Raw genomic sequence first — 71408 nt, forward strand, 5'->3', positions numbered from 1 at the left:
AATCAGAGGCGGGCAATCAGATGCAGGGAATCAGAGGAAGGGAATCAGAGGCAGGGAATCAGGGGCAGGGAATGTGAGGCAGGGAATCTGTGGTGGGGAATCAGAGGCGGGAAAACAGGCGGGTAAACAGAGGTGGGTAAACATAGGCGGGGAATCAGAGGCGGGGAATCAGAGGCGGGGAATCAGAGGCGTGGAATCAGAGGCGGGGAATCAGAGGCGGGGAATCAGAAGTGGGGAATCAGAGGTGGGGAATCAGAGGTGGGGAATCAGAGGCGGGGAATCAGAGGCGGGGAATCAGAGGCGGGGAATCAGAGGCAGGGAATCAGAGGCGGGCAATCAGATGCAGGGAATCAGAGGCAGGGAATCAGAGGCAGGGAATCAGAGGCAGGGAATCTGAGGCGGCGAATATGAGGTGGTGAATCAGAGGTGGGGAAACAGGCGGGTAAACAGAGACGGGGAATCAGAGGCAGGGAAAGAGCCACGGGGAATCAGAGGCAGGGAATCAGATGAAGGGAATCTGATGCAGGGAATCTGAGGCAGGGAATCTGAGGCAGGGAATCTGTGGCAGGGAATCTGATGCGGGTTATCAGAAGGGAGAAATGAGATGTGGGAAACGAGATGCAGAGAAAGAGGCACGGAAATAGAGGCAGGGATAGAGAGGCAGGGTATAAGAGGCGGGTAATCAGAGGCGTGGAATCAGAGGCGGGGAATCAGAGACAGAGAAAGAGAGGCGTGGAATCAGAGGTGCGGAATCAGAGCCGGTGAATCTGAGCCGGGAAATCAGAAGCAGAGCAACAGAGGCGGTGAAACATGGGTGCGGAATCGGACGCGGGGAATCAGAGGTGGGGACAGAGGCAGGGAATCAGAGGCAGGGAATCAGAGGCAGGTTATCAGAGGCAGGGAATCAGAGGCGGGGAATCAGAGGCGGGGAATAAGAGGCGGGGAATCCGAGGCGGGGAATCAGAGGCGGGGAATCAGAGGCGGAGAATCAGAGGCGGGCAATCAGATGCAGGAAATCAGAGGCAGGGAATCAGAGGCAGGGAATCAGAGGCAGGGAATCTGTAGCAGGGAATCAGAGGTGGGGAATCAGAGGCGGGGAATCAGAGGCAGGGAATCAGATGAAGGGAATCTGATGCAGGGAATCTGAGGCAGGGAATCTGAGGCAGGGAATCTGTGGCAGGGAATCTGATGCGGGTTATCAGAATGGGGAAATGAGATGTGGGAAACGAGATGCAGAGAAAGAGGCACGGAAATAGAGGCAGGGAAAGAGAGGCAGGGAATCAGAGGCGGGGAATCAGAGGTGGGGAATCAGAGGCAGGGAATCTGAGGCAGGGAATCAGAGGCGGGGAATCAGAGGCAGGGAATCAGATGAAGGGAATCTGATGCAGGGAATCTGAGGCAGGGAATCTGAGGCAGGGAATCTGTGGCAGGGAATCTGATGAGGGTTATCAGAAGGGGGAAATGAGATGTGGGAAACGAGATGCAGAGAAAGAGGCACGGAAATAGAGGAAGGGAAAGAGAGGCAGGGAATCAGACGCGGGGAATCAGAGGCTGGGAATCAGAGGCGGGGAATCAGAGGCGGGGTATCAGAGGGGGGAATCAGAGGTGGGGAATCAGAGGCGGGGAATCAGAGGCGGGGAATCAGAGGCGGGGAAACAGGCGGGTAAACAGAAGCCGGTAAACATAGGCGGGGAATAAGAGGTGGGGAATCAGAGGCGGGGAATCAGAGGCGGGGAATCAGAGGCGGGGAATCAGAGGCGGGGAATCAGATGCGGGGAATCAGATGCGGGGAATCAGAGGCGGGGAATCAGAGGCGGGGAATCAGAGGTGGGGAATCAGAGGTGGGGAATCAGAGGCGGGGAATCAGAGGCGTGGAATCAGAGGCGGGGAATCAGAGGCGATGAATCAGAGGCCGGCAATCAGATGCAGGGAATCGGAGGCAGGGAATCAGAGGCAGGGAATCAGAGGCAGGGAATCTGAGGCAGGGAATCAGAGGTGGGGAATCAGAGGCGGGGAATCAGAGGCAGGGAATCAGATGAAGGGAATCTGATGCAGGGAATCTGAGGCAGGGAATCTGTGGGAGGGAATCTGTGGCAGGGAAACTGATGCGGGTTATCAGAAGGGGGTAATGAGATGTGGGAAACGAGATGCAGAGAAAGAGGCACGGAAATAGAGGCAGCGAAAGATAGGCAGGGAATCAGAGGCGGGGAATCAGAGGCGGGGAATCAGAGGCGGGGATTCAGAGGCGGGGAATCAGAGGCGGAGATTCAGAGGCGGGCAATCAGATGCAGGGAATCAGAGGCAGGGAATCAGAGACAGGGAATCAGAGGCAGTGAATCTGAGGTAGGGAATCTGAGGTGGGGAATCAGATGCGGGGAATCAGAGGCGGGGAATCCGAGGCATGGAATCAGATGAAGGGAATCTGATGCAGGGAATCTGAGGCAGGGAATCTGAGGCAGGGAATCGGAGTCAGGGAATCTGAGGCAGGGAATCAGTAAAAGTTATCAGAGGCAGGGTATCAGAGGCGGGGAATCAGAGGCGGGGTATCAGATGCGGATCATCAGAGGCGGGAAATCAGAGGCGGGCAGTCAGAGGCGGGGTATCAGAGGCGGGGAAAGATATGTGGGGAAACATAGGCCAGGAAAGTTGAGCGGAAAGGGAGGGAGTGAATCAGAGGTGGGGAATCAGAGGTGGGGAATCAGAGGCGGGGAATCAGAGGCGGGGAATCAGAGGCGGGGAATCAGAAGCGGGGAATCGGAGGTGGGGAATCAGAGGCGGGGAATCAGAGGCGGAGATTCAGAGGCGGGCAATCAGATGCAGGGAATCAGAGGCAGGGAATCAGAGGCAGGGAATCAGAGGCAGTGAATCTGAGGTAGGGAATCTGAGGTGGGGAATCAGATGCGGGGAAACAGGCGGGTAAACAGAGGCAGGTAAACATAGGCGGGGAATCAGAGGCGGGGAATCAGAGGCGGGGAATCAGAGGCGGGGAATCAGAGGCGGGGAATCAGAGGCGGGGAATCAGAGGCGGGGAATCAGAGGCGGGGAATCAGAGGCGGGGAATCAGAGGCGGGGAATCAGAGTCGGGGTATCTGAGGAGGGGAATCAGAGGCGGGGAATCAGAGGCGGGGAATCAGAGGCGGGGAATCAGAGGCGTGGAATCAGAGGCGGGGATTCAGAGGCGGGGAATCAGAAGTGGGGAATCAGAGGTGGGGCACCAGAGGCGGGAAATCAGAGGCAGGGAATTAGAGGCGGGCAATCAAATGCAGGGAATCAGATGAAGGGAATCTGATGCACGGAATCTGAGGCAGGGAATCTGAGGCAGGGAATCTGTGGCAGGGAATCTGATGCGGGTTATCTGAAGGGGGAAATGAGATGTGGGAAACGAGATGCAGAGAAAGAGGCACGGAAATAGAGGCAGGGAAAGAGAGGCAGGGTATCAGAGGCGAGTCATCAGAGGCGTGGAATCAGAGGCGGGGAATCAGGGACACAGAAAGAGAGGCGTGGAATCAGAGGTGTGGAATCAGTGCTGGTGAATCTGAGCCGGGAAATCAGAAGCAGAGCAACAGAGGCGGTGAAACATGGGTGCGGAATCGGACGCGGGGAATCAGAGGTGGGGACTCAGAGGCAGGGAATCAGAGGCAGGGAATCAGAGGCAGGTTATCAGAGGCAGGGAATCAGAGGCGCGAATCAGAGGCGGGGACTCAGAGGCAGGGAATCAGAGGCAGGGAATCAGAGGCAGGTTATCAGAGGCAGGGAATCAGAGTCGGGGAATCAGAGGCGGGGAATCAGAGGCGGGGAATCAGAGGCGGGGAATCAGAGGTGGAGAATAAGAGCCGGGCAATCAGATGCAGGAAATCAGAGGCAGGGAATCAGAGGCAGGGAATCAGAGGCAGGGAATCTGAGGCAGGGAATCAGAGGTGGGGAATCAGAGGCGGGGAATCAGAGGCAGGGAATCAGATGAAGGGAATCTGATGCAGGGAATCTGAGGCAGGGAATCTGAGGCAGGGAATCTGTGGCAGGGAATCTGATGCGGGTTATCAGAATGGGGAAATGAGATGTGGGAAACGAGATGCAGAGAAAGAGGCACGGAAATAGAGGCAGGGAAAGAGAGGCAGGATATCAGAGGCGAGTAATCAGAGGTGTGGAATCAGAGGCGGGGAATCAGAGACACAGAAAGAGAGGCGTGGAATCAGAGTTGCGGAATCAGTGCTGGTGAATCTGAGCCGGGAAATCAGAAGCAGAGCAACAGAGGCGGTGAAACATGGGTGCGGAATCGGACGCGGGGAATCAGAGGTGGGGACTCAGAGACAGGGAATCAGAGGCAGGGAATCAGAGGCAGGTTATCAGAGGCAGGGAAACAGAGGCGGGGAATCAGAGGCGGGGAATCAGAGGCGGGGAATCAGAGGCGGGGAATCAGAGGCGGGGAATCAGAGGCGGAGAATCAGAGGCGGGCAATCAGATGCAGGAAATCAGAGGCAGGGAATCAGAGGCAGGGAATCAGAGGCAGGGAATCTGAGGCAGGGAATCAGAGGTGGGGAATCAGAGGCGGGGAATCAGAGGCGGGGAATCAGAGGCGGAGAATCAGAGGCCGGCAATCAGATGCAGGAAATCAGAGGCAGGGAATCAGACGCAGGGAATCAGAGGCAGGGAATCTGAGGCAGGGAATCAGAGGTGGGGAATCAGAGGCGGGGAATCAGAGGCAGGGAATCAGATGAAGGGAATCTGATGCAGGGAATCTGAGGCAGGGAATCTGAGGCAGGGAATCTGTGGCAGGGAAACTGATGCGGGTTATCAGAAGGGGGTAATGAGATGTGGGAAACGAGATGCAGAGAAAGAGGCACGGAAATAGAGGCAGGGAAAGATAGGCAGGGAATCAGAGGCGGGGAATCAGAGGCGGGGAATCAGAGGCGGGGAATCAGAGGCGGGGAATCAGAGGCGGGGAATCTGAGGCAGGGAATCAGAGGCGGGCAATCAGAGGCGGCGAATCAGAGGCGTGGAATCAGAGGAGGGGAAAGAGATGTGGGGAAACGTAGGCCAGGAAAGTTGCGCGGAAATGGAGGCGGTGAATCAGAGGCAGGGAATCAGAGGCGGGGAATGAGAGGCGGGGAATCAGAGGCGTGGAATCAGTGGTGGGGAAAGAGATGTGGGGAAACAGGCGGGTAAACAGAAGCGGGTGAACATAGGTGCATAAATAGAGGCGGCGAAAGAGATGGGCGAAACATAGTGGTTGGAACTTGTATGTTGAAAATGAGGTACACGGAACAGATCAAAAAGTGTTGTTGAAATTGAGGGATGGAAAGAGAGGCATGGAAAGAGTGGAGGGGAATGAGTGCAGGCAAAGGAGAGGCGTAGAGACAGAGGTGGGGAATCAGAGGCGGGGAATCAGAGGCGGGGAATCCGAGGCATGGAATCAGATGAAGGGAATCTGATGCAGGGAATCTGAGGCAGGGAATCTGAGGCAGGGAATCGGAGTCAGGGAATCTGAGGCAGGGAATCAGTAAAAGTTATCAGAGGCAGGGTATCAGAGGCGGGGAATCAGAGGCGGGGTATCAGATGCGGGTCATCAGAGGCGGGAAATCAGAGGCGGGGAATCAGAGGCGGGGAATCAGAGGCGGGGAATCTGAGGCAGGGAATCAGAGGCGGGCAATCAGAGGCGGCGAATCAGAGGCGTGGAATCAGAGGAGGGGAAAGAGATGTGGGGAAACGTAGGCCAGGAAAGTTGCGCGGAAATGGAGGCGGTGAATCAGAGGCAGGGAATGAGAGGCGGGGAATGAGAGGCGGGGAATCAGAGGCGTGGAATCAGAGGTGGGGAAAGAGATGTGGGGAAACAGGCGGGTAAACAGAAGCGGGTAAACATAGGTGCATAAATAGAGGCGGCGAAAGAGATGGGCGAAACATAGTGGTTGGAACTTGTATGTTGAAAATGAGGTACACGGAACAGATCAAAAAGTGTTGTTGAAATTGAGGGATGGAAAGAGAGGCATGGAAAGAGTGGAGGGGAATGAGTGCAGGCAAAGGAGAGGCGTAGAGACAGAGGTGGGGAATCAGAGGCGGGGAATCAGAGGCGGGGAATCCGAGGCATGGAATCAGATGAAGGGAATCTGATGCAGGGAATCTGAGGCAGGGAATCTGAGGCAGGGAATCGGAGGCAGGGAATCTGAGGCAGGGAATTAGTAAAGGTTATCAGAGGCAGGGTATCAGAGGCGGGGAATCAGAGGCGGGGTATCAGATGCGGGTCATCAGAGGCGGGAAATCAGAGGCGGGCATTCAGAGGCGGGGTATCAGAGGCGGGGAAAGATATGTGGGGAAACATAGGCCAGGAAAGTTGAGCGGAAAGGGAGGGAGTGAATCAGAGGTGGGGAATCAGAGGTGGGGAATCAGAGGCGGGGAATCAGAGGCGGGGAATCAGAGGCGGGGAATCAGAAGCGGGGAATCGGAGGTGGGGAATCAGAGGCGGGGAATCAGAGGCGGAGATTCAGAGGCGGGCAATCAGAGGCAGGGAATCAGAGGCAGGGAATCAGAGGCAGGGAATCAGAGGCAGTGAATCTGAGGTAGGGAATCTGAGGTGGGGAATCAGATGCGGGGAAACAGGCGGGTAAACAGAGGCAGGTAAACATAGGCGGGGAATCAGAGGCGGGGAATCAGAGGCGGGGAATCAGAGGTGGGGAATCAGAGGTGGGGAATCAGAGGCGGGGAATCAGAGGCGTGGAATCAGAGGCGGGGAATCAGAGGCGATGAATCAGAGGCCGGCAATCAGATGCAGGGAATCGGAGGCAGGGATTCAGAGGCAGGGAATCAGAGGCAGGGAATCTGAGGCAGGGAATCAGAGGTGGGGAATCAGAGGCGGGGAATCAGAGGCAGGGAATCAGATGAAGGGAATCTGATGCAGGGAATCTGAGGCAGGGAATCTGAGGCAGGGAATCTGTGGCAGGGAAACTGATGCGGGTTATCAGAAGGGGGTAATGAGATGTGGGAAACGAGATGCAGAGAAAGAGGCACGGAAATAGAGGCAGCGAAAGATAGGCAGGGAATCAGAGGTGGGGAATCAGAGGCGGGGAATCAGAGGCGGGGATTCAGAGGCGGGGAATCAGAGGCGGAGATTCAGAGGCGGGCAATCAGATGCAGGGAATCAGAGGCAGGGAATCAGAGACAGGGAATCAGAGGCAGTGAATCTGAGGTAGGGAATCTGAGGTGGGGAATCAGATGCGGGGAATCAGAAGCGGGGAATCCGAGGCATGGAATCAGATGAAGGGAATCTGATGCAGGGAATCTGAGGCAGGGAATCTGAGGCAGGGAATCGGAGTCAGGGAATCTGAGGCAGGGAATCAGTAAAAGTTATCAGAAGCAGGGTATCAGAGGCGGGGAATCAGAGGCGGGGTATCAGATGCGGGTCATCAGAGGCGGGAAATCAGAGGCGGGCAGTCAGAGGCGGGGTATCAGAGGCGGGGAAAGATATGTGGGGAAACATAGGCCAGGAAAGTTGAGCGGAAAGGGAGGGAGTGAATCAGAGGTGGGGAATCAGAGGTGGGGAATCAGAGGCGGGGAATCAGAGGCGGGGAATCAGAGGCGGGGAATCAGAAGCGGGGAATCGGAGGTGGGGAATCAGAGGCGGGGAATCAGAGGCGGAGATTCAGAGGCGGGCAATCAGATGCAGGGAATCAGAGGCAGGGAATCAGAGGCAGGGAATCAGAGGCAGTGAATCTGAGGTACGGAATCTGAGGTGGGGAATCAGATGCGGGGAAACAGGCGGGTAAACAGAGGCAGGTAAACATAGGCGGGGAATCAGAGGCGGGGAATCAGAGGCGGGGAATCAGAGGCGGGGAATCAGAGGCGGAGAATCAGAGGCGGGCAATCAGATGCAGGAAATCAGAGGCAGGGAATCAGAGGCAGGGAATCAGAGGCAGGGAATCTGAGGCAGGGAATCAGAGGTGGGGAATCAGAGGCGGGGAATCAGAGGCGGGGAATCAGAGGCGGAGAATCAGAGGCCGGCAATCAGATGCAGGAAATCAGAGGCAGGGAATCAGACGCAGGGAATCAGAGGCAGGGAATCTGAGGCAGGGAATCAGAGGTGGGGAATCAGAGGCGGGGAATCAGAGGCAGGGAATCAGATGAAGGGAATCTGATGCAGGGAATCTGAGGCAGGGAATCTGAGGCAGGGAATCTGTGGCAGGGAAACTGATGCGGGTTATCAGAAGGGGGTAATGAGATGTGGGAAACGAGATGCAGAGAAAGAGGCACGGAAATAGAGGCAGGGAAAGATAGGCAGGGAATCAGAGGCGGGGAATCAGAGGCGGGGAATCAGAGGCGGGGAATCAGAGGCGGGGAATCAGAGGCGGGGAATCTGAGGCAGGGAATCAGAGGCGGGCAATCAGAGGCGGCGAATCAGAGGCGTGGAATCAGAGGAGGGGAAAGAGATGTGGGGAAACGTAGGCCAGGAAAGTTGCGCGGAAATGGAGGCGGTGAATCAGAGGCAGGGAATCAGAGGCGGGGAATTAGAGGCGGGGAATCAGAGGCGTGGAATCAGTGGTGGGGAAAGAGATGTGGGGAAACAGGCGGGTAAACAGAAGCGGGTAAACATAGGTGCATAAATAGAGGCGGCGAAAGAGATGGGCGAAACATAGTAGTTGGAACTTGTATGTTGAAAATGAGGTACACGGAACAGATCAAAAAGTGTTGTTGAAATTGAGGGATGGAAAGAGAGGCATGGAAAGAGTGGAGGGGAATGAGTGCAGGCAAAGGAGAGGCGTAGAGACAGAGGTGGGGAATCAGAGGCGGGGAATCAGAGGCGCGAATCCGAGGCATGGAATCAGATGAAGGGAATCTGATGCAGGGAATCTGAGGCAGGGAATCTGAGGCAGGGAATCGGAGTCAGGGAATCTGAGGCAGGGAATCAGTAAAAGTTATCAGAGGCAGGGTATCAGAGGCGGGGAATCAGAGGCGGGGTATCAGATGCGGGTCATCAGAGGCGGGAAATCAGAGGCGGGGAATCAGAGGCGGGGAATCAGAGGCCGGGAATCTGAGGCAGGGAATCAGAGGCGGGCAATCAGAGGCGGCGAATCAGAGGCGTGGAATCAGAGGAGGGGAAAGAGATGTGGGGAAACGTAGGCCAGGAAAGTTGCGCGGAAATGGAGGCGGTGAATCAGAGGCAGGGAATGAGAGGCGGGGAATGAGAGGCGGGGAATCAGAGGCGTGGAATCAGAGGTGGGGAAAGAGATGTGGGGAAACAGGCGGGTAAACAGAAGCGGGTAAACATAGGTGCATAAATAGAGGCGGCGAAAGAGATGGGCGAAACATAGTGGTTGGAACTTGTATGTTGAAAATGAGGTACACGGAACAGATCAAAAAGTGTTGTTGAAATTGAGGGATGGAAAGAGAGGCATGGAAAGAGTGGAGGGGAATGAGTGCAGGCAAAGGAGAGGCGTAGAGACAGAGGTGGGGAATCAGAGGCGGGGAATCAGAGGCGGGGAATCCAAGGCATGGAATCAGATGAAGGGAATCTGATGCAGGGAATCTGAGGCAGGGAATCTGAGGCAGGGAATCGGAGGCAGGGAATCTGAGGCAGGGAATCAGTAAAAGTTATCAGAGGCAGGGTATCAGAGGCGGGGAATCAGAGGCGGGGTATCAGATGCGGGTCATCAGAGGCGGGAAATCAGAGGCGGGCATTCAGAGGCGGGGTATCAGAGGCGGGGAAAGATATGTGGGGAAACATAGGCCAGGAAAGTTGAGCGGAAAGGGAGGGAGTGAATCAGAGGTGGGGAATCAGAGGTGGGGAATCATAGGCGGGGAATCTGAGGCGGGGAATCAGAGGCGGGGAATCAGAAGCGGGGAATCGGAGGTGGGGAATCAGAGGCGGGGAATCAGAGGCGGAGATTCAGAGGCGGGCAATCAGAGGCAGGGAATCAGAGGCAGGGAATCAGAGGCAGGGAATCAGAGGCAGTGAATCTGAGGTAGGGAATCTGAGGTGGGGAATCAGATGCGGGGAAACAGGCGGGTAAACAGAGGCAGGTAAACATAGGCGGGGAATCAGAGGCGGGGAATCAGAGGCGGGGAATCAGAGGCGGGGAATCAGAGGCGGGGAATCAGAGGTGGGGAATCAGAGGCGGGGAATCAGAGGCGGGGAATCAGAGGCGGGGAGTCAGAGTCGGGGTATCTGAGGAGGGAAATCAGAAGCAGAGCAACAGAGGCGGTGAAACATGGGTGCGGAATCGGACGCGGGGAATCAGAGGTGGGGACTCAGAGGCAGGGAATCAGAGGCAGGGAATCAGAGGCAGGTTATCAGAGGCAGGGAATCAGAGGCAGGGAATCGGAGGCAGGGAATCTGAAGCAGGGAATCAGTAAAAAGTTATCAGAGGCAGGGTATCAGAGGCGGAGAATCAGAGGTGGGGAATCAGAAGTAGGGAATCAGAGGTGGGGAATCAGAGGCGTGGAATCAGAGGCGGGGAATCAGATGAAGGGAATCTGATGCAGGGAATCTGAGGCAGGGAATCTGAGGCAGGAAATCGGAGGCAGGGAATCTGAAGCAGGGAATCAGTAAAAAGTTATCAGAGGCAGGGTATCAGAGGCGGAGAATCAGAGGTGGGGAATCAGAAGTAGGGAATCAGAGGTGGGGAATCAGAGGCGTGGAATCAGAGGCGGGGAATCAGAGGTGGGGAATCAGAAGTGGGGAATCAGAGGTGGGGAATCAGAGGCGGGGAATCAGAGGCGTGGAATCAGAGGCGGGCAATCAGAAGTGGGGAATCAGAGGCGGGGAATCAGAAGCGGGGAATCAGAGGCTGTGAATCAGAGGCGGGGAATCAGAGGCGGGGAATCAGAGGCGGGGAATCAGAAGTGGGAAATCAGAGGTGGGGAATCAGAGGCGGGGAATCAGAGGCGGAGAATCAGAGGCCGGCAATCAGATGCAGGGAATCAGAGGCAGGGAATCAGAGGCAGGGAATCAGAGGCAGGGAATCTGAGGCAGGGAATCAGAGGTGGGGAATCAGAGGCGGGGAATCAGAGGCAGGGAATCAGATGAAGGGAATCAGATGCAGGGAATCTGAGGCAGGGAATCTGAGGCAGGGAATCTGTGGCAGGGAAACTGATGCGGGTTATCAGAAGGGGGTAATGAGATGTGGGAAACGAGATGCAGAGAAAGAGGCACGGAAATAGAGGCAGGGAAAGATAGGCAGGGAATCAGAGGCGGGATATCAGAGGCGGGGAATCAGAGGCGGGGAATCAGAGGCGGGGAATCAGAGGCGGGGAATCTGAGGCAGGGAATCAGAGGCGGGCAATCAGAGGCGGCGAATCAGAGGCGTGGAATCAGAGGAGGGGAAAGAGATGTGGGGAAACGTAGGCCAGGAAAGTTGCGCGGAAATGGAGGCGGTGAATCAGTGGCAGGGAATCAGAGGCGGGGAATGAGAGGCGGGGAATCAGAGGCGTGGAATCAGTGGTGGGGAAAGAGATGTGGGGAAACAGGCGGGTAAACAGAAGCGGGTAAACATAGGTGCATAAATAGAGGCGGCAAAAGAGATGGGCGAAACATAGTGGTTGGAACTTGTATGTTGAAAATGAGGTACACGGAACAGATCAAAAAGTGTTGTTGAAATTGAGGGATGGAAAGAGAGGCATGGAAAGAGTGGAGGGGAATGAGTGCAGGCAAAGGAGAGGCGTAGAGACAGAGGTGGGGAATCAGAGGCGGGGAATCAGAGGCGGGGAATCCGAGGCATGGAATCAGATGAAGGGAATCTGATGCAGGGAATCTGAGGCAGGGAATCTGAGGCAGGGAATCAGTAAAAGTTATCAGAGGCAGGGTATCAGAGGCGGGGAATCAGAGGCGGGGTATCAGATGCGGGTCATCAGAGGCGGGAAATCAGAGGCGGGGAATCAGAGGCGGGGAATCAGAGGCGGGGAATCTGAGGCAGGGAATCAGAGGCGGGCAATCAGAGGCAGCGAATCAGAGGCGTGGAATCAGAGGAGGGGAAAGAGATGTGGGGAAACGTAGGCCAGGAAAGTTGCGCGGAAATGGAGGCGGTGAATCAGAGGCAGGGAATCAGAGGCGGGGAATGAGAGGCGGGGAATCAGAGGCGTGGAATCAGAGGTGGGGAAAGAGATGTGGGGAAACAGGCGGGTAAACAGAAGCGGGTAAACATAGGTGCATAAATAGAGGCGGCGAAAGAGATGGGCGAAACATAGTGGTTGGAACTTGTATGTTGAAAATGAGGTACACGGAACAGATCAAAAAGTGTTGTTGAAATTGAGGGATGGAAAGAGAGGCATGGAAAGAGTGGAGGGGAATGAGTGCAGGCAAAGGAGAGGCGTAGAGACAGAGGTGGGGAATCAGAGGCGGGGAATCAGAGGCGGGGAATCCGAGGCATGGAATCAGATGAAGGGAATCTGATGCAGGGAATCTGAGGCAGGGAATCTGAGGCAGGGAATCGGAGGCAGGGAATCTGAGGCAGGGAATCAGTAAAAGTTATCAGAGGCAGGGTATCAGAGGCGGGGAATCAGAGGCGGGGTATCAGATGCGGGTCATCAGAGGCGGGAAATCAGAGGCGGGCAGTCAGAGGCGGGGTATCAGAGGCGGGGAAAGATATGTGGGGAAACATAGGCCAGGAAAGTTGAGCGGAAAGGGAGGGAGTGAATCAGAGGTGGGGAATCAGAGGTGGGGAATCAGAGGCGGGGAATCAGAGGCGGGGAATCAGAGTCGGGGAATCAGAAGCAGGGAATCGGAGGTGGGGAATCAGAGGTGGGGAATCAGAGGCGGAGATTCAGAGGCGGGCAATCAGATGCAGGGAATCAGAGGCAGGGAATCAGAGGCAGGGAATCAGAGGCAGTGAATCTGAGGTAGGGAATCTGAGGTGGGGAATCAGATGCGGGGAAACAGGCGGGTAAACAGAGGCAGGTAAACATAGGCGGGGAATCAGAGGCGGGGAATCAGAGGCGGGGAATCAGAGGCGGGGAATCAGAGGCGGGGAATCAGAGGCGGGGAATCAGAGTCGGGGTATCTGAGGAGGGGAATCAGAGGCGGGGAATCAGAGGCGGGGAATCAGAGGCGTGGAATCAGAGGCGGGGATTCAGAGGCGGGGAATCAGAAGTGGGGAATCAGAGGTGGGGCACCAGAGGCGGGAAATCAGAGGCAGGGAATTAGAGGCGGGCAATCAAATGCAGGGAATCAGATGAAGGGAATCTGATGCACGGAATCTGAGGCAGGGAATCTGTGGCAGGGAATCTGATGCGGGTTATCTGAAGGGGGAAATGAGATGTGGGAAACGAGATGCAGAGAAAGAGGCACGGAAATAGAGGCAGGGAAAGAGAGGCAGGGTATCAGAAGCGAGTCATCAGAGGCGTGGAATCAGAGGCGGGGAATCAGGGACACAGAAAGAGAGGCGTGGAATCAGAGGTGTGGAATCAGTGCTGGTGAATCTGAGCCGGGAAATCAGAAGCAGAGCAACAGAGGCGGTGAAACATGGGTGCGGAATCGGACGCGGGGAATCAGAGGTGGGGACTCAGAGGCAGGGAATCAGAGGCAGGGAATCAGAGGCAGGTTATCAGAGGCAGGGAATCAGAGGCGCGAATCAGAGGCGGGGACTCAGAGGCAGGGAATCAGAGGCAGGGAATCAGAGGCAGGTTATCAGAGGCAGGGAATCAGAGGCGGGGAATCAGAGGCGGGGAATCAGAGGCGGGGAATCAGAGGCGGGGAATCAGAGGCGGGGAATCAGAGGTGGAGAATAAGAGCCGGGCAATCAGATGCAGGAAATCAGAGGCAGGGAATCAGAGGCAGGGAATCAGAGGCAGGGAATCTGAGGCAGGGAATCAGAGGTGGGGAATCAGAGGCGGGGAATCAGAGGCAGGGAATCAGATGAAGGGAATCTGATGCAGTGAATCTGAGGCAGGGAATCTGAGGCAGGGAATCTGTGGCAGGGAATCTGATGCGGGTTATCAGAATGGGGAAATGAGATGTGGGAAACGAGATGCAGAGAAAGAGGCACGGAAATAGAGGCAGGGAAAGAGAGGCAGGATATCAGAGGCGAGTAATCAGAGGTGTGGAATCAGAGGCGGGGAATCAGAGACACAGAAAGAGAGGCGTGGAATCAGAGGTGCGGAATCAGTGCTGGTGAATCTGAGCCGGGAAATCAGAAGCAGAGCAACAGAGGCGGTGAAACATGGGTGCGGAATCGGACGCGGGGAATCAGAGGTGGGGACTCAGAGACAGGGAATCAGAGGCAGGGAATCAGAGGCAGGTTATCAGAGGCAGGGAATCAGAGGCGGGGAATCAGAGGCGGGGAATCAGAGGCGGGGAATCAGAGGCGGAGAATCAGAGGCGGGGAATCAGAGGCGGAGAATCAGAGGCGGGCAATCAGATGCAGGAAATCAGAGGCAGGGAATCAGAGGCAGGGAATCAGAGGCAGGGAATCTGAGGCAGGGAATCAGAGGTGGGGAATCAGAGGCGGGGAATCAGAGGCAGGGAATCGGATGAAGGGAATCTGATGCAGGGAATCTGAGGCAGGGAATCTGAGGCAGGGAATCTGTGGCAGGGAATCTGATGCGGGTTATCAGAATGGGGAAATGAGATGTGGGAAACGAGATGCAGAGAAAGAGGCACGGAAATAGAGGCAGGGAAAGAGATGCAGGGAATCAGAGGCGGGGAATCAGAGGTGGGGAATCAGAGGCGGGGAATCAGAGGCGGAGAATCAGAGGGGGGAATCAGAGGCGGGGAATCAGAGGCGGGGAATCAGAGGCAGGGAATCAGAGGCGGGAAATCAGAGGCAGCGAATCTGAGGCGTGGAATCAGAGGTGGGGAAAGAGATGTGGGGAAACGTAGGCCAGGAAAGTTGCGCGGAAAGGGAGGCGGTGAATCAGAGGCGGGGAATCAGAGGCGGGGAATCAGAGGTGTGGAATCAGAGGTGGGGAAAGAGATGTCGGGAAACAGGCGGGTAAACAGAAGCGGGTAAACATAGCTGCATAAATAGAGGCAGCGAAAGAGATGGGCGAAACATAGTGGTTGGAACTTGTGTGTTGAAAATTATGTACACAGAACAGATCAAACAGAGTTGTTGAAATTGAGGGAGGGAAAGAGAGGCACGGAAAGAGTGGAGGGGAAAGAGTGCAGTCAAAAGAGAGGCGTAGAGACAGAGGTGGGGAATCAGAGGCGTGGAATCAGAGGCGGGGAATCAGAGGCAGGGAATCAGATGAAGGGAATCTGATGCAGGGAATCTGGGGCAGGGAATCTGAGGCAGGGAATCGGAGGCAGGGAATCTGAGGCAGGGAATCAGTAAAAAGTTATCAGAGTCAGGGTATCAGAGGCGGAGAATCAGAGGCGGGGTATCAGATGCGGGGAATCAGAGGCGGGGTATCAGAGGCGGGGAATCAGAGACGGGGAATCAGAGGCGGGGAATTAGAGGCGGGAAATCAGAGGCGGGGAATCAGAAGCGAGGAATCAGAGGTGGGGAATCAGAGGCGGGGAATCAGAGGCGGAGAATCAGAGGCCGGCAATCAGATGCAGGGAATCAGAGGCAGGGAATCAGAGGCAGGGAATCAGAGGCAGGGAATCTGAGGCAGGGAATCAGAGGTGGGGAATCAGAGGCGGGGAATCAGAGGCAGGGAATCAGATGAAGGGAATCTGATGCAGGGAATCTGAGGCAGGGATTCTGAGGCAGGGAATCTGTGGCAGGGAAACTGATGCGGGTTATCAGAAGGGGGTAATGAGATGTGGGAAACGAGATGCAGAGAAAGAGGCACGGAAATAGAGGCAGGGAAAGAGAGGCAGGGTATCAGAGGCGAGTCATCAGAGGCGTGGAATCAGAGGCGGGGAATCAGGGACACAGAAAGAGAGGCGTGGAATCAGAGGTGCGGAATCAGTGCTGGTGAATCTGAGCCGGGAAATCAGAAGCAGAGCAACAGAGGCGGTGAAACATGGGTGCGGAATCGGACGCGGGGAATCAGAGGTGGGGACTCAGAGACAGGGAATCAGAGGCAGGGAATCAGAGGCAGGTTATCAGAGGCAGGGAATCAGAGGCGGGGAATCAGAGGCGGGGAATCAGAGGCGGGGAATCAGAGGCGGGGAATCAGAGGCGGGGAATCAGAGGCGGAGAATCAGAGGCGGGCAATCAGATGCAGGAAATCAGAGGCAGGGAATCAGAGGCAGGGAATCAGAGGCAGGGAATCTGAGGCAGGGAATCAGAGGTGGGGAATCAGAGGCGGGGAATCAGAGGCAGGGAATCGGATGAAGGGAATCTGATGCAGGGAATCTGAGGCAGGGAATCTGAGGCAGGGAATCTGTGGCAGGGAATCTGATGCGGGTTATCAGAATGGGGAAATGAGATGTGGGAAACGAGATGCAGAGAAAGAGGCACGGAAATAGAGGCAGGGAAAGAGATGCAGGGAATCAGAGGCGGGGAATCAGAGGTGGGGAATCAGAGGCGGGGAATCAGAGGTGGAGAATCAGAGGGGGGAATCAGAGGCGGGGAATCAGAGGCGGGGAATCAGAGGCAGGGAATCAGAGGCGGGAAATCAGAGGCAGCGAATCTGAGGCGTGGAATCAGAGGTGGGGAAAGAGATGTGGGGAAACGTAGGCCAGGAAAGTTGCGCGGAAAGGGAGGCGGTGAATCAGAGGCGGGGAATCAGAGGCGGGGAATCAGAGGTGTGGAATCAGAGGTGGGGAAAGAGATGTGGGGAAACAGGCGGGTAAACAGAAGCGGGTAAACATAGCTGCATAAATAGAGGCAGCGAAAGAGATGGGCGAAACATAGTGGTTGGAACTTGTGTGTTGAAAATGAGGTACACGGAACAGATCAAAAAGTGTTGTTGAAATTGAGGGATGGAAAGAGAGGCACGGAAAGAGTGGAGGGGAAAGAGTGCAGGCAAAAGAGAGGCGTAGAGACAGAGGTGGGGAATCAGAGGCGTGGAATCAGAGGCGGGGAATCAGAGGCAGGGAATCAGATGAAGGGAATCTGATGCAGGGAATCTGGGGCAGGGAATCTGAGGCAGGGAATCGGAGGCAGGGAATCTGATGCAGGGAATCAGTAAAAAGTTATCAGAGTCAGGGTATCAGAGGCGGAGAATCAGAGGCGGGGTATCAGATGCAGGGAATCAGAGGCGGGGTATCAGAGGCGGGGAATCAGAGACGGGGAATCAGAGGCGGTGAATTAGAGGCGGGAAATCAGAGGCGGGGAATCAGAAGCGAGGAATCAGAGGTGGGGAATCAGAGGCGGGGAATCAGAGGCGGAGAATCAGAGGCCGGCAATCAGATGCAGGGAATCAGAGGCAGGGAATCAGAGGCAGGGAATCAGAGGCAGGGAATCTGAGGCAGGGAATCAGAGGTGGGGAATCAGAGGCGGGGAATCAGAGGCAGGGAAGCAGATGAAGGGAATCTGATGCAGGGAATCTGAGGCAGGGATTCTGAGGAAGGGAATCTGTGGCAGGGAAACTGATGCGGGTTATCAGAAGGGGGTAATAAGATGTGGGAAACGAGATGCAGAGAAAGAGGCACGGAAATAGAGGCAGGGAAAGATAGGCAGGGAATCAGAGGCGGGGAATCAGAGGCGGGGAATCAGAGGCGGGGAATCAGAGGCGGGGAATCAGAGGCGGGGAATCTGAGGCAGGGAATCAGAGGCGGGCAATCCGAGGCGGCGAATCAGAGGCGTGGAATCAGAGGAGGGGAAAGAGATGTGGGGAAATGTAGGCCAGGAATGTTGTGCGGAAATGGAGGCGGTGAATCAGAGGCAGGGAATGAGAGGCGGGGAATGAGAGGCGGGGAATCAGAGGCGTGGAATCAGAGGTGGGGAAAGAGATGTGGGGAAACAGGCGGGTAAACAGAAGCGGGTAAACATAGGTGCATAAATAGAGGCGGCGAAACAGATGGGCGAAACATAGTGGTTGGAACTTGTATGTTGAAAATGAGGTACACGGAACAGATCAAAAAGTGTTGTTGAAATTGAGGGAGGGAAAGAGAGGCAGGGAAAGAGTGGAGGGGAATGAGTGCAGGCAAAAGAGAGGCGTAGAGACAGAGGTGGGGAATCAGAGGCGGGGAATCAGAGGCGGGGAATCAGAGGCAGGGAATCAGATGAAGGGAATCTGATGCAGGGAATCTGAGGCAGGGAATCTGAGGCAGGGAATCGGAGGCAGGGAATCTGAGGCAGGGAATCAGTAAAAGTTATCAGAGGCAGGGTATCAGAGGCGGGTAATCAGAGGCGGGGTATCAGAGGCGGGGAAAGATATGTGGGGAAACATAGGCCAGGAAAGTTCAGCGGAAAGGAAGGGTGTGAATCAGAGGTGGGGAATCAGAGGCGGGGAATCAGAGGCGGGGAATCAGAGGCGGGGAATCAGAGGCGGGGAATCAGAAGCGGGGAATCGGAGGTGGGGAATCAGAGGCGGGGAATCAGAGGCGGAGATTCAGAGGCGGGCAATCAGATGCAGGGAATCAGAGGCAGGGAATCAGAGACAGGGAATCAGAGGCAGTGAATCTGAGGTAGGGAATCTGAGGTGGGGAATCAGATGCGGGGAAACAGGCGGGTAAACAGAGGCAGGTAAACATAGGCGGGGAATCAGAGGCGGGGAATCAGAGGTGGGGAATCAGAGGCGGGGAATCAGAGGCTGGGAATCAGAGGCGGGGAATCAGAGGCGGGGAATCAGAGGCAGGGAATCAGAGGCGGGGAATCAGAGTCGGGGTATCAGAGGAGGGGAATCAGAGGCGGGGAATCAGAGGTGGGGAATCAGAGGCGGGGAATCAGAGGCGTGGAATCAGAGTCGGGGAATCAGATGCGGGGAATCAGAAGTGGGGAATCAGAGGTGGGGAACCAGAGGCGGGAAATCAGAGGCAGGGAATCAGAGGCGGGCAATCAGAAGTGGGGAATCAGAGACGGTGAATCAGAGGCGGGGAATCAGAGGCAATGAATCAGTGGCGGGGAATCAGAGGCAGGGAATCAGAGGCGGGGAATCAGACGTGGGGAATCAGAGGTGGGGAATCAGAGGCGGGGAATCAGAGGCGGGGAATCAGAGGCGGGCAATCAGATGCAGGGAATCAGAGGAAGGGAATCAGAGGCAGGGAATCAGGGGCAGGGTATGTGAGGCAGGGAATCTGTGGTGGGGAATCAGAGGCGGGAAAACAGGCGGGTAAACAGAGGCGGGTAAACATAGGCGGGGAATCAGAGGCGGGGAATCAGAGTCGAGGAATCAGAGACGGGGAATCAGAGGCGGGGAATCAGAGGCGTGGAATCAGAGGCGGGGAATCAGATGCGGGGAATCAGAGGCAGGGAATCAGAGGCGGGCAATCAGATGCAGGGAATCAGAGGCAGGGAATCAGAGGCAGGGAATCAGAGGCAGGGAATCTGAGGCGGCGAATATGAGGTGGTGAATCAGAGGTGGGGAAACAGGCGGGTAAACAGAGGCGGGGAATCAGAGGCAGGGAATCAGCCACGGGGAATCAGAGGCAGGGAATCAGATGAAGGGAATCTGATGCAGGGAATCTGAGGCAGGGAATCTGAGGCAGGGAATCTGTGGCAGGGAATCTGATGCGGGTTATCAGAAGGGGGAAATGTGATGTGGGAAACGAGATGCAGAGAAAGAGGCACGGAAATAGAGGCAGGGATAGAGAGGCAGGGTATCAGAGGCGGGTAATCAGAGGCGTGGAATCAGAGGCGGGGAATCAGAGACACAGAAAGAGAGGCGTGGAATCAGAGGTGCGGAATCAGAGCCGGTGAATCTGAGCCGGGAAATCAGAAGCAGAGCAACAGAGGCGGTGAAACATGGGTGCGGAATCGGACGCGGGGAATCAGAGGTGGGGACAGAGGCAGGGAATCAGAGGCAGGGAATCAGAGGCAGGTTATCAGAGGCAGGGAATCAGAGGCGGGGAATCAGAGGTGGGGAATAAGAGGCGGGGAATCAGAGGCGGGGAATCAGAGGCGGGGAATCAGAGGCGGAGAATCAGAGGCGGGCAATCAGATGCAGGAAATCAGAGGCAGGGAATCAGAGGCAGGGAATCAGAGGCAGGGAATCTGTGGCAGGGAATCAGAGGTGGGGAATCAGAGGCGGGGAATCAGAGGCAGGGAATCAGATGAAGGGAATCTGATGCAGGGAATCTGAGGCAGGGAATCTGAGGCAGGGAATCTGTGGCAGGGAATCTGATGCGGGTTATCAGAATGGGGAAATGAGATGTGGGAAACGAGATGCAGAGAAAGAGGCACGGAAATAGAGGCAGGGAAAGAGAGGCAGGGAATCAGAGGCGGGGAATCAGAGGTGGGGAATCAGAGGCAGGGAATCTGAGGCAGGGAATCAGAGGCGGGGAATCTGAGGCAGGGAATCAGATGAAGGGAATCTGATGCAGGGAATCTGAGGCAGGGAATCTGAGGCAGGGAATCTGTGGCAGGGAATCTGATGAGGGTTATCAGAAGGGGGAAATGAGATGTGGGAAACGAGATGCAGAGAAAGAGGCACGGAAATAGAGGAAGGGAAAGAGAGGCAGGGAATCAGACGCGGGGAATCAGAGGCTGGGAATCAGAGGCGGGGAATCAGAGGCGGGGTATCAGAGGGGGGAATCAGAGGTGGGGAATCAGAGGCGGGGAATCAGATGCAGGGAATCAGAGGCAGGGAATCAGAGGCAGGGAATCAGATGAAGGGAATCTGATGCAGGGAATCTGAGGCAGAGAATCTGAGGCGGGGAAACAGGCGGGTAAACAGAAGCGGGTAAACATAGGTGCATAAATAGAGGCGGCGAAATGGATGGGCGAAACATAGTGGTTGGAACTTGTATGTTGAAAATGAGGTACACGGAACAGATCAAAAAGTGTTGTTGAAATTGAGGGAGGGAAAGAGAGGCACGGAAAGAGTGGAGGGGAATGAGTGCAGGCAAAAGAGAGGCGTAGAGACAGAGGTGGGGAATCAGAGGCGGGGAATCAGAGGCGGGGAATCAGAGGCAGGGAATCAGATGAAGGGAATCTGATGCAGGGAATCTGAGGCAGGGAATCTGAGGCAGGGAATCGGAGGCAGGGAATCTGAGGCAGGGAATCAGTAAAAGTTATCAGAGGCAGGGTATCAGAGGCGGGGAATCAGAGGCGGGGTATCAGATGCGGGTCATCAGAGGCGGGGAATCAGAGGCGGGGAATCAGAGGCGGGGAATCAGAGGCGGGGAATCAGAGGCGGGGAATCAGAGGCGGGGAATCAGAGGCGGGGAATCAGAGTCGGGGTATCAGAGGAGGGGAATCAGAGGCGGGGAATCAGAGGCGGGGAATCAGAGGCGGGGAATCAGAGGCGTGGAATCAGAGGCGGGGATTCAGAGGCGGGGAATCAGAAGTGGGGAATCAGAGTTGGGGAACCAGAGGCGGGAAATCAGAGGCAGGGAATCAGAGGCGGGCAATCAGAAGTGGGGAATCAGAGGCGGTGAATCAGAGGCGGGGAATCAGAGGCGGTGAATCAGTGGCGGGGAATCAGAGGCAGGGAATCAGAGGCGGGGAATCAGACGTGGGGAATCAGAGGTGGGGAATCAGAGGCGGGGAATCAGAGGCGGGGAATCAGAGGCGGGCAATCAGATGCAGGGAATCAGAGGAATGGAATCAGAGGCAGGGAAGCAGGGGCAGGGAATCTGAGGCAGGGAATCTGTGGTGGGGAATCAGAGGCAGGAAAACAGGTGGGTAAACAGAGGCGGGTAAACATAGGCGGGGAATCAGAGGCGGGGAATCAGAGTCGGGGAATCAGAGACGGGGAATCAGAGGCGGGGAATCAGAGGCGGGAAATCTGAGGCGGGGAATCAGATGCAGGGAATCAGAGGCAGGGAATCAGAGGCGGGGTATCAGAGGCGGGGAATCAGAGGTGGGGAATCAGAGGCGGGGAATCAGAGGCGTGGAATCAGAGGCAGGGAATCAGAGGCGGGGAATCAGAAGTGGGGAATCAGAGGTGGGGAATCAGAGGCGGGGAATCAGAGGCGGGGAATCAGAGGCGGGGAATCAGAGGCAGGGAATCAGAGGCAGGCAATCAGATGCAGGGAATCAGAGGCAGGGAATCAGAGGCAGGGAATCAGAGGCAGGGAATCTGAGGCGGCGAATATGAGGTGGTGAATCAGAGGTGGGGAATCAGAGGCAGGGAATCAGCCGCGGGGAATCAGAGGCAGGGAATCAGATGAAGGGAATCTGATGCAGGGAATCTGAGGCAGGGAATCTGAGGCAGGGAATCTGTGGCAGGGAATCTGATGCGGGTTATCAGAAGGGGGAAATGAGATGTGGGAAACGAGATGCAGAGAAAGAGGCACGGAAATAGAGGCAGGGATAGAGAGGCAGGGTATCAGAGGCGGGTAATCAGAGGCGTGGAATCAGAGGCGGGGAATCAGAGACACAGAAAGAGAGGCGTGGAATCAGTGGTGCGGAATCAGAGCCGGTGAATCTGAGCCGGGAAAACAGAGGCAGAGCAACAGAGGCGGTGAAACATGGGTGCGGAATCGGACGCGGGGAATCAGAGGTGGGGTCTCAGAGGCAGGGAATCAGAGGCAGGGAATCAGAGGCAGGTTATCAGAGGCAGGGAATCAGAGGCGGGGAATCAGAGGCGGGGAATCAGAGGCGGGGAATCAGAGGCGGGGAATCAGAGGCGGGGAATCAGAGGCGGAGAATCAGAGGCGGGATATCAGATGCAGGAAATCAGAGGCAGGGAATCAGAGGCAGGGAATCAGAGGCAGGGAATCTGAGGCAGGGAATCAGAGGTGGGGAATCAGAGGCGGGGAATCAGAGGCAGGGAATCAGATGAAGGGAATCTGATGCAGGGAATCTGAGTCAGGGAATCTGAGGCAGGGAATCTGTGGCAGGGAATCTGATGCGGGTTATCAGAATGGGGAAATGAGATGTGGGAAACGAGATGCAGAGAAAGAGGCACGGAAATAGAGGCAGGGAAAGAGAGGCAGGGAATCAGAGGCGGGGAATCAGAGGTGGGGAATCAGAGGCAGGGAATCTGAGGCAGGGAATCAGAGGCGGGGAATCAGAGGCAGTGAATCAGATGAAGGGAATCTGATGCAGGGAATCTGAGGCAGGGAATCTGAGGCAGGGAATCTGTGGCAGGGAATCTGATGAGGTTTATCAGAAGGGGGAAATGAGATGTGGGAAACGAGATGCAGAGAAAGAGGCACGGAAATAGAGGAAGGGAAAGAGAGGCATGGAATCAGACGCGGGTAATCAGAGGTGGGGAATCAGAGGCGGGGAATCAGAGGCGGGGTATCAGAGGGAGGAATCAGAGGTGGGGAATCAGAGGCGGGGAATCAGAGGCGGGGAATCAGAGGCAGGGAATCAGAGGCAGGGAATCAGATGAAGGGAATCTGATGCAGGGAATCTGAGGCAGAGAATCTGAGGCGGGGAAACACGCGGGTAAACAGAAGCCTGTAAACATAGGCGGGGAATAAGAGGCGGGGAATCAGAGGCGGGGAATCAGAGGCGGGGAATCAGAGGCGGGGAATCAGAGGCGGGGAATCAGATGCGGGGAATCAGATGCGGGGAATCAGAGGCGGGGAATCAGAGGCGGGGTATCAGAGGAGGTGAATCAGAGGCGGGGAATCAGAGGCAGGGAATCAGAGGTGGGGAATCAGAGGCGGGGAATCAGAGGCGTGGAATCAGAGGCGGGGAATCAGAGGCGGGGAAAGATATGTGGGGAAACGTAGGCCAGGAATGTTGAGCGGAAAGGGAGGCAGTGAATCAGAGGTGGGGAATCAGAGGCGGGGAATCAGAGGCGGGGAATCAGAGGCGGGGAATCAGAGGCGGGGAATCAGAAGCGGTGTATCAGAGGTGGGGAATCAGAGGCGGGGAATCAGAGGCGGAGAATCAGAGGCGGGGAATCAGAGGCGGGGAAAGATATGTGGGGAAACGTAGGCCAGGAATGTTGAGCGGAAAGGGAGGCAGTGAATCAGAGGTGGGGAATCAGAGGCAGGGAAACAGGTGGGTAAACAGAGGCGGGTAAACATAGGCGGGGAATAAAAGGCGGGGAATCAGAGGCGGGGAATCAGAGGCGGGGAATCAGAGCCGTGAATCAGATGCGGGGAATCAGAGGCGGGGAATCAGAGGCGGGGTATCAGAGGAGGGGAATCAGAGGCGGGGAATCAGAGGCGGGGAATCAGAGGCGGGGAATCAGAGGCGTGCAATCAGAGGCGGGGAATCAGAGGCGGGGAATCAGAAGTGGGGAATCAGAGTTGGGGAATCAGAGGCGGCGAATCAGAATCAGGGAATCAGAGGCGGGAAATCAGAGGTGGGGAATCAGAGGCGGGGAATCAGAGGCGGGGAATCAGAGGAGATGAATCAGAGGCGGGGAATCAGAGGCGGGGAATCAGATGCGGGGAATCAGAAGTGGGGGATCAGAGGTGGGGAATCAGAGGCAGGGAATCAGAGGCGGAAAATCAGAGGCGGGGAATCAGAGGAAGGGAATCAGATGTGCGGAATCGGAGATGGGGAATCAGAGGCAGGGAATTAGAGGCGGGGAATCAGAGGCGGGGAATCAGAGGCCGGGAATCAGATATGGGGAAACAGAGGCGGGGAATCCGAGGCGGGGAAACAGAGGCGGGGAATCAGATATGGGGAATCAGAGGTGGGGAATCAGAGGTTGGGAATCAGAGGCAGGGAATCAGAGGCTTGGAATCAGATGCAGGGAATCAGATGCGGGGAATCAGAGGCGGGGAATCAGAGCTGGGGAATCAGAGGTGGGGAATCAGATTTGGGGAATCAGAGGCGGGGACTTAGATATTGGGAAACAGAGGCGGGGAATCAGAGGCGGGGAAACCCAGGCGGGGAATCAGATATGGGGAATCAGAGGTGTGGAATCAGAGGCAAGGAATCAGATGTGCGGAATCAGAGATGGGGAATCAGAGGCAGGGAATCAGAATCAGAAGCAGGGAATCAGAGGCCGGGAATCAGAGGCCGGAATCAGATGCTGGGAATCAGAGGCCTGGAATCAGAGGCGGGGAATCAGAGGCAGGGAATCAGATGCGGGGAATCGGAGGCGGGGAATCAGAGTTGGGGAATCAGAGGCGGGGAATCAGAGGCGGGGAAACAGAGGCGGGGAATCAGATATGGGGAATCAGAGGTGGGGAATCAGAGGTTGGGAATCAGAAGCAGGGAATCAGATGCGGGGAATCTGAGGCGGGGAATCAGAGGCAGGGAATCCGATGTGCGGAATCGGAGATGGGGAATCAGAGGCAGGGAATCAGAGGCGGGGAATCAGAGGCGGAGAATCAGAGGCGGGGAATCAGATATGGGGAATCAGAGGTGGGGAATCAGAGGTTGGGAATCAGAGGCAGGGAATCAGACGCTGGGAATCAGATGCAGGGAATCAGATGCGGGGAATCAGAGGTGGGGAATCAGAGTTGGGGAATCAGAGTCGGGGACTTAGATATGGGGAAACAGAGGCGGGGAATCAGAGGCGGGGAAACAGACGCGGGGAATCAGAGGCCGGGATTCAGAGCTGGGGAATCAGAGGCGGGGAATCAGAGTTGGGGAAACAGAGGCGGGGAATCAGATATGGGGAATCAGAGGCGGGGAATCAGAGGCGGGGAAACAGAGGCAGGGAATCAGATATGGGGAATCAGAGGTGGGGTATCAGGGGCAGGGAATCAGTGGCAGGGAATCAGAGGCGGGGAATCAGAGGCGGGGAATCAGAGGCAGGGAATCAGACACGGGGAATCAGATATGGGGAAACAGAGGCGGGGAATCAGAGGCGGGCAAACAGAGGCGGGGAATTAGATATGGGGAATCAGACGTGGGGAATCAGAGGTGGTAAATCAGAGATGGGGAATCACAGGCGGGGAATCAGAGGCAGGGAATAGAACGCGGGGAATCAGAGGCGGGGAATCAGAGCTGGGGAATCAGAGGCGGGGAATCATAGTTGGGAATCAGAGGCGGGGAATCAGATATGGGGAAACAGAGGCGGGGAATCAAAGGCGGGGAAACAGAAGCGGGGAATCAGATATGGGGAATCGGATGCGGGGAATCAGAGGCGGGGAATCAGAGCTGGGGAATCAGAGGCGGGGTATCAGAGTTGGGGCATCTGAGGTGGGGAATTAGATATGGGGAAACAGAGGCGGGGAATCAGAGGCGGGGAAACAGAGGCGAGGAATCAGATATGGGGAATCAGAGGTGGGGAATCAGAGGCAGGGAATCAGATGTGCGGAATCAGAGATGGGGAATCAGAGGCAGGGAATCAGAATCAGAAGCGCGGAATCAGAGGCCGGGAATCAGAGGCCGGGATTCAGATGCCGGGAATAAGAGGCCGGGAATCAGAGGTGGGGAATCAGAGTCCGGGAATCAGAGATGGGGATTCAGAGGCGGGGAATGATATATGGGGAATCAGAGGCGGGGAATCAGAGGCGGGGTAACAGAGGTGGGGAATCAGATATGGGAAATCAGAGGTGGCGAATCAAAGGCGGTGAATCAGAGATGGGGAATCAGAGGCGGGGAATCAGAGGCAGGGAATCAAACACGGGGAATCAGAGGCGGGGAATCAGAGCTGGGGAATCAGAGGCGGGGAATCAGAGTTGGGGAATCAGAGGCGGGGAATCAGATATGGGGAAACAGGGGCGGGGAATCAGAGGCAGGGAAACAGAGGCGGGGAATCAGATATGGGGAATCAGGGGTGGGGAATCAGAGGTTGGGAATCAGAGGCAGGGAATCAGAGGCGTGGAAACAGAGGCGGGGATTCAGATATGGGGAATCAGAGGTGGGGAATCAGGGGCGTGGAATCAGAGGCAGGGAATTAGATGTGGTGAATCAGAGATAGGGAATCAGAGGCAGGGAATCAGAATCAGAAGCGGGGTATCAGTGGCCGGGAATCAGAGGAAGGTAATCAGAGGCAGGGGATCAAACGCGGGGAATCAGAGGCTGGGAATCAGAGCTGGGGAATCAGAGGCGGGGAATCAGAGCTGGGGAATCACAGGCGGGGAGTCAGAGATGGTGAATCAGAGGCGGGGAATCAGAGGCAGGGAATCAGATGCGGGGAATCAGAGGCGGGGAATAAGAGCTGGCGAATCAGAGGCGGGGAATCAGAGGTGGGCAATCAGAGGATGGGAATCAGATATGGGGAATCAGATGCGGGGAATCAGAGCTGGGGAATCACAGGCGGGGAATCAGAGTTGGGGAATCAGAGGCGGGGAATCAGATATGGGGAAACAGAGGCGGGGAATCAGAGGCGGTGAAACAGAGGCGGGGAATCAGATATTGGGAATCAGAGGTGGGGAATCAGAGGTTGGGAATCAGAGGCCTGGAATCAGAGGCGGGGAATCAGAGGCAGGGAATCAGATGCGGGGAAGCAGAGGAGGGGAATCAGAGCTGGGGAATCAGAGGCGGGGTATTAGAGTTGGGGAATCAGAGGCGGGGAATCAGACGCGGGGAATCAGAGGGGGGGAATCATAGCTGGCGAATCAGAGGATGGGAATCAGAGGTGGGCAATCAGAGGCCGGGAATCAGAGGTGGTGAATCAGAGATGGGGAATCAGAGGCGGGGAATCAGTGGCAGGGAATCAGATATGGGGAATCAGAGGCGTGGAATCAGAGGCAGGGAATCAGACACGGGGAATCAGACACGGGGAATCAGAGGTGGGGAATCAGAGATGGGGAATCAGAGGCGGTGAATCAGAGATTGGGAATCAGAGGCGGGGAATCAGAGGCAGGAAATCAGACACGGGGATTCAGAGGCTGGGAATCAGACGGGGGGAATCAAAGGCGGGGAATCAGAGCTGGGGAATCAGAGGCAGGGAATCAGAGGCGGGGAATCAGATATGGGGAATCAGAGGCTGGTATTCAGAGGCGGGGAATCAGAGGCAGGGAATCAGACACGGGGAATCAGAGGTGGGGAATCAGAGATGGGGAATCAGAGGCGGGGAATCAGAGTTGGGGAATCAGAGGCAGGGAATCGGATGTGCGGAATCAGAGATGGGGAATCAGAGGTGGGGAATCTGAGGCGGTGAATCAGAGATGGGGAATCAGAGGCGGGGAATCAGAGGCAGGAAATCAGACACGGGGATTCAGAGGCTGGGAATCAGACGGGGGGAATCAAAGGTGGGGAATCAGAGCTGGGGAATCAGAGGCAGGGAATCAGAGTTGGGGATTCAGAGACGGGGAATCAGATATGGGGAAACAGAGGCGGGGAATCAGAGGCGGGCAAACAGAGGCGGGGAATTAGATATGGGGAATCAGATGTGGGGAATCAGAGGTGGTGAATCAGTGATGGGGAATCACAGGCGGGGAATCAGAGGCAGGGAATAGAACGCAGGGAATCAGAGGCAGGGAATCAGAGCTGGGGAATCAGAGGCGGGGAATCATAGTTGGGAATCAGAGGCGGAGAATCAGATATGGGGAAACAGAGGCGGGGAATCAGAGGCGGGGAAACAGAGGCAGGGAATCAGATATGGGGAATCGGATGCGGGGAATCAGAGGCGGGGAATCAGAGTTGGGGCATCAGAGGTGGGGAATTAGATATAGGGAAACAGAGGCGGGGAATCAGAGGCGGGGAAACAGAGGCGGGGAATCAGATATGGGGAATCAGAGGTGGGGAATCAGAGGCAGGGAATCAGATGTGCGGAATCAGAGATGGGGAATCAGAGGCAGGGAATCAGAATCAGAAGCGGGGAATCAGAGGCCGGGAATCAGAGGCTGGGAATCAGATGCTGGGAATAAGAGGCCGGGAATCAGAGGTGGGGAATCAGATTCCGGGAATCAGAGATGGGGATTCAGAGGAGGGGAATGAGATATGGAGAATCAGAGGCGGGGAATCAGAGGCCTGGAAACAGAGGTGGGGAATCAGATATGGGGAATCAGAGGTGGCGAATCAAAGGCGGTGAATCAGAGATGGGGAATCAGAGGCGGGGAATCAGAGGCAGGGAATCAGATGCGGGGAATCAGAGGCGGGGAATCAGAGCTGGTGAATCAGAGGCGGGGAATCAGAGGCGGGGAAACAGAGGTGGGGAATCAGATATGGGGAAACAGAGGTGGCGAATCAAAGGTGGTGAATCAGAGATGGGGAATCAGAGGCGGGGAATCAGAGGCAGGGAATCAAAAACGGGGAATCAGAGGCGGGGAATCAGAGCTGGGGAATCAGAGGCGGGGAAGCAGAGTAGGAGAATCAGAGGTGGGGAATCAGATATGGGGAAACAGGGGCGGGGAATCAGAGGCGGGGAAACAGAGGCGGGGAATCAGATATGGGGAATCAGAGGTGTGGAATCAGAGGTTGGGAATCAGAGGCGGGGAAACAGAGGAGGGCAATCAGATATGGGGAATCAGAGGTGGTGAATTAAAGGCGGTGAATCAGAGATGGGGAATCAGGGCAGGGAATCAGAGGCAGGGAATCAAACACGGGGAATCAGAGGCGTGGAATCAGAGCTGGGGAATCAGAGGCGGGGATTCAGAGTTGGGGAATCAGAGGCGGGGAATCAGAGGCGGGGAAACAGAGGCGGGGAATCAGATATGGGGAATCAGAGGTGGGGAATCAGAGGTTGGGAATCAGAAGCAGGGAATCAGAGGCGGGGAATCAGAGGCCGGGAATCAGATATGGGGAAACAGAGGCGGGGAATCAGAGGCGGGGAAACAGAGGCGGGGAATCAGATATGGGGAATCAGAGGTGGGGAATCAGAGGTTGGGAATCAGATGCAGGGAATCAGATGCGGGGAATCAGAGGTGGGGAATCAGAGCTGGGGAATCAGAGGTGGGGAATCAGAGTTGGGGAATCAGAGTCGGGGACTTAGATATGGGGAAACAGAGGCAGGGAATCAGAGGCGGGGAAACAGACACGGGGAATCAGAGGCGGGTATCAGAGCTGGGGAATCAGAGGCGGGGAATCAGAGTTGGGGAATCAGAGGCGGGGAATCAGAGGCGGGGAATCAGAGGCGGGGAATCAGAGGCGGGGAAACAGAGGCAGGGAATCAGATATGGGGAATCAGAGGTGGGGTATCAGGGGCAGGGAATCAGTGGCAGGGAATCAGAGGCGGGGAATCAGATATGGGGAAACAGAGGCGGGGAATCAGAGGCGGGCAAACAGAGGCAGGGAATTAGATAAGGGGAATCAGAGGTTGGGAATCAGAGGTGGTGAATGAGAGATGGGGAATCACAGGCGGGGAATCAGAGGCAGGGAATAGAACGCGGGGAATCAGAGGCGGGGAATCAGAGCTGGGGAATCAGAGGCGGGGAATCATAGTTGGGAATCAGAGGTGGGGAATCAGATATGGGGAAACAGAGGCGGGGAATCAAAGGCGGGGAAACAGAGGCGGGGAATCAGATATGGGGAATCGGATGCGGGGAATCAGAGGCGGGGAATCAGAGCTGGGGAATCAGAGGCGGGGTATCAGAGTTGGGGCATCAGAGGTGGGGAATTAGATATGGGGAAACAGAGGCGGGGAATCAGAGGCGGGGAAACAGAGGTGGGGAATCAGATATGGGGAATCAGAGGTGGGGAATCAGAGGCAGGGAATCAGATGTGCGGAATCAGAGATGGGGAATCAGAGGCAGGGAATCAGAATCAGAAGCGGGGAATCAGAGGCCGGGAATCAGAGGCCGGGATTCAGATGCCGGGAATAAGAGGCCGGGAATTAGAGGTGGGGAATCAGAGTCCGGGAATCAGAGATGGGGATTCAGAGGCGGGGAATGATATATGGGGAATCAGAGGCGGGGAATCAGAGGCGGGGTAACAGAGGTGGGGAATCAGATATGGGGAATCAGAGGTGTCGAATCAAAGGCGGTGAATCAGAGATGGGGAATCAGAGGCGGGGAATCAGAGGCAGGGAATCAAACACGGGGAATCAGAGGCGGGGAATCAGAGCTGGGGAATCAGAGGTGGGGAATCAGAGTTGGGGAATCAGAGGCGGGGAATCAGATATGGGGAAACAGTGGCGGAGAATCAGAGGCAGGGAAGCAGAGGCGGGGAATCAGATATGGGGAATCAGGGGTGGGGAATCAGAGGTTGGGAATCAGAGGCAGGGAATCAGAGGCGTGGAAACAGAGGCGGGGATTCAGATATGGGGAATCAGAGGTGGGGAATCAGGGGCGTGGAATCAGAGGCAGGGAATTAGATGTGGAGAATCAGAGATGGGGAATCAGAGGCAGGGAATCAGAATCAGAAGCGGGGTATCAGAGGCCGGGAATCAGAGGAATGTAATCAGAGGCAGGGGATCAAACACGGGGAATCAGAGGCTGGGAATCAGAGCTGGGGAATCACAGGCGAGGAATCAGAGATGGGGAATCAGAGGCGGGGAATCAGAGGCAGGGAATCAGATGCGGGGAATCAGAGGCGGGGAATCAGAGCTGGCGAATCAGAGGCGGGGAATCAGAGGTGGGCAATCAGAGGATGGGAATCAGATATGGGGAATCAGAGGCGGGGAATGAGAGCTGGGGAATCACAGGCGGGGAATCAGAGTTGGGGAATCAGAGGCGGGGAATCAGATATGGGGAAACAGAGTCGGGGAATCAGAGGCGGTGAAACAGAGGCGGGGAATCAGATATGGGGAATCAGAGGTGGGGAATCAGAGGTTGGGAATCAGAGGCCTGGAATCAGAGGCGGGGAATCAGAGGCAGGGAATCAGATGCGGGGAATCAGAGGAGGGGAATCAGAGCTGGGGAATCAGAGGCGGGGTATTAGAGTTGGGGAATCAGAGGCGGGGAATCAGACGCGGGGAATCAGAAGGGGGGAATCATAGCTGGCGAATCAGAGGCGGGGAATCAGAGGTGGTCAATCAGAGGCCGGGAATCAGAGGTGGTGAATCAGAGATGGGGAATCAGAGGCGGGGAATCAGTGGCAGGGAATCAGATATGGGGAATCAGAGGCGTGGAATCAGAGGCAGGGAATCAGACATGGGGAATCAGACACGGGGAATCAGAGGTGGGGGATCAGAGATGGGGAATCAGAGGCGGTGAATCAGAGATGGGGAATCAGAGGCGGGGAATCAGAGGCAGGAAATCAGACACGGGGATTCAGAGGCTGGGAATTAGACGGGGGGAATCAAAGGCGGGGAATCAGAGCTGGGGAATCAGAGGCAGGGAATCAGAGGCGGGGAATCAGATATGGGGAATCAGAGGCTGGGATTCAGAGGCGGGGAATCAGAGGCAGGGAATCAGACACGAGGAATCAGAGGTGGGGAATCAGAGCTGGGGAATCAGAGGCGGGGATTCAGAGTTGGGGAATCAGAGGCGGGGAATCAGAGGCGGGGAAACAGAGGCGGGGAATCAGATATGGGGAATCAGAGGTGGGGAATCAGAGGTTGGGAATCAGAAGCAGGGAATCAGAGGCGGGGAATCAGAGGCCGGGAATCAGATATGGGGAAACAGAGGCGGGGAATCAGAGGCGGGGAAACAGAGGCGGGGAATCAGATATGGGGAATCAGAGGTGGGGAATCAGAGGTTGGGAATCAGAGGCAGGGAATCAGAGGCTGGGAATCAGATGCAGGGAATCAGATGCGGGGAATCAGAGGCGGGGAATCAGAGCTGGGGAATCAGAGGTGGGGAATCAGAGTTGGGGAATCAGAGTCGGGGACTTAGATATGGGGAAACAGAGGCAGGGAATCAGAGGCGGGGAAACAGACGCGGGGAATCAGAGGCGGGTATCAGAGCTGGGGAATCAGAGGCGGGGAATCAGAGTTGGGGAATCAGAGGCGGGGAATCAGAGGCGGGGAATCAGAGGCGGGGAATCAGAGGCGGGGAAACAGAGGCAGGGAATCAGATATGGGGAATCAGAGGTGGGGTATCAGGGGCAGGGAATCAGTGGCAGGGAATCAGAGGCGGGGAATCAGATATGGGGAAACAGAGGCGGGGAATCAGAGGCGGGCAAACAGAGGCAGGGAATTAGATAAGGGGAATCAGAGGTTGGGAATCAGAGGTGGTGAATCAGAGATGGGGAATCACAGGCGGGGAATCAGAGGCAGGGAATAGAACGCGGGGAATCAGAGGCGGGGAATCAGAGCTGGGGAATCAGAGGCGGGGAATCATAGTTGGGAATCAGAGGCGGGGAATCAGATATGGGGAAACAGAGGCGGGGAATCAAAGGCGGGGAAACAGAGGCGGGGAATCAGATATGGGGAATCGGATGCGGGGAATCAGAGGCGGGGAATCAGAGCTGGGGAATCAGAGGCGGGGTATCAGAGTTGGGGCATCAGAGGTGGGGAATTAGATATGGGGAAACAGAGGCGGGGAATCAGAGGCGGGGAAACAGAGGTGGGGAATCAGATATGGGGAATCAGAGGTGGGGAATCAGAGGCAGGGAATCAGATGTGCGGAATCAGAGATGGGGAATCAGAGGCAGGGAATCAGAATCAGAAGCGGGGAATCAGAGGCCGGGAATCAGAGGCCGGGATTCAGATGCCGGGAATAAGAGGCCGGGAATCAGAGGTGGGGAATCAGAGTCCGGGAATCAGAGATGGGGATTCAGAGGCGGGGAATGATATATGGGGAATCAGAGGCGGGGAATCAGAGGCGGGGTAACAGAGGTGGGGAATCAGATATGGGGAATCAGAGGTGTCGAATCAAAGGCGGTGAATCAGAGATGGGGAATCAGAGGCGGGGAATCAGAGGCAGGGAATCAAACACGGGGAATCAGAGGCGGGGAATCAGAGCTGGGGAATCAGAGGTGGGGAATCTGAGTTGGGGAATCAGAGGCGGGGAATCAGATATGGGGAAACAGTGGCGGAGAATCAGAGGCAGGGAAGCAGAGGCGGGGAATCAGATATGGGGAATCAGGGGTGGGGAATCAGAGGTTGGGAATCAGAGGCAGGGAATCAGAGGCGTGGAAACAGAGGCGGGGATTCAGATATGGGGAATCAGAGGTGGGGAATCAGGGGCGTGGAATCAGAGGCAGGGAATTAGATGTGGAGAATCAGAGATGGGGAATCAGAGGCAGGGAATCAGAATCAGAAGCGGGGTATCAGAGGCCGGGAATCAGAGGAATGTAATCAGAGGCAGGGGATCAAACACGGGGAATCAGAGGCTGGGAATCAGAGCTGGGGAATCACAGGCGAGGAATCAGAGATGGGGAATCAGAGGCGGGGAATCAGAGGCAGGGAATCAGATGCGGGGAATCAGAGGCGGGGAATCAGAGCTGGCGAATCAGAGGCGGGGAATCAGAGGTGGGCAATCAGAGGATGGGAATCAGATATGGGGAATCAGAGGCGGGGAATGAGAGCTGGGGAATCACAGGCGGGGAATCAGAGTTGGGGAATCAGAGGCGGGGAATCAGATATGGGGAAACAGAGTCGGGGAATCAGAGGCGGTGAAACAGAGGCGGGGAATCAGATATGGGGAATCAGAGGTGGGGAATCAGAGGTTGGGAATCAGAGGCCTGGAATCAGAGGCGGGGAATCAGAGGCAGGGAATCAGATGCGGGGAATCAGAGGAGGGGAATCAGAGCTGGGGAATCAGAGGCGGGGTATTAGAGTTGGGGAATCAGAGGCGGGGAATCAGACGCGGGGAATCAGAAGGGGGGAATCATAGCTGGCGAATCAGAGGCGGGGAATCAGAGGTGGTCAATCAGAGGCCGGGAATCAGAGGTGGTGAATCAGAGATGGGGAATCAGAGGCGGGGAATCAGTGGCAGGGAATCAGATATGGGGAATCAGAGGCGTGGAATCAGAGGCAGGGAATCAGACATGGGGAATCAGACACGGGGAATCAGAGGTGGGGGATCAGAGATGGGGAATCAGAGGCGGTGAATCAGAGATGGGGAATCAGAGGCGGGGAATCAGAGGCAGGAAATCAGACACGGGGATTCAGAGGCTGGGAATTAGACGGGGGGAATCAAAGGCGGGGAATCAGAGCTGGGGAATCAGAGGCAGGGAATCAGAGGCGGGGAATCAGATATGGGGAATCAGAGGCTGGGATTCAGAGGCGGGGAATCAGAGGCAGGGAATCAGACACGAGGAATCAGAGGTGGGGAATCAGAGATGGGGAATCAGAGGCGGGGAATCAGAGGCAGGGAATCAGACGCGGGGAATCTGAGGCGGGGAATCAGAGCTGGGGAATCAGAGGTGGGGAATCAGAGTTGGGGAATCAGAGGCAGGGAATCGGATGTGCGGAATCAGAGATGGGGAATCAGATGTGGGGAATCAGAGGAATCAGAGATGGGGAATCAGAGGCGGGGAATAAGAGGCAGGAAATCAGACACGGGGATTCAGAGGCTGGGAATCAGACGGGAGGAATCAAAGGCGGGGAATCAGAGCTGGGGAATCAGAGGCAGGGAATCAGAGTTGGGGATTCAGAGACGGGGAATCAGATATGGGGAAACAGAGGCGGGGAATCAGAGGTGGGCAAACAGAGGCGGGGAATTAGATATGGGGAATCAGAGGTGGGGAATCAGAGGTGGTGAATCAGTGATGGGGAATCACAGGCGGGGAATCAGAGGCAGGGAATAGAACGCAGGGAATCAGACGCAGGGAATCAGAGCTGGGGAATCAGAGGCGGGGAATCATAGTTGGGAATCAGAGGCGGGGAATCAGATATGGGGAAACAGAGGCGGGGAATCAGAGGCGGGGAAACAGAGGCGGGGAATCAGATATGGGGAATCGGATGCGGTGAATCAGAGGCGGGGAATCAGAGCTGGGGAATCAGAGGCGGGGAATCAGAGTTGGGGCATCAGAGGTGGGGAATTAGATATAGGGAAACAGAGGTGGGGAATCAGAGGCGGGGAAACAGAGGTGGGGAATCAGATATGGGGAATCAGAGGTGGGGAATCAGAGGCAGGGAATCAGATGTGCGGAATCAGAAATGGGGAATCAGAGGCAGGGAATCAGAATCAGAAGCGGGGAATCAGAGGCCGGGAATCAGAGGCCGGGAATCAGATGCTGGGAATAAGAGGCCGGGAATCAGAGGTGTGGAATCAGAGTCCGGGAATCAGAGATGGGGATTCAGAGGCGGGGAATGAGATATGGAGAATCAGAGGCGGGGTATCAGAGGCGGGGAATCAGAAGTGGGGGATCAGAGGTGGGGAATCAGAGGCGGGGAATCAGAGGAAGGGAATCAGAGGCGGGCAATCAGATGTAGGGAATCAGAGGCAGGGAATCAGAGGCAGGGAATCTGAGGCAGGGAATCTGAGGCAGGGAATCTGAGGTGGGCAATCAGAGGCGGGAAAACAGGCGGGTAAACAGAGGCTGGTAAACATAGGCGGGGAATCAGAGGCAGGGAATCAGAGGCGGGGAATCAGAGGCGGGGAATCAAAGTCGGGGAATCAGAGGCGGGGAATCTGAGGCGGGGAATCAGATGCAGGGAATCATAGGTGGGGAATCAGAGGCGGGGTATCAGAGGAGGGGAATCAGAGGCGGGGAATCAGAGGCGGGGAATCAGAGGCGGGGAATCAGAGGCGTGCAATCAGAGGCAGGGAATCAGAGGCGGGGAATCAGAAGTGGGGAATCAGAGGTGGGGAATCAGAGGCGGCGAATCAGAATCAGGGAATCAGAGGCGGGCAATCAGAGGTGGGGAATAAGAGGCGGGGAATCAGAGGCGGGGAATCAGAGGCGGTGAATCAGAGGCGGGGAATCAGAGGCGGGGAATCAGAGGCGGGGAATCAGAAGTGGGGAATCAGAGGTGGGGAATCAGAGGCGGGGAATCAGAGGCAGGCAATCAGAGGCGGGCAATCAGATGCAGGGAATCAGAGGCAGGGAATCAGAGGCAGGGAATCTGAGGCAGGGAATCTGAGGCAGGGAATCTGAGGTGGGCAATCAGAGGCGGGCAATCAGAGGCGGCGAATCAGAGGCGTGGAATCAGAGGAGGGGAAAGAGATGTGGGGAATCAGAGGCCGGGAATCAGATATGGGGAAACAGAGGTGGGGAATCAGAGGCGGGGAAACAGAGGCGGGGAATCAGATATGGGGAATCAGAGGTGGGGAATCAGAGGCGGGGAATCAGAGCTGGGGAATCAGAGGTGGGGAATCAGAGTTGGGGAATCAGAGTCGGAGACTTAGATATGGGGAAACAGAGGCAGGGAATCAGAGGCGGGGAAACAGACGCGGGGAATCAGAGGCGGGTATCAGAGCTGTGGAATCAGAGGCGGGGAATCAGAGTTGGGGAATCAGAGGCGGGGAATCAGAGGCGGGGAATAAGAGGCGGGGAATCAGAGGCGGGGAAACAGAGGCAGGGAATCAGATATGGGGAATCAGAGGTGGGGTATCAGGGGCAGGGAATCAGTGGCAGGGAATCAGAGGCGGGGAATCAGATACGGGGAAACAGAGGCGGGGAATCAGAGGCGGGCAAACAGAGGCAGGGAATTAGATAAGGGGAATCAGAGGTGGGGAATCAGAGGTGGTGAATCAGAGATGGGGAATCACAGGCGGGGAATCAGAGGCAGGGAATAGAACGCTGGGAATCAGAGGCGGGGAATCAGAGCTGGGGAATCAGAGGCGGGGAATCATAGTTGGGAATCAGAGGCGGGGAATCAGATATGGGGAAACAGAGGCGGGGAATCAAAGTCGGGGAAACAGAGGCGGGGAATCAGATATGGGGAATCGGATGCGGGGAATCAGAGGCGGGGAATCAGAGCTGGGGAATCAGAGGCGGGGTATCAGAGTTGGGGCATCAGAGGTGGGGAATTAGATATGGGGAAACAGAGGCGGGGAATCAGAGGCGGGGAAACAGAGGTGGGGAATCAGATATGGGGAATCAGAGGTGGGGAATCAGAGGCAGGGAATCAGATGTGCGGAATCAGAGATGGGGAATCAGAGGCAGGGAATCAGAATCAGAAGCGGGGAATCAGAGGCCGGGAATCAGAGGCCGGGATTCAGATGCCGGGAATAAGAGGCCGGGAATCAGAGGTGGGGAATCAGAGTCCGGGAATCAGAGATGGGGATTCAGAGGCGGGGAATGATATATGGGGAATCAGAGGCGGGGAATCAGAGGCGGGGTAACATAGGTGGGGAATCAGATATGGGGAATCAGAGGTGGCGAATCAAAGGCGGTGAATCAGAAATGGGGAATCAGAGGCGGGGAATCAGAGGCAGGGAATCAAACACGGGGAATCAGAGGCGGGGAATCAGAGCTGGGGAATCAGATGCGGGGAATCAGAGTTGGGGAATCAGAGACGGGGAATCAGATATGGGGAAACAGGGGCGGGGAATCAGAGGCAGGGAAACAGAGGCGGGGAATCAGATATGGGGAATCAGGGGTGGGGAATCAGAGGTTGGGAATCAGAGGCAGGGAATCAGAGGCGTGGAAACAGAGGCGGGGATTCAGATATGGGGAATCAGAGGTGGGGAATCAGGGGCGTGGAATCAGAGGCAGGGAATTAGATGTGGTGAATCAGAGATGTGGAATCAGAGGCAGGGAATCAGAATCAGATGCGGGGTATCAGAGCTGGGGAATCAGAGGCGGGGAATCAGAGTTGGGGAATCAGAGGTGGGGAATCAGATGTGATGAATTAGAGATGGGGAATCAGAGGCGGGGTATCAGAGGTGCCAATCAGATGCGGGGAAACAGAGGCGGGGAATCAGATATGGGGAATCAGATGTGGGGAATAAGAGGTTGCGAATCAGAGGCAGGGAATCAGAGGTGGTGAGTCAGAGATGGGGAATCAGAGGCGGGGAATCAGAGGCAGGGAATCAGAAACGGGGAATCAGAGGCGGGCAATCATAACTGGCGAATCAGAGGAGGGGAATCAGTGGTGGGGAATCAGAGGCGGGGAATCAGATATGGTGAATCAGAGGTGGGGAATCAGAGGCGGGGAAACAGAGGCAGGGAATCAGATGCGGGGAACCAGAGGATGGGAATCATAGCTGGCAAATCAGAGGCGGGGAATCAGAGGTGGGGAATCAGAGGCGGGGAATCAGATATGGGGAATCAGAGGTGGGGAATGAGAGGCGGGGAAACAGAGGGTGGGAATCAGATATGGGGAATCAGAGGTGGGGACAGATATTGGGAAACATAGGCGGGGAATCAGGGGCGGGGAAACAGAGGCGGGGAATCAGATATGGGGAATCAGAGGTGGGGAATCAGAGGCAGGGAATCAGATGTGCGGAATCAGAGATGGGGAATCAGAGGCAGGGAATCAGAATCAGAAGCAGGGAATCAGAGGCCGGAAATCAGAGGCCGGAATCAGATGCTAGGAATCAGAGGCCTGGAATCAGAGGCGGGGAATCAGAGGCAGGGAATCAGATGCGGGGAATCAGAGGCGGAGAATCAGAGCTGGGGAATCAGAGGCGGGGTATTAGATTTGGGGAATCAGAGGCGGGGAATCAGATATGGGGAAACAGAGGTGGGGAATCAGAGGCGGGGAAACAGAGGCAGTGAATCAGATATGGGGAATCAGAGGCGGGGAATCAGAGGTGGGGAATCATAGGCAGGGAATCGAATGTGGGGAATCAGAGATGGGGAATCAGAGGCCGGGAATCAGAGGTGGTGAATCAGAGATGGGGAATCAGAGGCGGGGAATCAGAAGCAGGGAATCAGACGCGGGGAATCAGAGGTGGGCAATCAGAGGCGGGGAATCAGATATGGGGAATCAGAGGCGGGGAATCAGAGGCGGGGAAACAGAGGCGGGGAATCAGATATGGGGAATCAGAGGTGGGGCATCAGAGGTTGTGAATCACAGATGCGGAATCAGAGGCGGGGAATCAGAGGCAGGTTATCAGACGCGGGGAATCAGAGGCGGGGATTCAGAGCTGGGGAATCAGAGACGGGGAATCAGAGTTGGGGAATCAGAGGCGGGGAATCAGATATGGGGAATCAGAGGCAGGGAATCAAAGGCGGGAATACAGAGGCGGGGAATCAGATATGGGGAATCAGAGGTGGGGAATCAGGGGCAGGGAATCAGTGGCAGGGAATCAGACGCGGGAATCAGAGGCGGGGAATCAGAGGCAGGGAATCAGACACGGGGAATCAAAGGCGGGGAATCAGAGATGGGGAATCAGAGGCGGGGAATCAGAGGCAGGGAATCGGATGCCGGGAATCAGAGGCGGGAAATCAGAGCTGGGGAATCAGAGGCGGGGAATCAGAGTTGGGGAATCAGAGGCGGGGAAGCAGATATGGGGAAATAGAGGCGGGGAATCAGATATGGAGAATCAGAGGCGGGGAATCAGATATGGGGAATCAGAGGCTGGGAATCAGAGGGGGGGAAACAGAGGCGGGGAATAAGATATGGGGAATCAGAGGTGGGGAATCAGGGGCGGGGAATCAGTGGCAGGGAATCAGAGGCAGGGAATCAGAGGCGGGGAATCAGAGGCAGGGAATCAGACACGGGGAATCAGAGGTGGGGAATCAGAGATGGGGAATCAGAGGCGGGGAATCAGAGGCAGGGAATCAGATGCGGGGAATCAGAGGCGGGGAATCAGGGGCGGGGAATCAGAGTTGGGGAATCAGAGGAGGGGAATCAGATATGGGGAAACAGAGGCCGGGATTCAGAGGCAGGGAAACAGAGGCGGGGAATCAGATATGGGGAATCAGAGGTGGGGAATTAGAGGTTTCGAATCAGAGGCTGGGAATCAGAGGCGGGGAATCAGAGGCAGGGAATCGGATGTGCGGAATCAGAGATGGGGAATCAGAGGTGGGGATTCAGAGGTGGTGAATCAGAGAAGGGGAATCAGAGGCTGGGAATCAGAGGCAGGGAATCAGATGCAGGGAATCAGAGGCGGGGAATCATAGCTGGCGAATTAGAGGAGGGGAATCAGAGTTGGGGAATCAGAGGCGGGGAATCAGGTATGGGGAAACAGAGGCGGGGAATCAGAGGCGGGGAAACAGAGGCGGGGAGTCAGATATGGGGAATCAGAGGTGGGGAATCAGGGGCAGGGAATCAGTGGCAGGGAATCAGTCGCGGGGAATCAGAGGCGGGGAATCAGAGGCAGGAAATCAGACACGGGGAATCAGAGGCAGAGAATCAGAGATGGGGAATCAGAGGCGGGGAATCAGAGCTGGGGAATCAGAGGTGGGGAATCAGAGTTGGGGAATCAGAGGCGGAGAAGCAGATATGGGGATATAGAGGCGGGGAATCAGATATGGGGAATCAGAGGCGGGGAATCAGATATGGGGAATCAGAGGCTGGGAATCAGAGGGGGGAAACAGAGGCGGGGAATAAGATATGGGGAATCAGAGGTGGGGAATCAGGGGCGGGTAATCAGTGGCAGGGAATCAGAGGCGGGGAATCAGAGGCGGGGATTCAGAGGCAGGGAATCAGACACGGGGAATCAGAGGTGGGGAATCAGAGATGGGGAATCAGAGATGGGGAATCATAGGCAGGGAATCAGACGCGGGGAATCAGAGGCGGGGAATCAGAGCTGGGGAATCAGAGGTGGGGAATCAGAGTCGGGGAATCAGAGGCAGGGAATCGGATGTGCGGAATCAGAGATGGGGAATCAGAGGTGGGGAATCAGAGGCGGTGAATCAGAGATGGGGAATCAGAGGCGGGGAATCAGAGGCAGGAAATCAGACACGGGGATTCAGAGGCTGGGAATCAGACGGGGGGAATCAAAGGCGGGGAATCAGAGCTGGTGAATCAGAGGCAGGGAATCAGAGTTGGGGATTCAGAGGTGGGGAATCAGATATGGGGAAACAGAGGCGGGGAATCAGAGGCGGGCAAACAGAGGCGGGGAATTAGATATGGGGAATCAGAGGTGGGGAATCAGAGGTGGTGATCCAGAGATGGGGAATCACAGGCGGGAAATCAGAGGCCGGGAATAGAACGCGGGGAATCAGAGGCAGGGAATCAGAGCTGGGGAATCAGAGGCGGGGAATAAGATATGGGGAAACAGAGGCTGGGAATCAGAGGCGGGGAAACAGAGGCGGGGAATCAGACACTGGGAGTCAGAGGCGGTGAATCAGGGATTGGGAATCAGAGGCCGGGAAACAGAGGTGGGGAATCAGAGACCGGGAATCAGAGATGGGGAATCAGAGGCGGGGAATCAGATATGGGGAATCAGAGGCGGGGAATCAGAGGCAGGGAAACAGAGGCGGTGAATCAGATATTGGGAATCAGAGGTGGCGAATCAGAGGTAGAGAATCGGAGATGGGGAAGCAGAGGTGGGGAATCAGATGTGATGAATTAGAGATGGGGAATCAGAGGCGGGGTATCAGAGGTGCCAATCAGATGCGGGGAAACAGAGGCGGGGAATCAGATATGGGGAATCAGAGGTGGGGAATAAGAGGTTGCGAATCAGAGGCAGGGAATCAGAGGTGATGAGTCAGAGATGGGGAATCAGAGGCGGGGAATCAGAGGCAGGGAATCAGAAACGGGGAATCAGAGGCGGGCAATCATAACTGGCGAATCAGAGGAGGGGAATCAGTGGTGGGGAATCAGAGGCGGGGAATCAGATATGGTGAATCAGAGGTGGGGAATCAGAGGCGGGGAAACAGAGGCAGGGAATCAGATGCGGGGAACCAGAGGATGGGAATCATAGCTGGCAAATCAGAGGCGGGGAATCAGAGGTGGGGAATCAGAGGCGGGGAATCAGATATGGGGAATCAGAGGTGGGGAATGAGAGGCGGGGAAACAGAGGGTGGGAATCAGATATGGGGAATCAGAGGTGGGGACAGATATTGGGAAACATAGGCGGGGAATCAGGGGCGGGGAAACAGAGGCGGGGAATCAGATATGGGGAATCAGAGGTGGGGAATCAGAGGCAGGGAATCAGATGTGCGGAATCAGAGATGGGGAATCAGAGGCAGGGAATCAGAATCAGAAGCAGGGAATCAGAGGCCGGAAATCAGAGGCCGGAATCAGATGCTAGGAATCAGAGGCCTGGAATCAGAGGCGGGGAATCAGAGGCAGGGAATCAGATGCGGGGAATCAGAGGCGGAGAATCAGAGCTGGGGAATCAGAGGCGGGGTATTAGATTTGGGGAATCAGAGGCGGGGAATCAGATATGGGGAAACAGAGGTGGGGAATCAGAGGCGGGGAAACAGAGGCAGTGAATCAGATATGGGGAATCAGAGGCGGGGAATCAGAGGTGGGGAATCATAGGCAGGGAATCGAATGTGGGGAATCAGAGATGGGGAATCAGAGGCCGGGAATCAGAGGTGGTGAATCAGAGATGGGGAATCAGAGGCGGGGAATCAGAAGCAGGGAATCAGACGCGGGGAATCAGAGGTGGGCAATCAGAGGCGGGGGATCAGATATGGGGAATCAGAGGCGGGGAATCAGAGGCGGGGAAACAGAGGCGGGGAATCAGATATGGGAAATCAGAGGTGGGGCATCAGAGGTTGTGAATCACAGATGGGGAATCAGAGGCGGGGAATCAGAGGCAGGGAATCAGACGCGGGGAATCAGATATGGGGAATCAGAGGCGGGGAATCAGATATGGGGAATCAGAGGCTGGGAATCAGAGGGGGGAAACAGAGGCGGGGAATAAGATATGGGGAATCAGAGGTGGGGAATCAGGGGCGGGTAATCAGTGGCAGGGAATCAGAGGCGGGGAATCAGAGGCGGGGATTCAGAGGCAGGGAATCAGACACGGGGAATCAGAGGTGGGGAATCAGAGATGGGGAATCAGAGATGGGGAATCAGAGGCAGGGAATCAGACGCGGGGAATCAGAGGCGGGGAATCAGAGCTGGGGAATCAGAGGTGGGGAATCAGAGTCGGGGAATCAGAGGCAGGGAATCGGATGTGCGGAATCAGAGATGGGGAATCAGAGGTGGGGAATCAGAGGCGGTGAATCAGAGATGGGGAATCAGAGGCGGGGAATCAGAGGCAGGAAATCAGACACGGGGATTCAGAGGCTGGGAATCAGACGGGGGGAATCAAAGGCGGGGAATCAGAGCTGGTGAATCAGAGGCAGGGAATCAGAGTTGGGGATTCAGAGGCGGTGAATCAGATATGGGGAAACAGAGGCGGGGAATCAGAGGCGGGCAAACAGATGCGGGGAATTAGATATGGGGAATCAGAGGTGGGGAATCAGAGGTGGTGATCCAGAGATGGGGAATCACAGACGGGAAATCAGAGGCCGGGAATAGAACGCGGGGAATCAGAGGCAGGGAATCAGAGCTGGGGAATCAGAGGCGGGGAATAAGATATGGGGAAACAGAGGCGGGGAATCAGAGGCGGGGAAACAGAGGCGGGGAATCAGACACTGGGAGTCAGAGGCGGTGAATCAGGGATTGGGAATCAGAGGCCGGGAAACAGAGGTTGGGAATCAGAGACCGGGAATCAGAGATGGGGAATCAGAGGTGGGGAATCAGATATGGGGAATCAGAGGAGGGGAATCAGAGGCAGGGAAACAGAGGCGGTGAATCAGATATAGGGAATCAGAGGTGGCGAATCAGAGGTAGAGAATCGGAGATGGGGAAGCAGAGGTGGGGAATCAGATGTGATGAATTAGAGATGGGGAATCAGAGGCGGGGTATCAGAGGTGCCAATCAGATGCGGGGAAACAGAGGCGGGGAATCAGATATGGGGAATCAGAGGTGGGGAATAAGAGGTTGCGAATCAGAGGCAGGGAATCAGAGGTGGTGAGTCAGAGATGGGGAATCAGAGGCGGGGAATCAGAGGCAGGGAATCAGAAACGGGGAATCAGAGGCGGGCAATCATAACTGGCGAATCAGAGGAGGGGAATCAGTGGTGGGGAATCAGAGGCGGGGAATCAGATATGGTGAATCAGAGGTGGGGAATCAGAGGCGGGGAAACAGAGGCAGGGAATCAGATGCGGGGAACCAGAGGATGGGAATCATAGCTGGCAAATCAGAGGCGGGGAATCAGAGGTGGGGAATCAGAGGCGGGGAATCAGATATGGGGAATCAGAGGTGGGGAATGAGAGGCGGGGAAACAGAGGGTGGGAATCAGATATGGGGAATCAGAGGTGGGGACAGATATTGGGAAACATAGGCGGGGAATCAGGGGCGGGGAAACAGAGGCGGGGAATCAGATATGGGGAATCAGAGGTGGGGAATCAGAGGCAGCGAATCAGATGTGCGGAATCAGAGATGGGGAATCAGAGGCAGGGAATCAGAATCAGAAGCAGGGAATCAGAGGCCGGAAATCAGAGGCCGGAATCAGATGCTAGGAATCAGAGGCCTGGAATCAGAGGCGGGGAATCAGAGGCAGGGAATCAGATGCGGGGAATCAGAGGCGGAGAATCAGAGCTGGGGAATCAGAGGCGGGGTATTAGATTTGGGGAATCAGAGGCGGGGTATCAGATATGGGGAAACAGAGGTGGGGACTCAGAGGCGGGGAAACAGAGGCAGTGAATCAGATATGGGGAATCAGAGGCGGGGAATCAGAGGTGGGGAATCATAGGCAGGGAATCGAATGTGGGGAATCAGAGATGGGGAATCAGAGGCCGGGAATCAGAGGTGGTGAATCAGAGATGGGGAATAAGAGGCGGGGAATCAGAAGCAGGGAATCAGACGCGGGGAATCAGAGGTGGGCAATCAGAGGCGGGGAATCAGATATGGGGAATCAGAGGCGGGGAATCAGAGGCGGGGAAACAGAGGCGGGGAATCAGATATGGGGAATCAGAGGTGGGGCATCAGAGGTTGTGAATCACAGATGGGGAATCAGAGGCGGGGAATCAGAGGCAGGGAATCAGACGCGGGGAATCAGAGGCGGGGATTCAGAGCTGGGGAATCAGAGGCGGGGTATCAGAGTTGGGGAATCAGAGGCGGGGAATCAGATATGGGGAATCAGAGGCAGGGAATCAAAGGCGGGAAAACAGAGGCGGGGAATCAGATATGGGGAATCAGAGGTGGGGCATCAGGGGCAGGGAATCAGTGGCAGGGAATCAGACGCGGGAATCAGAGGCGGGGAATCAGAGGCAGGCAATCAGACACGGGGAATCAAAGGCGGGGAATCAGAGATGGGGAATCAGAGGCGGGGAATCAGAGGCAGGGAATCGGATGCTGGGAATCAGAGGCGGGAAATCAGAGCTGGGGAATCAGAGGCGGGGAATCAGAGTTGGGGAATCAGAGGCGGGGAAGCAGATATGGGGAAATAGAGGCGGGGAATCAGATATGGAGAATCAGAGGCGGGGAATCAGATATGGGGAATCAGAGGCTGGGAATCAGAGGGAGGGAAACAGAGGCGGGGAATAAGATATGGGGAATCAGAGGTGGAGAATCAGGGGCGGGGAATCAGTGGCAGGGAATCAGAGGCAGGGAATCAGAGGCGGGGAATCAGAGGCAGGGAATCAGACACGGGGAATCAGAGGTGGGGAATCAGAGATGGGGAATCAGAGGCGGGGAATCAGAGGCAGGGAATCAGATGCGGGGAATCAGAGGCGGGGAATCAGAGCTGGGGAATCAGAGGTGTGGAATCAGAGTCGGGGAATCAGAGGCAGGGAATCGGATGTGCGGAATCAGAGATGGGGAATCAGAGGTGGGGAATCAGAGGCGGTGAATCAGAGATGGGGAATCAGAGGTGTGGAATCAGAGTCGGGGAATCAGAGGCAGGGAATCGGATGTGCGGAATCAGAGATGGGGAATCAGAGGTGGGGAATCAGAGGCGGTGAATCAGATATGGGGAATCAGAGGCGGGGAATCAGATATGGGGAATCAGAGGCTGGGAATCAGAGGGGGGAAACAGAGGCGGGGAATAAGATATGGGGAATCAGAGGATGGGAATCAGATATGGGGAAACAGAGGCCGGGATTCAGAGGCAGGGAAACAGAGGCGGGGAATCAGATATGGGGAATCAGAGGTGGGGAATTAGAGGTTTCGAATCAGAGGCTGGGAATCAGAGGTGGGGAATCAGAGGCAGGGAATCGGATGTGCGGAATCAGAGATGGGGAATCAGAGGTGGGGATTCAGAGGTGGTGAATCAGAGAAGGGGAATCAGAGGCTGGGAATCAGAGGCAGGGAATCAGACACAGGGAATCAGAGGCGGGGAATCATAGCTGGCGAATTAGAGGAGGGGAATCAGAGTTGGGGAATCAGAGGCGGGGAATCAGATATGGGGAAACAGAGGCGGGGAATCAGAGGCGGGGAAACAGAGGCGGGGAATCAGATATGGGGAATCAGAGGTGGGGAATCAGGGGCAGGGAATCAGTGGCAGGGAATCAGACGCGGGGAATCAGAGGCGGGGAATCAGAGGCAGGGAATCAGACACGGGGAATCAGAGGCGGAGAATCAGAGATGGGGAATCAGAGGCGGGGAATCAGACACGGGGAATCAGAGGTGGGGAATCAGAGTTGGGGAATCAGAGGCGGCGAAGCAGATATGGGGATATAGAGGCGGGGAATCAGATATGGGGAATCAGAGGCGGGGAATCAGATATGGGGAATCAGAGGCTGGGAATCAGAGGGGGGAAACAGAGGCGGGGAATAAGATATGGGGAATCAGAGGTGGGGAATCAGGGGCGGGTAATCAGTGGCAGGGAATCAGAGGCGGGGAATCAGAGGCGGGGATTCAGAGGCAGGGAATCAGACACGGGGAATCAGAGGTGGGGAATCAGAGATGGGGAATCAGAGATGGGGAATCAGAGGCAGGGAATCAGACGCGGGGAATCAGAGGCGGGGAATCAGAGCTGGGGAATCAGAGGTGGGGAATCAGAGTCGGGGAATCAGAGGCAGGGAATCGGATGTGCGGAATCAGAGATGGGGAATCAGAGGTGGGGAATCAGAGGCGGTGAATCAGAGATGGGGAATCAGAGGCGGGGAATCAGAGGCAGGAAATCAGACACGGGGATTCAGAGGCTGGAAATCAGACGGGGGGAATCAAAGGCGGGGAATCAGAGCTGGTGAATCAGAGGCAGGGAATCAGAGTTGGGGATTCAGAGGCGGGGAATCAGATATGGGGAAACAGAGGCGGGGAATCAGAGGCGGGCAAACAGAGGCGGGGGATTAGATATGGGGAATCAGAGGTGGGGAATCAGAGGTGGTGATCCAGAGATGGGGAATCACAGGCGGGAAATCAGAGGCCGGGAATAGAACGCGGGGAATCAGAGGCAGGGAATCAGAGCTGGGGAATCAGAGGCGGGGAATCAGATATGGGGAAACAGAGGCGGGGAATCAGAGGCGGGGAAACAGAGGCGGGGAATCAGACATGGGGAATCGGATGCGGGGAATCAGAGGTGGGGAATCAGTGCTGGGGAATCAGAGGCGGGGAATCAGAGTTGGGGCATCAGAGGTGGGGAATTAGATATGGGGAAACAGAGGCGGGGAATCAGAGGCAGGGAAACAGAGGCGGGGAATCAGATATGGGGAATCAGAGGTGGGGAATCAGAGGCAGGGAATCAGATGTGCGGAATCAGAGATGGGGAATCAGAGGCAGGGAATCAGAATCAGAAGCGGGGAATTAGAGGCCGGGAATCAGAGGCCAGGAATCAGATGCTGGGAATAAGAGGCCGGGAATCAGAGGTGCGGAATCAGAGTCCGGGAATCAGAGATGGGGATTCAGAGGCGGGGAATGAGATATGGAGAATCAGAGGCGGGGAATCAGAGGCGGGGAAACAGAGGTGGGGAATCAGATATGGGGAATCAGAGGTGGCGAATCACAGGCGGTGAATCAGAGATGGGGAAACAGAGGCGGGGAATCAGAGGCGAGGAAACAGAGGTGGGGAATCACATATGGGGAATCAGAGGCGGGGAAACAGAGGCAGGGAATCAGATATGGGGAATCAGAGGTGGGGAATCATAGGCAGGGAATCGGATGTGCGGAATCAGAGATGGGGAATCAGAGGCCGGGAATAAGAGGTGGTGAATCAGAGATGGGGAATCATAGGCGGTGAATCAGAGGCAGGGAATCAGACGCGGGGAATCAGAGGTGGGCAATCAGAGGCGGGGAATCAGATATGGGGAATCAGAGGCGGGGAATCAGAGGTGGGGAAACAGAGGCGGGGAATCAGATATGGGGAATCAGAGGTGGGGCATCAGAGGTTCTGAATCACAGATGGGGAATCAGAGGCGGGGAATCAGAGGCAGGGAATCAGACGCGGGGAATCAGAGGCGGGGATTCAGAGCTGGGGAATCAGAGGCGGGGAATCAGAGTTGGGGAATCAGAGGCGGGGAATCAGATGTGGGGAATAAGAGGCAGGGAATCAGAGGCGGGAAAACAGAGGCGGGGAATCAGATATGGGGAATCAGAGGTGGGGAATCAGGGGCAGGGAATCAGTGGCTGGGAATCAGAAGCGGGGAATCAGAGGCGGGGAATCAGAGGCAGGGAATCAGACACGGGGAATCAGAGGCGGGGAATCAGAGATGGGGAATCAGAGGCGGGGAATCAGAGGCAGGGAATCGGATGCCGGGAATCAGAGGCGGGAAATCAGAGCTGGGGAATCAGAGGCTGGGAATCAGAGTTGGGGAATCAGAGGCGGCGAAGCAGATATGGGGAATCAGAGGCGGGGAATCAGATATGGGGAATCAGAGGCTGGGAATCAGAGGCAGGGAATCAGATATGGGGAATCAGAGGCTGGGAATCAGGGGCGGGGAATCAGTGGCAGGGAATCAGAGGCGGGGAATCAGAGGCGGGGAATCAGGGGCGGGGAATCAGTGGCAGGGAATCAGAGGCGGGGAATCAGAGGCGGGGAATCAGAGGCAGGGAATCAGAGGTGGGGAATCAGAGGTGGGGAATCAGAGATGGGGAATCAGAGGCGGGGAATCAGAGGCAGGGAATCAGACGCGGGGAATCAGAGGCGGGGAATCAGAGCTGGGGAATCAGAGGTGGGGAATCAGAGTCGGGTAATCAGAGGCAGGGAATCGGATGTGCGGAATCAGAAATGGGGAATAAGAGGTGGGGAATCAGAGGCGGTGAATCAGAGATGGGGAATCAGAGGTGGGGAATCAGAGGCAGGAAATCAGACACGGGGATTCAAAGGCTGGGAATCAGACGGGGGGAATCAAAGGCGGGGAATCAGAGCTGGTGAATCAGAGGCAGGGAATCAGAGTTGGGGTTCAGAGGCGGGGAATCAGATATGGGGAAACAGAGGCGGGGAATCAGAGGCGGGCAAACAGAGGCGGGGAATTAGATATGGGGAATCAGAGGTGGGGAATCAGAGGTGGTGAATCAGAGATGGGGAATCACAGGCGGGGAATCAGAGGCAGGGAATAGAACGCGGGGAATCAGAGGCAGGGAATCAGAGCTGGGGAATCAGAGGCGGGGAATCAGATATGGGGAAACAGAGGCGGGGAATCAGAGGCGGGGAAACAGAGGCGGGGAATCAGACATGGGGAATCAGTTGCGGGGAATCAGAGGCGGGGAATCAGAGCTTGGGAATCAGAGGCGGGGAATCAGAGTTGGGGCATCAGAGGTGGGGAATTAGATATGGGGAAACAGAGGCGGGGAATCAGAGGCGGGGAAACAGAGGCGGGGAATCAGATATAGGGAATCAGAGGTGGGGAATCAGAGGCAGGGAATCAGATGTGCGGAATCAGAGATGGGGAATCAGAGGCAGGGAATCAGAATCAGAAGCGGGGAATCAAAGGCCGGGAATCAGAGGCCGGGAATCAAATGCTGGGAATAAGAGGCGGGGAATCAGAGTTGGGGAATCAGAGGCGGGGAATCAGATATGGGGAAATAGAGGCCGGGAATCAGATATGGGGAATCAGAGGTGTGGAATCAGAGGTTGGGAATCAGAGGCAGGGAATCAGAGGCGGGGAAACAGAGGCGGGGAATCAGATATGGGGAATCAGAGGTGGCGAATCAAAGGCGGTGAAACAGAGATGGGGAATCAGGGCAGGGAATCAGAGGCAGGGAATCAGAGCTGGGGAAACAGAGGCGGGGAATCAGAGCTGGGGAATCAGAGGCGGGGAATCAGAGTTGGGGAATCAGAGGCAGGGAATCAGATATGGGGAATCAGAGGTGGGGAATTAGAGGCGGGGAAACAGAGGCGGGGATTCAGATATGGGGTATCAGAGGTGGGGAATCAGGGGAGGGGAATCAGTGGCAGGGAATCAGAGGAGGGGATTCAGAGGCGGGGAATCAGAGGCAGGGAATCAGACAATGGGAGTCAGAGGTGGTTTATCAGGGATTGGGAATCAGAGTCCGGGAAACAGAGGTGGGGAATCAGAGACCGGGAATCAGAGATGGGGAATCAGAGGCGGGGAATCAGATATGGGGAATCAGAGGCGGGGAATCAGAGGCAGGGAAACAGAGGCGGTGAATCAGATATTGGGAATCAGAGGTGGCGAATCAGAGGTAGAGAATCGGAGATGGGGAAGCAGAGGTGGGGAATCAGATGTGATGAATTAGAGATGGAGAATCAGAGGCGGGGTATCAGAGGTGCCAATCAGAGGCGGGGAAACAGAGGCGGGGAATCAGATAATGGGAATCAGAGGTGGGGAATAAGAGGTTGCGAATCAGAGGCAGGGAATCAGAGGCGGGGAATCAGAGGCGGGGAATCAGAGGCAGGGAATCGGATGTGCGGAATCAGAGATGGGGTATCAGAGGTGGTGAATCAGAGGTGGTGAGTCAGAGATGGGGAATCAGAGGCGGGGAATCAGAGGCAGGGAATCAGAAACGGGGAATCAGAGGCGGGCAATCATAACTGGCGAATCAGAGGAGGGGAATCAGTGGTGGGGAATCAGAGGCGGGGAATCAGATATGGTGAATCAGAGGTGGGGAATCAGAGGCGGGGAAACAGAGGCAGGGAATCAGATGCGGGGAACCAGAGGATGGGAATCATAGCTGGCAAATCAGAGGCGGGGAATCAGAGGTGGGGAATCAGAGGCGGGGAATCAGATATGGGGAATCAGAGGTGGGGAATGAGAGGCGGGGAAACAGAGGGTGGGAATCAGATATGGGGAATCAGAGGTGGGGAATCAGGGGCGGGGAATCAGTTGCAGGGAATCAGAGGAGGGGATTCAGAGCGGGGAATCAGAGGCAGGGAATCAGACACGGGGAATCAGAGGCGGTGAATCAGGGATGGGGAATCAGAGGCCGGGAATCAGAGGTGGGGAATCAGAGACCGGGAATCAGAGATGGGGAATCAGAGGCGTGGAATCAGATATGGGGAATCAGAGGCGGGGAATCAGAGGCGGGGAAACAGAGGCGGTGAATCAGATATTGGGAATCAGAGGTGGCGAATCGGAGATAGCGAATCAGAGATGGGGAAGCAGAGGTGGGGAATCAGATGTGATGAATTAGAGATGGGGAATCAGAGGCGGGGTATCAGAGGTGCCAATCAGAGGCGGGGAAACAGAGGCGGGGAATCAGATATGGGGAAACAGAGGCGAGGAATCAGAGGCAGGGAAACAGAGGCAGGGAATCAGATATGTGGAATCAGAGGTGGGGAATTAGAGGTTGCGAATCAGAGGCAGGGAATCAGAGGCGGGGAATCAGAGGCGTGGAATCAGAGGCAGGGAATCGGATGTGCGGAATCAGAGATGGGGAATCAGAGGTGGGGAATCAAAGTTGGTGAATCAGAGATGGGGAATCAAAGGCGGGGAATCAGATGCAGGGAATCAGACACGGGGAATCAGAGGCGGGGAATCATAGCTGCAGAATCAGAGGAGGGGAATCAGAGATGGGGAATCAGAGGCGGGAAATCAGATATGGGGAATCAGAGGCGGGGAATCAGAGGCGGGGAAACAGAGGCGGTGAATCAGATATGGGGAATCAGAGGCGGGGAATCAGATATGGGGAATCAGAGGTGGGGAATCAGAGCTGGGGAATCAGAGGCGGGGAATCAGAGTTTGGGAATCAGAGGAGGGGAATCAGAGTTTGGGAATCAGAGGAGGGGAATCAGATATGGGGAAACAGAGGCCGGGAATCAGAGGCAGGGAAACAGAGGCGGGGAATCAGATATGGGGAATCAGAGGTGGGGAATTAGAGGTTGCGAAACAGAGGCCGGGAATCACAGGCGGGGAATCAGAGGCGGGGAATCAGAGGCAGGGAATCGGATGTGCGGAATCAGAGATGGGGAATCAGAGGTGTGGAATCAGAGGTGGTGAATCAGAGAAGGGGAATCAGAGGCGGGGAATCAGAGGCAGGGGATCAGACGCAGGGAATCAGAAGCGGGGAATCATAGCTGGCGAATCAGAGTAGGGGAACCAGAGTTGCGGAATCTGAGGCGGGGAATCAGATATGGGGAAACAAAGGTGGGGAATCAGAGGCGGGGAAACAGAGGCGGGGAATCAGATATGGGGATTCAGAGGTGGGGTATTAGAGGTTGCGAATCAGAGGCCGGGAATCAGAGGCGGGGAATCAGAGGCGGGGAATCAGAGGCAGGGAATCGGATGTGCGGAATCAGAGATGGGGAATCAGAGGTGGGGAATCAGAGGTGGTGAATCAGAGAAGGGGAATCAGAGGCGGGGAATCAGCGGCAGGGGATCAGACGCAGGGAATCAGAAGTGGGGAATCATAGCTGGCGAATCAGAGTAGGGGAATCAGAGTTGCGGAATCAGAGGCGGGGAATCAGATATGGGGAAACAAAGGTGGGGAATCAGAGGCGGGGAAACATAGGCGGGGAATCAGATATGGGGATTCAGAGGTGGGGAATCAGAGGTTGGGAATCAGAGGCAGGGAATCAGAGGCGGGGAATCAGAGGCAGGGAATCAGATGCGGGGAATCAGAGGCGGGGAATCAGAGCTGGGGAATCAGAGGCGGGGAATCAGTGTTGGGGTATCAGAGGCATGGATTTAGATATGGGGAAACAGAGGCGGGGAATCAGAGGCAGGGAAACAGAGGCCGGGAATCAGATATGGGGAATCAGAGGTGGGGAATCAGAGGCAGGGAATCAGATGTGCGGAATCAGAGATGGGGAATCAGAGGCGGGGAATGAGATATGGGGAATCAGAGGCGGGGAATCAGAGGCGGGGATACAGAGGCGGGGAATCTGATATGGGGAATCAGATGTGGCGAATCAAAGGCGGTGAATCAGAGATGGAGAATCAGACGCGGGGAATCAGAGGCAGGGAATAAAACACGGGGAATCAGAGGCGGGGAATCAGAGCTGGGGAATCAGAGGCGGGGAATCAGAGTTGGGGAAGCAGAGGCGGGGAATCAGAGGCGGGGAAACAGAGGCGGGGAATCAGAGGCGGGGAAACAGAGGCGGGGAATCAGATATGGGGAATCAGATGTGGGGAATCAGAGGTTGGGAATCAGAGGCAGGGAATCAGAGGCGGGGAGTCAGAGGCGGGGAATCAGAGGCGGGGTATCAGAGGTGGCGAATCAGAGGCAGGGAAACAGAGGCGGGGAATCAGATATGGGGAATCAGAGGTGGGGATTTAGGGGCGGGGAATCAGTGGCAGGGAATCAGAGTCCGGGAATCAGTGGCTGGGAATCAGATGCCGGGAATAAGAGGACTTGGAATCAGAGGTGGGGAATCAGAGTGCGGGAATCAGAGATGGGGAATCAGAGGCGGGGAATGAGATATGGGGAATCAGAGGCGGGGAATCAGAGGTGGGGAAACAGAGGCGGGGAATCAGAATTGGGGAATCAGAGATGTGGAATCAGAGATGGGGAATCAGAGGCGGGGAATCAGACGCGGGGAATCAGAGGTGGTGAATCAGAGATGGGGAATCAGAGGGGGGGAATCAGAGGCAGGGAATCAGATGCGGGGAACCAGAGGATGGGAATCATAGCTGGCAAATCAGAGGCGGGGAATTAGAGGTGGGGAATCAGAGGCGGGGAATCAGATATGGGGAATCAGAGGTGGGGATTCAGAGGCGGGGAAACAGAGGCGGGGAATCAGATATGTTGGATCAGAGGTGGGGAATCAGAGGTGGGGAATCAGAGCTGGGGAATCAGAGGCGGGGAATCAGAATTGGGGAATCAGAGATGGGGAATCAGAGATGGGGAATCAGAGGCGGGGAATCAGACGCGGGGAATCAGTGGTGGTGAATCAGAGATGGGGAATCAGAGGGGGGGAATCAGAGGCAGGGAATCAGATGCGGGGAACCAGAGGATGGGAATCATAGCTGGCAAATCAGAGGCGGGGAATCAGAGGTGGGTATCAGAGGCGGGGAATCAGATATGGGGAATCAGAGATGGGGATTCAGAGGCGGGGAAACAGAGGCGGGGAATCAGATATGTTGGATCAGAGGTGGGGAATCAGAGGTGGGGAATCATAGCTGGGGAATCAGAGGCGGGGAATCAGAGTTGGGGAATCAGAGGCAGGGAATCAGATATGGGGAATCAGAGGTGGGGAATCAGAGGCGGGGAAACAGAGGAGGGGAATCAGATATGGGGTATCAGAGGTGGGGAATCAGGGGCGGGGAATCAGTGGCAGGGAATCAGAGGAGGGGATTCAGAGGCGGGGAATCAGAGGCAGGGAATCAGACACTGGGAATCAGAGGCGGTGAATCAGGGATGGGGAATCAGAGGCCGGGAAACAGAGGTGGGGAATCAGAGACCGGGAATCAGAGATGGGGAATCAGAGGCGGTGAATCAGATATGGGGAATCAGAGGCGGGGAATCAGAGGCGGGGAAACAGAGGCGGTGAATCAGATATTGGGAATCAGAGGTGGCGAATCAGAGGTAGAGAATCAGAGATGGGGAAGCAGAGGTGGGGAATCAAATGTGATGAATTAGAGATGGGGATTCAGAGTCGGGGTATCAGAGGTGCCAATCAGAGGCGGGGAAACAGAGGCGGGGAATCATAGGTGGTGAATCAGAGATGGGGAATCAGAGGGGGGGAATCAGAGGCAGGGAATCAGATGCGGGGAACCAGAGGATGGGAATCATAGCTGGCAAATCAGAGGCGGGGAATCAGATATGGCGAATCAGAGGTGGGGAATTAGAGGTTGCGAATCAGAGGCAGGGAATCAGAGGCGGGGAATCAGAGGTGGGGAATCAGAGGCAGGGAATCGGATGTGCGGAATCAGAGATGGGGAATCAGAGGTGGGGAATCAGATGTGGTGAATCAGAGATGGGGAATCAGAGGCGGGGAATCAGAGGCAGGGAATCAGACACGGGGAATCAGAGGCGGGGAATCTTAGCTGGCGAATCAGAGGAGGGGAATCAGAGGTGGGGAATCAGAGGCGGGGAATCAGATATGGGGAATCAGAGGTGGGGAATCAGAGGCGGAGAAACAGAGGCCGGGAATCAGATATGTTGTATCAGAGGTGGGGAATCAGAGGCGGGAAATCAGAGCTGGGGAATCAGAGGCGGGGAATCAGAGTTGGGGAATAGGAGTCCGGGAATCAGAGATGGGGAATCAGAGGCGGGGAATCAAATATGGGGAATCAGAGGCGGGGAATCAGAGGCGGGGAAACAGAGGCGGTGAATCAGATATGGGGAATCAGAGGTGGCGAATCAGAGGTTGAGAATCAGAGATGGGGAAGCAGAGGTGGGGTCTCAGATGTGATGAATTAGAGATGGGGAATCAGAGGCGGGGTATCAGAGGCGGCCAATCAGAGGCGGGGAATCAGAGGCGTGGAATCAGATATGGGAAATCAGAGGTGGGGAATCAGAGGCGGGGAAACAGAGGCGGGGAATCAGATATGGGGTATCAGAGGTGGGGAATCAGGGGCGGGGAATCAGTGGCAGGGAATCAGAGGAGGGGATTCAGAGGCGGGGAATCAGAGGTGGGGAATGAGAGGCGGGGAAACAGAGGGTGGGAATCATATATGGGGAATCAGAGGTGGGGAATCAGGGGCGGGGAATCAGTGGCAGGGAATCAGAGGAGGGGATTCAGAGCGGGGAATCAGAGGCAGGGAATCAGACACGGGGAATCAGAGGCGGTGAATCAGGGATGGGGAATCAGAGGCCGGGAATCAGAGGTGGGGAATCAGAGACCGGGAATCAGAGATGGGGAATCAGAGGCGGGGAATCAGATATGGGGAATCAGAGGCGGGGAATCAGAGGCGGGGAAACAGAGGCGGTGAATCAGATATTGGGAATCAGAGGTGGCGAATCGGAGGTAGCGAATCAGAGATGGGGAAGCAGAGGTGGGGAATCAGATGTGATGAATTAGAGATGGGGAATCAGAGGCGGGGTATCAGAGGTGCCAATCAGAGGCGGGGAAACAGAGGCGGGGAATCAGATATGGGGAAACAGAGGCGAGAAATCAGAGGCAGGGAAACAGAGGCGGGGAATCAGATATGTGGAATCAGAGGTGGGGAATTAGAGGTGGCGAATCAGAGGCAGGGAATCAGAGGCGGGGAATCAGAGGCGGGGAATCAGAGGCAGGGAATCGGATGTGCGGAATCAGAGATGGGGAATCAGAGGTGGGGAATCAGAGATGGGGAATCAAAGGCGGGGAATCAGAGGCAGGGAATCAGACACGGGGAATCAAAGGCGGGGAATCATAGCTGCAGAATCAGAGGAGGGGAATCAGAGATGGGGAATCAGAGGCGGGAAATCAGATATGGGGAATCAGAGGCGGGGAATCAGAGGCGGGGAAACAGAGGCGGTGAATCAGATATGGGGAATCAGAGGCGGGGAATCAGATATGGGGAATCAGAGGTGGGGAATCAGAGGCGGGGAATCAGAGTTTGGGAATCAGAGGAGGGGAATCAGAGTTTGGGAATCAGAGGAGGGGAATCAGATATGGGGAAACAGAGGCCGGGAATCAGAGGCAGGGAAACAGAGGCGGGGAATCAGATATGGGGAATCAGAGGTGGGGAATTAGAGGTTGCGAATCAGAGGCCGGGAATCAGAGGCGGGGAATCAGAGGCGGGGAATCAGAGGCAGGGAATCGGATGTGCGGAATCAGAGATGGGGAATCAGAGGTGGGGAATCAGAGGTGGTGAATCAGAGAAGGGGAATCAGAGGCGGGGAATCAGAGGCAGGGGATCAGACGCAGGGAATCAGAGGCGGGGAATCAGAGCTGGGGAATCAGAGGCGGGGAATCAGTGTTGGGGTATCAGAGGCATGGAATTAGATATGGGGAAACAGAGGCGGGGAATCAGAGGCGGGGAAACAGAGGCCGGGAATCAGATATGGGGAATCAGAGGTGGGGAATCAGAGGCAGGGAATCAGATGTGCGGAATCAGAGATGGGGAATCAGAGGCGGGGAATGAGATATGGGGAATCAGAGGCGGGGAATCAGAGGCGGGGATATAGAGGCGGGGAATCTGATATGGGGAATCAGATGTGGCGAATCAAAGGCGGTGAATCAGAGATGGAGAATCAGACGCGGGGAATCAGAGGCAGGGAATAAAACACGGGGAATCAGAGGCGGGGAATCAGAGCTGGGGAATCAGAGGCGGGGAATCAGAGTTGGGGAAGCAGAGGCGGGGAATCAGAGGCGGGGAAACAGAGGCGGGGAATCAGAGGCGGGGAAGCAGAGGCGTGGAATCAGATATGGGGAATCAGATGTGGGGAATCAGAGGTTGGGAATCAGAGGCAGGGAATCAGAGGCGGGGAGTCAGAGGCGGGGAATCAGAGGCGGGGTATCAGAGGTGGCGAATCAGAGGCAGGGAAACAGAGGCGGGGAATCAGATATGGGGAATCAGAGGTGGTGATTTAGGGGCGGGGAATCAGTGGCAGGGAATCAGAGGCCGGGAATCAGTGGCCGGGAATCAGATGCCGGGAATAAGAGGACTTGGAATCAGAGGTGGGGAATCAGAGTTCGGGAATCAGAGATGGGGAATCAGAGGCGGGGAATGAGATATGGGGAATCAGAGGCGGGGAATCAGAGGTGGGGAAACAGAGGCGGGGAATCAGAATTGGGGAATAAGAGATGTGCAATCAGAGATGGGGAATGAGAGGCGGGGAATCAGACGCGGGGAATCAGAGGTGGTGAATCAGAGATGGGGAATCAGAGGGGGGGAATCAGAGGCAGGGAATCAGATGCGGGGAACCAGAGGATGGGAATCATAGCTGGCAAATCAGAGGCGGGAAATCAGAGGTGGGGAATCAGAGGCGGGGAATCAGATATGGGGAATCAGAGGTGGGGATTCAGAGGCGGGGAAACAGAGGCGGGGAATCAGATATGTTGGATCAGAGGTGGGGAATCAGAGGTGGGGAATCAGAGCTGGGGAATCAGAGGCGGGGAATCAGAAATGGGGAATCAGAGATGGGGAATCAGAGATGGGGAATCAGAGGCGGGGAATCAGACGCGGGGAATCAGAGGTGGTGAATCAGAGATGGGGAATCAGAGGGGGGGAATCAGAGGCAGGGAATCAGATGCGGGGAACCAGAGGATGGGAATCATAGCTGGCAAATCAGAGGCGGGGAATCAGAGATGGGTATCAGAGGCGGGGAATCAGATATGGGGAATCAGAGGTGGGGATTCAGAGGCGGGGAAACAGGGGCGGGGAATCAGATATGTTGGATCAGAGGTGGGGAATCAGAGGTGGGGAATCATAGCTGGGGAATCAGAGGCGGGGAATCAGAGTTGGGGAATCAGAGGCAGGGAATCAGATATGGGGAATCAGAGGTGGGGAATCAGAGGCGGGAAAACAGAGGAGGGGAATCAGATATGGGGTATCAGAGGTGGGGAATCAGGGGCGGGGAATCAGTGGCAGGGAATCAGAGGAGGGGATTCAGAGGCGGGGAATCAGAGGCAGGGAATCAGACACTGGGAATCAGAGGCTGTGAATCAGGGATGGGGAATCAGAGGCCGGGAAACAGAGGTGGGGAATCAGAGACCGGGAATCAGAGATGGGGAATCAGAGGCGGGGAATCAGATATGGGGAATCAGAGGCGGGGAATCAGAGGCGGGGAAACAGAGGCGGTGAATCAGATATTGGGAATCAGAGGTGGCGAATCAGAGGTAGAGAATCAGAGATGGGGAAGCAGAGGTGGGGAATCAAATGTGATGAATTAGAGATGGGGAATCAGAGGCGGGGTATCAGAGGTGCCAATCAGAGGCGGGGAAACAGAGTCGGGGAATCAGAGGTGGTGAATCAGAGATGGGGAATCAGAGGGGGGGAATCAGAGGCAGGGAATCAGATGCGTGGAACCAGAGGATGGGAATCATAGCTGGCAAATCAGAGTTGGGGAATCAGGTATGGCGAATCAGAGGTGGGGAATTAGAGGTTGCGAATCAGAGGCAGGGAATCAGAGGAGGGGAATCAGAGGCGGGGAATCAGCGGCAGGGAATCGGATGTGCGGAATCAGAGATGGGGAATCAGAGGTGGGGAATCAGATGTGGTGAATCAGAGATGGGGAATCAGAGGCGGGGAATCAGAGGCAGGGAATCAGACACGGGGAATCAGAGGCGGGGAATCTTAGCTGGCGAATCAGAGGAGGGGAATCAGAGGTGGGGAATCAGAGGCGGGGAATCAGATATGGGGAATCAGAGGTGGGGAAATCAGAGGCGGAGAAAAAGAGGCCGGGAATCAGATATGTTGTATCAGAGGTCGGGAATCAGAGGCGGGAAATCAGAGCTGGGGAATCAGAGGCGGGGAATCAGAGTTGGGGAATCAGAGTCCGGGAATCAGAGATGGGGAATCAGAGGCGGGGAATCAAATATGGGGAATCAGAGGCGGGGAATCAGAGGCAGGGAAACAGAGGCGGTGAATCAGATATGGGGAATCAGAGGTGGCGAATCAGAGGTTGAGAATCAGAGATGGGGAAGCAGAGGTGGGGACTCAGATGTGATGAATTAGAGATGGGGAATCAGAGGCGGGGTATCAGAGGCGGCCAATCAGAGGCGGGGAATAAGAGGCGTGGAATCAGATATGGGAAATCAGAGGTGGGGAATCAGAGGCGGGGAAACAGAGGCGGGGAATCAGATATGGGGTATCAGAGGTGGGGAATCATGGGCGGGGAATCAGTGGCAGGGAATCAGAGGAGGGGATTCAGAGGCGGGGAATCAGAGGCAGGGAATCAGACACTGGGAATCAGAGGCGGTGAATCAGGGATGGGGAATGAGAGGCCGGGAAACAGAGGTGGGGAATCAGAGACCGGGAATCAGAGATGGGGAATCAGAGGCAGGGAATCAGATATGGGGAATCAGAGGCGGGGAATCAGAAGCGGGGAAACAGAGGCGGTGAATCAGATATTCGGAATCAGAGGTTGCGAATCAGAGGTAGAGAATCAGAGATGGGGAAGCAGAGGTGGGGAATCAGATGTGATGAATTAGAGATGGGGAATCAGAGGCGGGGTATCAGAGGTGCCAATCAGAGGCGGTGAAACAGAGGCGGGGAATCAGATATGGGGAAACAGAGGCGGGGAATCAGAGGCAGGGAAACAGAGGCGGGGAATCAGATATGGGGAATCAGAGGTGGGGAATAACAGGTTGCGAATCAGAGGCAGGGAATCAGAGGCGGGGAATCAGAGGCGGGGAATCAGAGGCAGGGAATCGGATGTGCAGAATCAGAGATGGGGAATCAGAGGTGGGGAATCAGAGGTGGTGAATCAGAGATGGGGAATCAAAGGCGTGGAATCAGAGGCAGGGTCAGACACGGGGAATCAGAGGCGGGGAATCAGATGCGGGGAACCAGAGGAGGGGAATCATAGCTGGCGAATCAGAGGCGGGGAATCAGAGGTGGGGAATCATAGGCGGGGAATCAGATATGGGGAATCAGAGGTGGGGAATCAGAGGCGGGGAAACAGAGGCGGGGAATCAGATATGTTGGATCAGAGGTGGGGAATCAGAGGCGGGGAATCAGAGCTGGGGAATCAGAGGCGGGGAATCAGAGTTGGGGAATCAGAGGCAGGGAATCAGATATGGGGAATCAGAGGTGGGGAATCAGAGGCGGGGAAACAGAGGCGGGGAATCAGATATGGGGTATCAGAGGTGGGGAATCAGGGGCGGGGAATCAGTGGCAGGGAATCAGAGGAGGGGATTCAGAGGCGGGGAATCAGAGGCAGGGAATCAGACACTGGGAGTCAGAGGCGGTGAATCAGGGATTGGGAATCAAAGGCCGGGAAACAGAGGTGGGGAATCAGAGACCGGGAATCAGAGATGGGGAATCAGAGGCGGGGAATCAGATATGGGGAATCAGAGGCGGGGAATCAGAGGCAGGGAAACAGAGGCGGTGAATCAGATATTGGGAATCAGAGGTGGCGAATCAGAGGTAGAGAATCAGAGATGGGGAAGCAGAGGTGGGGAATCAGATGTGATGAATTAGAGATGGGGAATCAGAGGCGGGGTATCAGAGGTGCCAATCAGAGGCGGGGAAACAGAGGCGGGGAATCAGATATGGGGAATCAGAGGTGGGGAATAAGAGGTTGCGAATCAGAGGCAGGGAATCAGAGGCGGGGAATCAGAGGCGGGGAATCAGAGGCAGGGAATCGGATGTGCGGAATCAGAGATGGGGTATCAGAGGTGGTGAATCAGAGGTGGTGAGTCAGAGATGGGGAATCAGAGGCGGGGAATCAGAGGCAGGGAATCAGAAACGGGGAATCAGAGGCGGGCAATCATAACTGGCGAATCAGAGGAGGGGAATCAGTGGTGGGGAATCAGAGGCGGGGAATCAGATATGGTGAATCAGAGGTGGGGAATCAGAGGCGGGGAAACAGAGGCAGGGAATCAGATGCGGGGAACCAGAGGATGGGAATCATAGCTGGCAAATCAGAGGCGGGGAATCAGAGGTGGGGAATCAGAGGCGGGGAATCAGATATGGGGAATCAGAGGTGGGGAATCAGAGGCAGGGAATCAGAAACGGGGAATCAGAGGCGGGCAATCATAACTGGCGAATCAGAGGAGGGGAATCAGTGGTGGGGAATCAGAGGCAGGGAATCAGATATGGTGAATCAGAGGTGGGGAATCAGAGCGGGGAATCAGAGGCAGGGAATCAGACACGGGGAATCAGAGGCGGTGAATCAGGGATGGGGAATCAGAGGCCGGGAATCAGAGGTGGGGAATCAGAGACCGGGAATCAGAGATGGGGAATCAGAGGAGGGGAATCAGATATGGGGAATCAGAGGCGGGGAATCAGAGGCGGGGAAACAGAGGCGGTGAATCAGATATTGGGAATCAGAGGTGGCGAATCGGAGGTAGCGAATCAGAGATGGGGAAGCAAAGGTGGGGAATCAGATGTGATGAATTAGAGATGGGGAATCAGAGGCGTGGTATCAGAGGTGCCAATCAGAGGCGGGGAAACAGAGGCGGGGAATCAGATATGGGGAAACAGAGGCGAGGAATCAGAGGCAGGGAAACAGAGGCGGGGAATCAGATATGTGGAATCAGAGGTGGGGAATTAGAGGTTGCGAATCAGAGGCAGGGAATCAGAGGTGGGGTATCAGAGGCGGGGAATCAGAGGCAGGGAATCGGATGTGCGGAATCAGAGATGGGGAATCAGAGGTGGGGAATCAGAGGTGGTGAATAAGAGATGGGGTATCAAAGGCGGGGAATCAGAGGCACGGAATCAGACACGGGGAATCAGAGGCGGGGAATCATAGCTGCAGAATCAGAGGAGGGGAATCAGAGATGGGTAATCAGAGGCGGGAAATCAGATATGGGGAATCAGAGGCGGGGAATCAGAGGCGGGGAAACAAAGGCGGTGAATCAGATATGGGGAATCAGAGGCGGGGAATCAGATAATGGGAATCAGAGGTGGGGAATCTGAGCTGGGGAATCAGAGGCGGGGAATCAGAGTTTGGGAATCAGAGGAGGGGAATCAGAGTTTGGGAATCAGAGGAGGGGAATCAGATATGGGGAAACAGAGGCCGGGAATCAGAGGCAGGGAAACAGAGGCGGGGAATCAGATATGGGGAATCAGAGGTGGGGAATTAGAGGTTGCGAATCAGAGGCCGGGAATCAGAGGCGGGGAATCAGAGGCGTGGAATCAGAGGCAGGGAATCGGATGTGCGGAATCAGAGGCAGGGAATCAGATGCGGGGAATCAGAGGCGGGGAATCAGAGCTTGGGAATCAGAGGCGGGGAATCAGTGTTGGGGTATCAGAGGCATGGAATTAGATATGGGGAAACAGAGGCGGGGAATCAGAGGCGGGGAAACAGAGGCCGGGAATCAGATATGGGGAATCAGAGGTGGGGAATCAGAGGCAGGGAATCAGATGTGCGGAATCAGAGATGGGGAATCAGAGGCGGGGAATGAGATATGGGGAATCAGAGGCGGGGAATCAGAGGCGGGGATACAGACGCGGGGAATCTGATATGGGGAATCAGATGTGGCGAATCAATGGCGGTGAATCAGAGATGGAGAATCAGACGCGGGGAATCAGAGGCAGGGAATAAAACACGGGGAATCAGAGGCGGGGAATCAGAGCTGGGGAATCAGAGGCGGGGAATCAGAGTTGGGGAAGCAGAGGCGGGGAATCAGAGGCGGGGAAACAGAGGCGGGGAATCAGAGGCGGGAAAACATTGGCGGGGAATCAGATATGGGGAATCAGATGTGGGGAATCAGAGGTTGGGAATCAGAGGCAGGGAATCAGAGGCGGGGAGTCAAAGGCGGGGAATCAGAGGCGGGGTATCAGAGGTGGCGAATCAGAGGCAGGGAAACAGAGGCGGGGAATCAGATATGGGGAATCAGAGGTGGGGATTTAGGGGCGGGGAATCAGTGGCAGGGAATCAGAGGCCGGGAATCAGTGGCCTGGAATCAGATGCCGGGAATAAGAGGACTTGGAATCAGAGGTGGGGAATCAGAGTTCGGGAATCAGAGATGGGGAATCAGAGGCGGGGAATGAGATATGGGGAATCAGAGGCGGGGAATCAGAGGTGGGAAAACAGAGGCGGGGAATCAGATTTGGGGAATCAGAGATGTGGAATCAGAGATGGGGAATCAGAGGCGGGGAATCAGACGCGGGGAATCAGAGGTGGTGAATCAGAGATGGGGAATCAGAGGGGGGGAATCAGAGGCAGGGAATCAGAATCGGGGAACCAGAGGATGGGAATCATAGCTGGCAAATCAGAGGCGGGGAATCAGAGGTGGGGAATTAGAGGCGGGGAATCAGATATGGGGAATCAGAGGTGGTGAATCAGAGATGGGGAAACAGAGGCGGGGAATCAGAGGCAGGGAATCAGATGCGTGGAACCAGAGGATGGGAATCATAGCTGGCAAATCAGAGGCGGGGAATCAGAGGTGGGTATCAGAGGCGGGGAATCAGATATGGGGAATCAGAGGTGGGGATTCAGAGGCGGGGAAACAGAGGCGGGGAATCAGATATGTTGGATCAGAGGTGGGGAATCAGAGGTGGGGAATCATGGCTGGGGAATCAGAGGCGGGGAATCAGAGTTGGGGAATCAGAGGCAGGGAATCAGATATGGGGAATCAGAGGTGGGGAATCAGAGGCGGGGAAAAAGAGGAGGGGAATCAGATATGGGGTATCAGAGGTGGGGAATCAGGGGCGGGGAATCAGTGGCAGGGAATCAGAGGAGGGGATTCAGAGGCAGGGAATCAGAGGCAGGGAATCAGACACTGGGAATCAGAGGCGGTGAATCAGGGATGGGGAATCAGAGGCCGGGAAACAGAGGTGGGGAATCAGAGACCGGGAATCAGAGATGGGGAATCAGAGGCGGGGAATCAGATATGGGGAATCAAAGGCGGGGAATCAGAGGCGGGGAAACAGAGGCGGTGAATCAGATATTGGGAATCAGAGGTGGCGAATCAGAGGTAGAGAATCAGAGATGGGGAAGCAGAGGTGGGGAATCAAATGTGATGAATTAGAGATGGGGAATCAGAGGCGGGGTATCAGAGGTGCCAATCAGAGGTGGGGAAACAGAGGCGGGGAATCAGAGGTGGTGAATCAGAGATGGGGAATCAGAGGGGGGGAATCAGAGGCAGGGAATCAGATGCGGGGAACCAGAGGATGGGAATGATAGCTGGCAAATCAGAGGCGGGGAATCAGATATGGCGAATCAGAGGTGGGGAATTAGAGGTTGCGAATCAGAGGCAGGGAATCAGAGGCGGGGAATCAGAGGCGGGGAATCAGAGGCAGGGAATCGGATGTGCGGAATCAGAGATGAGGAATCAGAGGTGGGGAATCAGATGTGGTGAATCAGAGATGGGGAATCAGAGGCGGGGAATCAGAGGCAGGGAATCAGACACGGGGAATCAGAGGCGGGGAATCTTAGCTGGCGAATCAGAGGAGGGGAATCAGAGGTGGGGAATCAGAGGCGGGGAATCAGATATGGGGAATCAGAGGTGGGGAATCAGAGGCGGAGAAACAGAGGCCGGGAATCAGATATGTTGTATCAGAGGTGGGGAATCAGAGGCGGGAAATAAGAGCTGGGGAATCAGAGGCGGGGAATCAGAGTTGGGGAATCAGAGTCCGGGAATCAGAGATGGGGAATCAGAGGCGGGGAATCAAATATGGGGAATCAGAGGCGGGGAATCAGAGGCGGGGAAACAGAGGCGGTGAATCAGATATGGGGAATCAGAGGTGGCGAATCAGAGGTTGAGAATCAGAGATGGGGAAGCAGAGGTGGGGACTCAGATGTGATGAATTAGAGATGGGGAATCAGAGGCGGGGTATCAGAGGCGGCCAATCAGAGGCGGGGAATCAGACGCGTGGAATCAGATATGGGAAATAAGAGGTGGGGAATCAGAGGCGGGGAAACAGAGGCGGGGAATCAGATATGGGGTATCAGAGGTGGGGAATCAGGGGTGGGGAATCAGTGGCAGGGAATCAGAGGAGGGGATTCAGAGGCGGGGAATCAGAGGCAGGGATTCAGACACTGGGAATCAGAGGCGGTGAATCAGGGATGGGGAATGAGAGGACGGGAAACAGAGGTGGGGAATCAGAGACCGGGAATCAGAGATGGGGAATCAGAGGCGGGGAATCAGATATGGGGAATCAGAGGCGGGGAATCAGAAGCGGGGAAACAGAGGCGGTGAATCAGATATTCGGAATCAGAGGTTGCGAATCAGAGGTAGAGAATCAGAGATGGGGAAGCAGAGGTGGGGAATCAGATGTGATGAATTAGAGATGGGGAATCAGAGGCGGGGTATCAGAGGTGCCAATCAGAGGCGGTGAAACAGAGGCGGGGAATCAGATATGGGGAAACAGAGGCGGGGAATCAGAGGCAGGGAAACAGAGGCGGGGAATCAGATATGGGGAATCAGAGGTGGGGAATAACAGGTTGCGAATCAGAGGCAGGGAATCAGAGGCGGGGAATCAGAGGCGGGGAATCAGAGGCAGGGAATCGGATGTGCAGAATCAGAGATGGGGAATCAGAGGTGGGGAATCAGAGGTGGTGAATCAGAGATGGGGAATCAAAGGCGTGGAATCAGAGGCAGGGTCAGACACGGGGAATCAGAGGCGGGGAATCAGATGCGGGGAACCAGAGGAGGGGAATCATAGCTGGCGAATCAGAGGCGGGGAATCAGAGGTGGGGAATCATAGGCGGGGAATCAGATATGGGGAATCAGAGGTGGGGAATCTGAGGCGGGGAAACAGAGGCGGGGAATCAGATATGTTGGATCAGAGGTGGGGAATCAGAGGCGGGGAATCAGAGCTGGGGAATCAGAGGCGGGGAATCAGAGTTGGGGAATCAGAGGCAGGGAATCAGATATGGGGAATCAGAGGTGGGGAATCAGAGGCGGGGAAACAGAGGCGGGGAATCAGATATGGGGTATCAGAGGTGGGGAATCAGGGGCGGGGAATCAGTGGCAGGGAATCAGAGGAGGGGATTCAGAGGCGGGGAATCAGAGGCAGGGAATCAGACACTGGGAGTTAGAGGCGGTGAATCAGGGATTGGGAATCAGAGGCCGGGAAACAGAGGTGGGGAATCAGAGACCGGGAATCAGAGATGGGGAATCAGAGGCGGGGAATCAGATATGGGGAATCAGAGGCGGGGAATCAGAGGCAGGGAAACAGAGGCGGTAAATCAGATATTGGGAAGCAGAGGTGGGGAATCAGATGTGATGAATTAGAGATGGGGAATCAGAGGCGGGGTATCAGAGGTGCCAATCAGAGGCGGGGAAACAGAGGCGGGGAATCAGATATGGGGAATCAGAGGTGGGGAATAAGAGGTTGCGAATCAGAGGCAGGGAATCAGAGGCGGGGAATCAGAGGCGGGGAATCAGAGGCAGGGAATCGGATGTGCGGAATCAGAGATGGGGTATCAGAGGTGGTGAATCAGAGGTGGTGAGTCAGAGATGGGGAATCAGAGGCGGGGAATCAGAGGCAGGGAATCAGAAACGGGGAATCAGAGGCGGGCAATCATAACTGGCGAATCAGAGGAGGGGAATCAGTGGTGGGGAATCAGAGGCGGGGAATCAGATATGGTGAATCAGAGGTGGGGAATCAGAGGCGGGGAAACAGAGGCAGGGAATCAGATGCGGGGAACCAGAGGATGGGAATCATAGCTGGCAAATCAGAGGCGGGGAATCAGAGGTGGGGAATCAGAGGCGGGGAATCAGATATGGGGAATCAGAGGTGGGGATTCAGAGGCGGGGAAACAGAGGCGGGGAATCAGATATGTTGGATCAGAGGTGGGGAATCAGAGGTGGGGAATCAGAGCTGGGGAATCAGAGGCGGGGAATCAGAATTGGGGAATCAGAGATGGGGAATCAGAGATGGGGAATCAGAGGCGGGGAATCAGACGCGGGGAATCAGAGGTGGTGAATCAGAGATGGGGAATCAGAGGGGGGGAATCAGAGGCGGGGAATCAGATGCGGGGAACCAGAGGATGGGAATCATATCTGGCAAATCAGAGGTGGGGAATCAGAGGTGGGTATCAGAGGCGGGGAATCAGATATGGGGAATCAGAGGTGGGGATTCAGAGGCGGGGAAACAGAGGCGGGGAATCAGATATGTTGGATCAGAGGTGGGGAATCAGAGGTGGGGAATCATAGCTGGGGAATCAGAGGCGGGGAATCAGAGTTGGGGAATCAGAGGCAGGGAATCAGATATGGGGAAACAGAGGTGGGGAATCAGAGGCGGGGAAACAGAGGAGGGGAATCAGATATGGGGTATCAGAGGTGGGGAATCAGGGGCGGGGAATCAGTGGCAGGGAATCAGAGGAGGGGATTCAGAGGCGGGGAATCAGAGGCAGGGAATCAGACACTGGGAATCAGAGGCGGTGAATCAGGGATGGGGAATCAGAGGCCGGGAAACAGAGGTGGGGAATCAGAGACCGGGAATCAGAGATGGGGAATCAGAGGCGGGGAATCAGATATGGGGAATCAGAGGCGGGGAATCAGAGGCGGGGAAACAGAGGCGGTGAATCAGATATTGGGAATCAGAGGTGGCGAATCAGAGGTAGAGAATCAGAGATGGGGAAGCAGAGGTGGGGAATCAAATGTGATGAATTAGAGATGGGGAATCAGAGGCGGGGTATCAGAGGTGCCAATCAGAGGCGGGGAAACAGAGGCGGGGAATCAGAGGTGGTGAATCAGAGATGGGGAATCAGAGGGGGGGAATCAGAGGCAGGGAATCAGATGCGGGAAACCAGAGGATGGGAATGATAGCTGGCAAATCAGAGGAGGGGAATCAGATATGGCGAATCAGAGGTGGGGAATTAGAGATTGCGAATCAGAGGCAGGGAATCAGAGGCGGGGAATCAGAGGCGGGGAATCATAGGCAGGGAATCGGATGTGCGGAATCAGAGATGGGGAATCAGAGGTGGGGAATCAGATGTGGTGAATCAGAGATGGGGAATCAGAGGCGGGGAATCAGAGGCAGGGAATCAGACACGGGGAATCAGAGGCGGGGAATCTTAGCAGGCGAATCAGTGGAGGGGAATCAGAGGTGGGGAATCAGAGGCGGGGAATCAGATATGGGGAATCAGAGGTGGGGAATCAGAGGCGGAGAAACAGAGGCCGGGAATCAGATATGTTGTATCAGAGGTGGGGAATCAGATGCGGGAAATCAGAGCTGGGGAATCAGAGGCGGGGAATCAGAGTAGGGGAATCAGAGTCCGGGAATCAGAGATGGGGAATCAGAGGCGGGGAATCAAATATGGAGAATCAGAGGCGGGGAATCAGAGGCGGGGAAACAGAGGCGGTGAATCAGATATGGGGAATCAGAGGTGGCGAATCAGAGGTTGAGAATCAGAGATGGGGAAGCAGAGGTGGTGACTCAGATGTGATGAATTAGAGATGGGGAATCAGAGGCGGGGTATCAGAGGCGGCCATTCAGAGGCGGGGAATCAGAGGCGTGGAATCAGATATGGGAAATCAGAGGTGGGGAATCAGAGGCGGGGAAACAGAGGCGGGGAATCAGATATGGGGTATCAGAGGTGGGGAATCAGGGGCGGGGAATCAGTGGCAGGGAATCAGAGGAGGGGATTCAGAGGCGGGGAATCAGAGGCAGGGAATCAGACACTGGGAATCAGAGGCGGTGAATAAGGGATGGGGAATGAGAGGCCGGGAAACAGAGGTGGGGAATCAGAGACCGGGAATCAGAGATGGGGAATCAGAGGCGGGGAATCAGATATGGGGAATCAGAGGCGGGGAATCAGAAGCGGGGAAACAGAGGCGGTGAATCAGATATTCGGAATCAGAGGTTGCGAATCAGAGGTAGAGAATCAGAGATGGGGAAGCAGAGGTGGGGAATCAGATGTGATGAATTAGAGATGGGGAATCAGAGGCGGGGTATCAGAGGTGCCAATCAGAGGCGGTGAAACAGAGGCGGCGAATCAGATATGGGGAAACAGAGGCGGGGAATCAGAGGCAGGGAAACAGAGGCGGGGAATCAGATATGGGGAATCAGAGGTGGGGAATAACAGGTTGCGAATCAGAGGCAGGGAATCAGAGGCGGGGAATCAGAGGCGGGGAATCAGAGGCAGGGAATCGGATGTGCAGAATCAGAGATGGGGAATCAGAGGTGGGGAATCAGAGGTGGTGAATCAGAGATGGGGAATCAAAGGCGTGGAATCAGAGGCAGGGTCAGACACGGGGAATCAGAGGCGGGGAATCAGATGCGGGGAACCAGAGGAGGGGAATCATAGCTGGCGAATCAGAGGCGGGGAATCAGAGGTGGGGAATCATAGGCGGGGAATCAGATATGGGGAATCAGAGGTGGGGAATCAGAGGCGGGGAAACAGAGGCGGGGAATCAGATATGTTGGATCAGAGGTGGGGAATCAGAGGCGGGGAATCAGAGCTGGGGAATCAGAGGCGGGGAATCAGAGTTGGGGAATCAGAGGCAGGGAATCAGATATGGGGAATCAGAGGTGGGGAATCAGAGGCGGGGAAACAGAGGCGGGGAATCAGATATGGGGTATCAGAGGTGGGGAATCAGGGGCGGGGAATCAGTGGCAGGGAATCAGAGGAGGGGATTCAGAGGCGGGGAATCAGAGGCAGGGAATCAGACACTGGGAGTCAGAGGCGGTGAATCAGGGATTGGGAATCAGAGGCCGGGAAACAGAGGTGGGGAATCAGAGACCGGGAATCAGAGATGGGGAATCAGAGGCGGGGAATAAGATATGGGGAATCAGAGGCGGTGAATCAGATATTGGGAATCAGAGGTGGCGAATCAGAGGTAGAGAATCGGAGATGGTGAAGCAGAGGTGGGGAATCAGATGTGATGAATTAGAGATGGGGAATCAGAGGCGGGGAATCAGAGGTGCCAATCAGAGGCGGGGAAACAGAGGCGGGGAATCAGAGGCAGGGAATCAGAGGCGGGGAATCAGAGGCGGGGAATCAGAGGCAGGGAATCGGATGTGCGGAATCAGAGATGGGGTATCAGAGGTGGTGAATCAGAGGTGGTGAGTCAGAGATGGGGAATCAGAGGCGGGGAATCAGAGGCAGGGAATCAGAAACGGGGAATCAGAGGCGGGCAATCATAACTGGCGAATCAGAGGAGGGGAATCAGTGGTGGGGAATCAGAGGCGGGGAATCAGATATGGTGAATCAGAGGTGGGGAATCAGAGGCGGGGAAACAGAGGCCGGGAATCAGATATGTTGTATCAGAGGTGGGGAATCAGAGGCGGGAAATC

Source organism: Narcine bancroftii, chromosome 2 (genome assembly GCF_036971445.1).
Source record: "Narcine bancroftii isolate sNarBan1 chromosome 2, sNarBan1.hap1, whole genome shotgun sequence".
In the NCBI taxonomy this organism is placed as follows: Eukaryota; Metazoa; Chordata; class Chondrichthyes; order Torpediniformes; family Narcinidae; genus Narcine; species Narcine bancroftii.